The sequence below is a fragment of the Cryptomeria japonica genome, chromosome 3 (assembly GCF_030272615.1).
Source record: "Cryptomeria japonica chromosome 3, Sugi_1.0, whole genome shotgun sequence".
Lineage (NCBI taxonomy): Eukaryota > Viridiplantae > Streptophyta > Pinopsida > Cupressales > Cupressaceae > Cryptomeria > Cryptomeria japonica.
The window spans coordinates 402,438,291-402,503,668 of record NC_081407.1 but is presented as its reverse complement, the minus strand read 5'-3'; the positions used below and the strand labels follow the sequence as shown (position 1 = coordinate 402,503,668).

The 65,378-nt window shown below is 35.8% G+C and overlaps 2 protein-coding genes across 2 annotated transcripts; one reads left to right on the top strand and one right to left on the bottom strand.

Moving 5' to 3' along the window:
- Positions 1 to 11,380: 11,380 nt before the first annotated feature.
- On the bottom strand, positions 11,381 to 11,707 carry LOC131874217 (uncharacterized). The gene has a single exon (XM_059217487.1). The coding sequence runs from the start codon at positions 11,705 to 11,707 to the stop codon at positions 11,381 to 11,383; it is 327 nt and encodes a 108-aa protein (XP_059073470.1).
- A 123-nt stretch (positions 11,708 to 11,830) lies between these two features.
- On the top strand, positions 11,831 to 39,691 carry LOC131855802 (trigger factor-like protein TIG, Chloroplastic). Its single transcript, XM_059217486.1, has 8 exons — positions 11,831 to 11,837; positions 12,592 to 12,746; positions 17,365 to 17,457; positions 17,704 to 17,796; positions 37,523 to 37,603; positions 37,742 to 37,891; positions 39,241 to 39,336; positions 39,430 to 39,691. The coding sequence occupies exons 1-8, from the start codon at positions 11,831 to 11,833 to the stop codon at positions 39,511 to 39,513; spliced, it is 759 nt and encodes a 252-aa protein (XP_059073469.1). The 3' UTR covers positions 39,514 to 39,691.
- The last annotated feature ends 25,687 nt before the right edge of the window (positions 39,692 to 65,378 follow it).

The following is a 65,378-nucleotide window of genomic DNA, read 5'->3' as shown; positions in this document are numbered from 1 at the left end:
AGCCTACAGGACCATGGGGAAATAGGCTAACGATAACATCTTGCTATGAACGCTAGAAAGGGGACATTACAAATTTATTGATCTTTACAGACCAAGCAAGTTTCATCAGCATTAGGGCATACAGATCCGAAGCACAAAATCATAAAACATGAAGGAATAAGATAGAAGACAAAACATAGATATACGTGGGAAAACCCTTTTTGGATTATAAGACAAAACAACAAGGTTACAATAGATTTTCAGGCTCTAATCCTTTACATGGAGATTTACATCTTGTTCCGTTTTTGGAAGAAATCTAACAACATAACCCTTATGTCAATCAATCCTCTCCTATAAGCTCCTCTAGTAAATGCTTGTATTTATAGAGCTTACAATGCACAAAGCAACGGTTTCCAAATACAACACCCAATCACGAAGATGCCACATGTAAGAAGCCACATGCAACTAGCACTTGCCAAAACTAATTGCACCTCCAAAGGCATCCACATTCCATGTAGACTCAACAAGGAAATAGAAACTGCATTCATGCACAACTCCACTCGCAATATCAACTTCCAAACTTGACTCTTCCAAGTGGGCGCCATCTTCATACAAAATAGGATCGTTTCATAGTTAACTCACAAATACCAAGACATGTCACCAAAGCGCACCTCCGAGAAGTTTTTACAAACTCCTCTCTTCAAATAAATGCCCAAGTGACAACTGGCACTTTGTTGTGCTCTCTTCACTATGCATGTAGAAATATCCTCGCACATGGGTCCCACAAAGTGATGTTACATCCTATTAAGTTAGCAGTTAGGATATAATGAATAAATACATCAAATGCAATCCAAATATTAATGCTAGGACTCTCAAAGGTTGAGTCAACTTAATCCCAACATTACCACTTGATCCCAATTTGTCACCTTCTCTATTGACTGGGCATGTACTTGATTTGATTGTGGCATCATCTACTATGGACATGGTGACACATGAGCATATTTTAGAGACACCATTATCATACATCTTGATCTTTCTTTCTACTAATTCCTATCTAGAATGAGAAATATTTACGCATCTATTCTTGGTTTAGTTTCTTCCCAAAGGGAGGAATGTTGTTTGTAGGCATTGGATAATTTTTTGTTTTTAAGCATTCACTATTATCGCAAGAGATACACATTCTAGGGGGCTAAATAGGCTCTCTCTTTCCTACTTTTGGGGGAATCATTGACTGTATATTGATGATAGAAATACTCCTTGGGGATCATCTTGAGCTCTCCTTTCATTTTCATATTTTCTCTCTTTTTGAAAGGAGTTTTGTCTCACTGGGTTTTCTTCTTTCTCAATTTGTGAACGATTACATTTGTACATGGGTACCTAAAATGACCTAGCAGTTGGGACCCAACATCATCTTTGCATTCTTTTATTTGTTTACTTCTCCCTAAGTTGCACTTAAGGGAGGGGGGTGTTGGTGTGAACATGGGTATTTCCTATCTAGTTTCTCCTTTTGTAGTGTGAGCAAGGCACATTATTTAACAAGTTATAAGTTAGTTCTTATTCGCACATGTTCACATATTAAGTTCACTTAGGGAGTTAGGAATCTTTCTAGAAATCTCTAGTACACGTGATCTTATCCTATAGTTGTCACATTGCATAGGATTAAGGCACTTGTCATTATCCTAGTTATTCATATCTCTCAACCTTACCTATATAAGTAAGACATCATATATATATTTTCATCTTTGATCTCAACTTTAATCTTTGATCATTAGATCATAATTCATTTTTCATCATAGTTGAGCAATTATGTAACATACACCCCTTCTTTTTGTGGTTTGCAAAATGAAAGGATAACTTGACCATGCAAAGAAGTCCTATAGATGTGCATTTTGTGACACTTCGAACACAAAATAAAATACCAAGGTATCTTATCCTCTCTTGAACAAAGACCTCTTAGATGCTAAACTATGTGATCAAACGAGATGACTCCAAGGTTTCGATAGTCGGGTCTTGACTTTATGTTGGATATAGACTTAGTGTATGATGTGATTGCTGGTAATCCAAGGGGGACTTATGTTGTACATGAATGCTTGAATGTTGCTAGAATATAGAAATTTACTTGACTTGGAAAAAAGACAAAAGGGATTGAGGGTTCAGAGAAATCTAATCTACTCCTAAGATCAGTGATAGCACTGGATCACGCTTAGATGGACACATTCCTTAAACGAAGCTTTGCTTCACCATGTTGCCAACGACTACACAAAACCGATGCAATCTTTCAAGGGAAATGAAAGGTTTTCATATCATGAACATTCATCCAAATACCTAATACATTGGCGCAACTTGAATAAACATATCCACAATTGAACTTAGCACATTTTAAGGTTCAGGCTAACTATGCACTGTAATTGAAAATCATCCAACCACAAATAGTATGAACCAAGGAATTATCAACATCTACACATTACTCCATTACATTCAATGAACTTCATCTAACATGAGGATACAAGAAGAAATCATGCAATATGCAAAAGAAACACCACCATTCACTATAAATTCAATGAAAAGTATGTTTATTTACATGTGTCATAACCCCTCTTTGGACATTGGATTAAATAAATACGATAATTAAAACATTTATAAATTAACATTTAATGATATTGGAAAATCGTCTCATTTATGAGACTTCACGATTTTCCTTTAATATATGATTATTAATATTTATTATTTGTTATGATTATTATTTATTATTATTGTTTTATTTCAATGTAACGTTCATATTTCAATTATTAATATTATATTAACTATTAAAGAAGTTTTACCATTAAAACATAAAATAGATATATTGAATATATTACACTAACCGAGTCAACTTAGTTCACTAATTAATATACATTGTATTATGTATATGAATCAACTATTATATGATTCGATTCTATGAGATAATTAATATGAATCGATTCTATATAATGCTTAATATATATGAATTGGTTAATATATAAATCAGATAATAAACATCATTGGTATTGACATGATAAACATGAATGAGCAACCAGCAAGCATTAAGTAGATATCCGATAAAGGAAGATATTATAAGCATCCGATTGCTTTGGATCAATTATCGCTGCATAGTAAGGATCGACCCATAGAATGTTAAGTAACAACCAAAGAATATCGATTAAGACAAGAACTAACAAGCAATGATTAATCATGGAGGGCAGCGATTATACAAATGAAAAGTGTTTGCATAATAAACTAATTGGTATCATGAAGGGATGCGATTTGTATAACAAACCAATCTATTTATGCTAGGAAGAGGTGCGATTCGGAAGAGATATGCCCCTTAGACCTTCAAGAGATGCAATCCCTTCAATATTGCAAGATATATAATGGATATCAAATCCATTCTCTCTGGATCAGCAGATTACTTCTTATTTTATTTACATCCTTATTGGACCGCTCAAGTGAGCAAGTGCCATTGGCATAAACTGGTTGCATGTACATAAAGAGCAAAATCAGGAAGAGCGCCATTGTTGTTTACCAAGACCGATCCGCATATTCCTAACCTCTGATTTTGCTCATTGTGCATCATTGAAGCATTGAAGTTTCATATGGAGGTCAGCGATTTTAATAAGAGACTTAGACGATTCTTTTTATGACAATTTAAAGGAGGATTGGTGAGGAATCGGCCCCTTATGAATTAAAATCAGAACCGAGCCTAGGCTGCCATGGCCCATCGTATTTGCCTCTAGCTTGTCGATTTGTCTTCCAAACTCTACATCGAAAGTAGCGATACATCCCAGCATTGAAGGCGATCCTATTGGTGGAGGTTTGAAGTGCTTTGGCTGCCATTCATTGAGATCTCAGACTTCACATTGCAACAGCAAGGGCGATTTTGGAAGAAGACCGATTTGGCACATTAGAGGGTCTTGGACATTGGATATTTCTTTCTTCTTCAAGGCATCATTATCAGGTTCATTTACGAGTAGCTTTCATTGTAAATTCTCAGTGTGAATGCATAAGTATAGTTGCAGTCCTTGAGTCTTCAGAAGTCTGAAAATTGTTCATTTATGACGGTCCATGTAATTGTTCATTAGCTGCTCAAGATAAGTAAGTTGCCCTTTTCATTAAAGTCTTGACTTAGGCATATAATAATTAAATCACCCAAAAAGCTTAGCCACCTGGCTTATTAATGAAGTGGTCCCCTAGTTATAATTAATTAGGAATATCCTATAAACTTAAAATTCAAAGACCACCCTTTATTAATTATTAATTTATTCCCTTTATTATTATATGCCTTAGCCTATGGGAATAAAATAGGTTGGCAATGGTATATATTATTGAGCTGGGCAGAAAGGGACATTACAACATGCTTGGCAACAATTTATGTCATCTCCTCCTACTCTGCTCTAACTGCTAATTATCTAGCTGCTAACTATTTATTAACCTTTACAAATGAGGAGAGCAAGCCTTATATAGACTCCCCTTTACGAATGAATGGTTAGGATCAAATCCACATGAATGGACAAGATTGAAAGATAGAAACCCTAATTAGGGTTTGTTACACCCATTACATAATATTTAATGCTTGACCAAAGATTTGATTAATATTTTGGATACATGTCCAACATTGAATTCTAACCAATAGGAATTGAGGTTAGTTATTTGATGAAGTGACATGTGTCACTTGCTTCACTCTTGGATGCATCAAGTTCAATGAATTTGGACATGTTGACCTTGATTGATGAATGAAGGTGAGTTGTCGCCACCTCAGCTACTTGCATGCCTTGTAACCCATCAAAAGTTGTAGGTGATTGAGGCATATCTCTTGATACTCAACATTATCCCAGCTCAATGTGATGTGATGAGAGCATATTCCCAAATTGTATCATCTTTGTTAGGTTAACTTTGATTAATTCTTCTTGATCATTTCACCTTTCATCTTCTTGGTTGGGAATTCCACCTTTGTGTTGTATTTGATGTAGACCTTGTGATGTTTATGCTTGATGTACTTGACCTTCTCCTTGCGTTGGTGACTGATCTTCCTCTCCTTGCTGAAGTGTTCCTTTATCTTCTCTCATGTGATGAAATCTTCCTTCATGCTTTTGATGTAGACTCCATGATGTCTATGCTAACTCCTCCATGTTGTTTGTAGAGCTATCCCATGTAGTGGTTGAATCCTTGAAGTGACACCCTTTTAATACTTGTGAATCCATACTTTACTTGAATGTGCCAATCTCCTCCTTGCAAATGTTTGATCCTTCATCCTCATGCTCCATGCACCTCCTACTATTTGATACAAATGCTATGGCATACTCCTCATTGCTGGAATTACGAGACTTTATAGCTCTTGCAATTGGACCTCGACCAACTTTGTATGCACAGCTTGATCCCCATCAATTTATGTTTTCTTATTTAAAATAACAATATAAAATGGGAAGGGTTTAGAGCTTATTTACAAGGTTTGGGAGTCCATGGTGGGCCCCAATTTAGGGTTTTGGATATATATTAGTATGTTCTTTTTCTGTTTCTTATAATCTATTGTGTTTTTTTGTTTTAATTCATAGGAATATCTCAACATCTCCCAAGTCATCTTGAGGACAATAGGGCATCCGTGAACATCTCCCTATTGGGGCTTGGGTGTTGTGAGGAGTGGGAGGATGATGCATCCTCATATTGTCATCCTTGGGATGTTCATGATGTCTAGGATGTGGGCTTGGGGTTAGGGATGCATCCCCATGGGACCCACAATTTTCACAAAATCCATTTCATAAAAATCAAGTTAGACATGATTATTTTAAAGTGAAAGCCAAACAGTTAAAATTTACTTAAAACATATATCTAAAAATCAAACAGACATAAATTTCAAGTTTAAACTTTAAAATGTAGAAGCTTTAATAGTTAATGATATCAGATTTCCACAATCCATAATAATAAGCTGTAGGTTTTCTGGAATTAGATTGTGTTTTCTTTTTTGCATCAACGTTTCGGATCACACTCTCTGATCCATCATCAGGATAGCAGAGAGAGCTAGGAGTCATATGACTCCTATAATTTAGTGAGATAGGAGTCATCTTATGACTCCTAGCTCTCTCTACTATCTTGATGATGGATCACAGAGTGTGATCCACAATGTTGATGCAAAAAAGAAAACATAATCTAATTCCAGAAAACCTACAGCTTATTAGCTTTAATAGTCACATGTACAGTGCAAAATTTACAGGTGATGAAACATGTCTCGCTTCCTATCTCACTTAAATACTTTATTGTTATATCAACCAACATAACTCGTATTATGCCAAATGAAGATCAGTGCTACAAGAAAATGTTTCAGGTAAACCCTCTGTCACACATTGTTTTTGGAATATTGATCTGGTTATATATAAAATGTTTTCTGATGAACTTGTTTAAGGTTGTTACAACAAGAGAGGCCAAACAAAAACAGGAAAGCTCAGTACAAACAAAATAAATCACTTGTATAATTCATGGTTCTTGCTCCCTTAAGTCCATGAGCAAGTGTAAATGCCATATTGTTAGAAAACTCATCTAGTCTGACTGGATGCACCATGTCTGACTTGAGTGTAGATATAGTTCTAATTCATTATTTGCCAAGGCAAGGTGAATTTCTGAGTTATGATGAATAATATGACTACTATGGTTAACTGTATTGAATTGTTTATGCCCTAGAAGTCCGAGATTTTTATTCTAGTGGTTTCCTGGGTAATGTCCAGATAATTGGCTATTTACATGGTATGGAATTTTTGTTGGTTTTGTTCGCATGTTTCCTTAGCAACAAACATCATTATAGTCATTTTAAGTCGAAGCAAGATCCGAGGAGATGATTCATTATTTTGACATTCTTATTATAATGTTGTAGCATTTTCCTCTCTCTTATGTCTGCTTATTCTGCCTATTTATTTTTAAGAAAGTTAAAGACAGTCCATTAATTTGATTGCAGTTTCCTTAGCTCACGTATATTCTTCTTCAATGCATAGAAAAACATCCAGAATATACTTTGATTGTTTCAAATCATTCATGTTTGAGTTCAGAATTATGCATGTCTGGGTTCACCTTTGTAAATAAATCAAAGCAGGTGTCTCATGATCTCATCGCATGTTTCAGTACATAATGAATGTAGAACTATTAAGTGGAAATAATTGGTCAATGTGCCCAAAAAATATTCAACGGTTGTGCAATGGAAGGAGTACCTAAATCAACTTCTATTTAATGAAATACTAGGTTGCCGGTTCGGGTTCGGGTTCGGGTTCGGGTTCGAAGAACCTGGTACGCCGGTACGGCAAAATTTTGAAAAGGGGTTTGGGTTCGTTAGTACAAAAACATGTAAATTTTTTATATATATATATATATTTTGATATTTGTGAAGCCTATAAGCATGAATTAAAATATGCATGTCACATAGCATCATTTAAACAACAAAACAAACATAAACTTGTAATCATAGCATCATGATCATACCATAATTGATAATAGCATCATATACATCAAGTTTAATATCAAAATGACAAAATATTCAAGTATCATTGTTTCAACTTTCAACAATATAAACTTAAAGTTTAATCATCAAATGGATCATCTAATTCTTCATCCTCCTCCTCCTCCTCCTCCTCCTCCTCATTGACATTGACATTACATGAGCCAATGCCACTTGCACTTGCACTATAAGTTGGCTCAATTTCCGAGTCGTCAAGTGTCAATGCAAGAAGCTGAGAAGCAGGAGCATCCAAATCAGTATGCACTGGCTCTATATCCCACATCTTTGTTTCCCCTTGTGTGTAGTCATGTTGTTTGTGTGAAAGAAGACGTAGGTTGGAATGCACATATACTAAATTCTCCGCTCTTTTTGATAGCAGCCTATTGCGCTTTACTGAGTGGATGAAAGAGTATGTGCTCCAATTTCTTTTTGAAGCAGATGAACTAGCAACCTATGAAGACAAAGTAAACAATTAAAGTTATACATTAATAAAAATAAAATTACTAGCAACCTATGAAGACAAAGTAAACTATAAATAAACTAAAACTTGTAAATTTAAAATTTTAATTAATTAAACTTACTTGTGATAAAACTTTTATAGCGAGGGGTTGTAGGTGTTGGAAGCATGTGCCATGGAAGTACCTCCAGCTATGAGCATCTTTCTTGGATCTATGACGAAGTGCATCAACACTTAGACCATTCCCATTTGCGAATTCTATGAACTCATTTGTAACAACATCTCGCAAATCATCATCGGGATATAGTCTAAGAAATGTTGCCTTGTACCCATTAGATACTTCTAGATCTCTCCATGGTGGAATCCTTCCTGGTTTATCAAGAAACTGATTGCTATAGTACTTAGGTGTCAAGGCATAGGCAAGAAGGTGCAAAGGAGTGGTCATCTTATTCCACCTCTCTACAATAATTACTTCTAGTTCTTTGAAGAATTTCTCCTGAGGATCATTCTCTTTTTCATTTTTAGTGACCTTTATTTTTTCAAGCATTGAATCAATGCCATCATAAATCTCACCTATGCAAGGCCTATCCATGTCTGTATAGCGAATCATGCTCATGATGGGCTCAGTGATACTTAGGAGATATGTAACAAGATCCCACCATTTCTCATTCAATATTCTATCCCTAATTTTTTCTGCCCTCTCAGTGCTACTTTGCTTCCATATAGTCCAATTGGTGCTGATCACCATATTGCATAGTGCCACTCTAACTTTCACAAGTCGTCTTAAGACGATTGTGTTTGATGCGAAACGGGTCTCATCAACCTATAACACAAATTAATGCTAAATGATTAAAAAATAAAGCCAAACTTTAAAGAAGAATACACAATATAGCTTACACAATGATATTATTAACATTGAAAATTCAAAAAAATCAGAAAATGTAAAATTAAATTACTATGTCACTTACCTTCAATAGCTCCAAATTCGAATAGGTTCTAAAAATCCCTTGAGACATGTGGTGGTTTGTGATGAACATCTGGATGTCCTCAGCCTCTGCATACACATCTCTGATCCATTTTATTTTTTGCCCAATCCTTTGTAGCATAAGATTGAGTGAATGTACCGCACAAGGTGTCCAAAAGATGTGATCATAGCGTTGCTCAACCAACAAACCAGCAGCTCTACAATTTTTTGCATTGTCTGTTATGACTTGGACAACATTGCAGGGTCCCACAGACTCAATGGCAGAGATGAGAATTTCTGCAATAAATTGGCCATCTTTTATTTGGCCCTCACAATCCACAGCTCTCAAAAACATTGCCCCTTTAGGGGACACCGCTATGACATTGATCAAGGGACGGTTTTTAGCATCTTTCCACCCATCTGAAACAATTGTTAAACTGTCTCAACCCATGAATCCCTTATGGGTTTCAATGCATCTTCAACCCTCTTCACCTCTTTCTCCAATAATGTTCCACGTACCTTCTCATAACCAGGGCCCTTATACCCTCTTGGTGCCTCATTAACACTTTTTATCATTTGCATCCAATATGGGGAGCGAACAACATTGAATGACAACCCATTTGCATAAATGCACCTTACTATATCTTGATCAGCATTGTCTCTACTCTCATTTTGGAATGCGGTTTCTAAAGGCCCCTTTGTTCTTTTACGTGTCAAGGGTGGTTCACTTTGAGGTTCATTTGTGGCAAAGAAGGGGTGGTCTTCTACTACAATACTGGGATTAGAAGGGCCTTGCATTCCCCTTGTTTTCTTTGATGCGGTTTGGTTCAACCTACGGGCTTCCCTCTCTTCTGCCGCCTCATGCTCCCTAATATATTTCATCACTATCTCATCTGGTATAGGTTTACCATTTTTTCCAGGGCATTTTTTGATGCCTCTTCCTTTTATTCCACACAAATGGCCTACCACCCGATAATATGAACTATTACGTTCAATATCACATCCATGGCATTTCCAACGGAATCCCCCACCTCCCAGAAGTTGTTTTATAATGTCCACATATTTTCATAAGGGAGAATTTGGATCATTTCTTTGTTTTGCAATTATTTGTTCATTGCCAATGGAAGAAGATGTAGATGCCATTCTAGTTCCTATGGCAAGAAATAAAATAAACATATTCAAAAACAAAAACTAAATAATGAAAAAAAATTCAAGTTTCATGTTTGACAATTTGTGAAACAAAAATAGTTGGAAAAAATGTTTAAAAACCTACCTCTTGCAGCCAATGGAAGCTTGAAAATGTATGGAAATGATGTTGCAACACTTGTTGAAGCTTCTAAAATCAGTCTTCAACTCCTCCTTTTTGATCTTGGAAGCCAAATTTTGTTCAACCTTTCTTCAACCTGCTCTCCTAAAAATTTTGTTTGCAACACAAATGAGGTGAAATGTGTCAATAAAATGTTTTAGAAGTGTTTTTTAGGTTATAATTTTCACTTTTTACCAGGCGGAATTGAAAAAAAAAAAAATTTGCTTTGTTTTTTGACTTTATCGGCCGCCCAGCCGCCTAGGTTCGAGTGGGTCCGCCCGGGTTCGACTGGGTTCGACCCTGGTCGAACCCACCTTGGGTTTTTCGAACCCTGGTCGAACCGGACCCGTACCACGGACCCGGTCATACCCGGACCCGTACCAGGGCGTCCCAGGGGCGAACCTAGTAACTCAGATGAAATAGTTAGTGAGTTTACTAACGAAAATGTAAACCATAAGAAAAAGTTAAATTTAAAGAACACAAGAAACCTAGATGCATATTACCATGGTTTAAAAAATCATAGAACAACTTGCCAATTTGAGAGTTTTCATGAGAAAAAATATCTGCTCCCGATTAACTTGCAAGTTAATTTTTGGGCAAGGTTGTTGGTGTAAATAATTATTCATCATGGATATTATTACACTTTACTTAAGTTTACTTAGGAAATGCATTTCATAGTAGTTTGGGTATGAGACACTTGGGTGTTTGTGCCACATTGGGATAGTGTGTGTAGGAGAATTTCCACCTTTTATGGTGTGATCTTGTTGTTACACTCCACATTCAGTGGGTGATCCACCTCATGTGGAATATTATATTGTTTCTCCTACCTACCCACACCTATTTCCTACCTACCCTTGTTTCTTATTGAGCCACATGTCGTGTTTGTGTGCTCACATATCCATATAGCCTTGCCTATATAAGGAGGCTCATATTCATTGTATGCTACAATCGATTGATGATCCAGTTGATCAATATTTTCATCTTGATAGAATACAGTTTATTTCTATCATATATTTTGTCTCTCTTATTTGTGCTTTCCATTGCCTCTTGATCTTGGCAAAATTTCACATGGTATCAGAGCTGGTCCATGTCTCACAAAGGTTTTCTACAAAATCAATGATTTTATTGCTGAAAACCCCCTCAAAAATCCCAAGCTTGGAGACTGTTGCATCTCTGAGCAAATCAAGTGCAGCAGCTTGCAAAATATTGTTCCTGTTGATGAGTCAACTGTGTCTGCACAGCCGTAGAGCTGCTTGAGGGCTTATAAAAGGTGGGTATAGCAGCAACCCCAATTGGCATTCCCTTATACATGACATTGAACTTGGAGGGGCTGTACCTAATCCCCACATTATTAGGGTTCATGGCAGTGAATACCATGGCAATGTTGACGGAGGGGAAGACCTCCATGCTGGCCATAGTGGAGGTGCTGCCTGGCAGTGGCTCCACTGTGATGCTCTCAAACTTGAACTGGGGCTTTTTGGGATTTATTACTGAGAACACCATCGGCATGATTATACCTATGTGGTCACTACTATGAAGAACACTGACAGCATGCAGCAGCAGCATCTTCAGCATGTGAATATTGTTATCTGATTATTCTCGCAGAATGCACCTGCCTCATGTGGTTATATGATGACTGGTCTGTTGCTAATTCTGTTCCTATTTGTTGCTTTTTCTGCCATTTCATTCTCTTTTTGCAACCCGATTTTCTTGTGTCTTTTTTATTTGCCACCAAAATCTGCACCATTGATCTACAACTGAATGAATGAAAAACTACTTATCAGCTCTCTAAACCAGTTTCATGCATGTTTTTTATGATTATTTTGTAAAACTAAATGTATATGCTTTTTTATGTTGGGAAGTTTTGCTGAGTTTTGGCAAGTTTTTGCCTAGTTGCCAAGTCCAAGTCAAATTTGGGTCTGTTGAGTTTTGTCAACTTACAAGTTTTTAACTGTGCGTATGACCTTCAAAAGACAACCCAAACAAGAGAAGCTTAAGGACACAGAGCAGGTGTCCTCAATAGCATTAGGAGGAAATTGTTGCAATATGATTAATTAGTCACCAATAATGATTAAGATTGTTGTCTGCCGGGTTGCTTTGGTTGAGAGTGTTGTATTTTTATTGTTTTAACTTTGAGGTAAGCAAAGTATTTAATGGTGTTTGAGGCAATGATTTTCACTAATTTTTGTGTTTTTAAGACTCTAGATGTATATATCTTTAACAATGCATTCATTACTACAAACGTAACATATTCTTGAAATGGAATTTTGCTATATTGATTTAAAGAGCATATTATACTGTTTCCACTTCTGTTGAGGCTTAAAAGAAGGCTGATATTCTCGGAATGTTATGCTATTGAAATAAAGCATAATTTGTTTGGCTATGCTTGGCAGGTTTTCATTTGGACACTGAAGAAACTTCACACCTTGTTCCTGGTTTCCGTGATTCATTATTGGGACTTGAAACAGGAGAAACAAGATCATTTGAACTTACATTTCCATCCACATGGAAACAAAAGGAACTTCAAGGAGTCCGTGCTCGTTTTACTGTAAATCCTCTGCCTGTTTCCATAGCAACAATCTTTAGTTACTGTATAGAGTAAGATTGCACGATGTCATTATACAAAATTCACACAACTTTAAGTCAGTTCTTTTTCTCTGTTGAAGTTACAGGGGAAGTCGTTATCACATGTACACAAATCAGGAAATAAATACAACATGAAATGTGGTAGTCACCATTGTCTACTATTAACAAATAGACATTTTATGGGACTGAATTAAAAAGAGTAACTTATGAAAGAAGCAGCTAAGAGACCTTTTAAAATTCAGATGCCTTGTAAAAAACGAAAAAAAAAAGGTCTTGGAAGAAAGGGAATGAAATGATTTCTTTCCACTTAGAACTAAGACTGGAAAGAATGCTGCACTTGATGTATCTTAAAGTGTTATGTTGGGTTTTTGTGTTACCTGCATCGAAGGATGTTATGTTAAAATGATTACAACGCTATATCTGATCTTAGCCTACTATAGGCTGAGAGGAGGAAATAATGACAAATTTATATGATTTTTTCGTTTGTCTTTTGCCTGTAAAGCACTTTATGTGCTAAGTCCATTCCAGAATGAATAATGCCACATACCTTTGGTTCATTGTAGTGTATTAGTCTATTAGAGTTAATGAGGGGTCTTGTCGATATAGTGATAGATAATGGAGATTCGTCAAGCCATGTAATATATTGGGAACATGAAGATACAATGATCTTCTATTTCTGGCTCCTCATTACTAAGTTTTCAGATTGTTAATAAACTGTAGAAAGGAGATTGTTAGATTCAGTTTAGAAACCATGATAGTTACCACACATGACCAAAGGTCAAATAACATCTAACCATAGTTTTAGGACTTGGACTGGGGACTTGGCAAAGAAGAAAACTGTAGTTTTACAAAAAAAAAAAAAAAAAAAGAAATTAATGTATTTAGAGAACATAAGAGCCATAATTCAAACATTACACATGTCATATGATCTTCAAACACTCAAAATTTGAAATTTCATAATTCATGAATCATAAATTCATAATCATACTCATAGTTTCAAACTTTCAAATGTATAAAAGCATCATAAGTTTATAAATGTTTGCATATAATGATATGTCAAAATGAGAAAAAGAACCAAATAAATTCTACATCTTCCTCTTTACTCTCCTAATGTAACTCAATTTTTTAGGCCTCAAACTAGAAGGTGTTATGGAAGGAGGTGTTTCTTGTTCTTCAAAATCAAAACTGTCTTTGTCCTCCTCCATTGCATTCAATTCTGCTGCTTCTGCTTCTGCTGCTCCTCTCTCCAATTCTGCAAGATCTTCTTTAGTAAGGAGGACATCATCGTCATTTTGTTCACTGACAGTCCATTCACCATATGGATCAATATCATCCAAGTCTATGGACTCATGTGAAACTCTCTCCACCTTTTTGGTTCAAAGGCGGAGGTTGTACTGGACGAAGACAAGATCATTGAGGCACTGCTGGGTCAACCTGTTTCTCTTCTTTGTGTGAATGTCCTCAAATAAACTCCAATTATGTTCACACATAGAAGTACTACATGGATGGGACGAAATACAAATGGCTATCTTTTGAAGATTAGGCATGCCAGCAACATAATTCTCCCACCATAAATCTACAAAAGGTCATTTTATTAATGAGGGGAAAAGTGAATTTTTAAAAGGGAAATTATCAGGTTTCCCTAAAGTTCCCCAAAAAGTGTCTCTTTAAGAAAGAGTTGTGAGAGAAGGGTTAGATTGTTATTTGCATTTTCTATTTGCTCTGAGTGAGAACCTTGGTTCTTCTCATATTCTTGAGGATAATAACCCTATTGGAATACAAGTTTAGGGGATAGAGACCCTCCTAGATGGATAGAGGGATTTCATCCCGAAAATACTTGTGTGTTGAAGTTATGGGGCTTGGGGATGAAAACCCTCAACATCCATTGGAGCAATTTCATACAAAGATTGTCATTATGTTGCAAGTGAAAAAAATTTGATTTGTTGTTGAAGATGGATATTGTTGGCATTTGTCATTGATGTCAATAGATCCAGTAAAATAGTTCTTGAAGTTGGATTTATCTGGAAAATTAAATAGTAATCTGCATTTCCATACTTTGCACATTAGTAAAAGGAATGACAGATTGTCATTTTAATGATAACAAATATAAACAATCATTTGCAAACATATATGATCTTACCAGACCTCAGTCTGTACTGTATACCCTATGCAAATATGAAAATGTTTTCAGAAAGATGTCTAAGATTTCTTTTCAATCAGTTTGCCACTGCATACAGAATGAAGGTGTTTTCAGGAAACACGTCTAAGAATGATCTCCAATCTGTCTGAGAAAAAAGGCATAATGTTATTATTGAACATACTATTGCACAAAGAAAAGCTATCATTAAATATGGTTTAAGTCGATTGAACATGGGTAGGAAGTTTTTTTTAATAATTAATGATAACATATCATTAATGAATGTGCACTTAAAAGCATCGAACCAAAAGTCATTTAAGTTTGAGTTAGTTTGAGATAGTTGTATAATTTCCTCATAACTGAAAAGGAAGCTATAATTGGTTAACAAAACAGTTGTAACCATTTTACAATCAATTATCTTAGTTTGGTGATCTAAGAAGATTATATATGTGGCTTGCTGTGTGATAAGGAGTGAGTTCTTAAAAAAGTGGAAGATCATTTTTGAAAAAGAAAAGTTTAGGCATAGACATAAATATGATAAGTCCAAAGTAAATAGCATACAATATGATCATATACAGATCATAATAAGAGGACTACATTGCACACATACAGTATAGAGTTTGGTGGCAGATTGACAAAGAATGGTATAAAGTTTTGCCATTTTATCTTGTATAATCCGATGTTCATAGTTTAGTCTTGATATACAGTTGATTTCAATCTTGTGGTGACTGATTGTTGTGGAAACACTATTGGTTAGTTGCAGATTTCACATTAGCAGTGTACAAGCTTTTATCAAGTGCAGACGTATATCTTTAAGTGCAGATTTCTATCAGACTCAGAATATTCTCTAATACAGTTTTGTTTCAGATATATAGAAACATCTTGATCATATCATTTGATTCAGCATGTCTACTACAGATTAAAACATATGTATAATGTTGCAGAGATACTGTGGTATTTAATGTTCAGATTGATGCAACAACTCTCAGTTTGTTTTTTGGAATTCACAATAAGCACATTGATAATTGTTTCAATTTGTAATTGATTGAAGTTTCATTTTTATATCCTTTGGGTTGGTGCCGTAAGGATTCTGAGTTGGTGCTCAGATTGTGGAGTTGGGGTTTTGAAAGAGTTGGTGCTCTTAAGATAGGGGTTTGGTGACTCCTTAGGGTTGGTGCCCTTAAAGAATGTATCGATTTTATCTGCGAGGCCGGATTAGGATGGTAGATCCTAGCAGCGTTACTCACCGTGGTTTTTCCCATCTTGGGTTTCCACGTCAAATCTTGTGCAGTTGTTCCATGTGTGATTGCAGTTGTCTCATGGCTAGGAAGATAGGGCTCTAGTGAGGATAATAGAGTCGCACCAAGAAGATAATATCCACGCTAACTCAGGAAATGAACCAGACCATCAAATAAATCTCGACGCCACAAATATTCTCAATAATATAACCTCCCAACTTCCAACAGAATATCTCTAGGCAAGGCATCCATATCAATGATAATAGTAAAACCCAAACTCCTTGCAAATTTATCTCTTAAAAAGACTACAAATTTGATGCACCCAACTGTAAAAGCACTGTGAAATACTTGAGTAGTATTTCCAACTCTGGCTAGGGCACATAGTTCCATTATTGAAACCAGCAATCCCTTAGGATTTTTGTCCTAGGGTTACAAGCTAGAAGAAGCTCTCCAAATAAGAATGAGAAAATAACCAAGAATATCTCAAATGAGGCCCAAATTGCTCTTTTATAACCACTGGAGAAGCTTCTAGACACTTTTTAGTTTTCCCCTCTCTTTTTCATTTAAACTTGAGCTTAGGGAAATAATAAAGTGACTTTTTAAAATCTCACTTAAATAACCATTAAAATCACTTTATAAACATTATTAAATAATGAAATTAATTAATTCCTTTTATCTTGACTATAGCCTACGGGAATTAAATAGGCTAATAAGTCCTCCTGGAGCAACTACGTGGAAGGGACATTACAGATTGTTACATATTTGAATATTAATATTCAGCTCCAGTATATTTGCGAATATTTTTATTGTCCATGCAATCTATCGCTATATCTTTCAGTTATTGTTATTTGATAAATAAAGTATGTAGAAACCATTATTCGTGAATTGTATGCTTTCACTTCATCTTCATGGGATCTAGGTGATAATAGTGATATTTTTTCATCATATGCTTCCATCTTGTTCTCATAGGACCTTGGTGATCAAAACATGGTAAATGTTTTATATTAAGATTTGGTTGAGGTCATCACATTTAATTACAATAAATAATGCCACATAGTAGAAAACTACCAAATTAAGGCCCTTTTACTATGTTTTTAAATTATAACTGCATGAGAAATTTATTAAATTGATCTTCGTTCTCTTTTTTATATTTGAAGTTCCTGTATTTTTGGTTTTGAACAATAACTTTTTATTTTCTAATGTAGGTTGAATGCAAGGAAATGTTTTATAGAATTTTACCTGTCTTGGATGACACGCTTGCAGATAAACTTATAACTGGTTGCAGCACTTTGGATCAGGTTTGTTTCCTACCACACATTGATAACAATAAAATTGGAGATAACAAGCCTTTTGTTTAAGAGAATTGATTATTTTATGCTGATAAATCGCAAATGTTTTAGAAAACATGAAATACATGAATATTGAAATCTGAATTGCTGATGATTCCTCTTTCAGGATTGTATTTGTTCTATAAATCTTAATAAGGGATATTATGATCATAGTGTTTGCTTATTGGATGCTGGTTCTAAATTGGAAACAAATAGGTTCGAGAAACAATATTGAAAAAGCATAAGGAAATGGAAGAATTAAGAAAGATACAAGCAACCCAGCAAGCAGTTCTGCAAGAACTCTCTAAGGTGAATCATTTTACATGGTCTTGTTACAATTTTTAAAATTTAGTTTTATCATGATTATCAGCATTTTTTTGGAAGTCAAGTTCACAGATATTCTTGTAATGTGTTTCCACTTAGGTTTCACCTTATTTTAGGTGAATCTTTCTGTAATTGATAGATAAGGTATCTCTCCCTTGAAACTTTTATCATGGGTTAGGAAAATGACATTGATAGAAAATTCTTGTATCTCAATTCAAATTGAATTTAGTGATAGAGGTATTTTAAATGGAATGAAAATAATTGAAATCAAATCAAATTAAGTTGTTTATTATCTTTGAACCAAAGATTCATCATTGATATGGGCATCAACTTGGACTTACATGTTTACTTGAACCAACTATCAATCAACAATTATTTTTAACAAGTTAATTATTCTTATTTCCTAGATGTGATGAGTTTTGAGACACTTTCACAAATTAATTAAGCAGATCTGTTTTCGCAAAAGAAGGGACAGAAGGAAAGTATATTAATGTTTGTTAATAACCAAATTAGGTTAGTGGGACCTTAAAGCAGAGCAAGTTATAATGGTAAAGCAGAAGGTTAAAAACCTAAAAGGAATTTGAGGTGTTGAAATAAGTAACTGAACACTTGAAGTAATGTATATATAATTAGGAGGGTGAACCCAAACATGAAATCCTAGCGATATAATCCAACCACAATTACAAATGGCCATGCAATTGAAACAATGTAAACATAATTAGAGGGTTGAACCCAAATGGGAAGTACTGGACATGTAATTAGAGTAAAAATATAAGTAGCAATGCAGTTAAAGTATTTAATGATTAATGATCATCAAATCCTAGTATGCTACTGCCTACCATGTCACAAGAAGGTTGTTATTGTTCATAATGATGGCACCATAAAACAACATCACTTGACACAGGCTCCTTGATATATCACCCAAAATATGCTTAGCTACATAACATTATAAATAAATTTGTTTGGGTGAAATAGATCATGATTTGCAGTGCTTTATGAGTTACCTTATTATAACCACATTAGAAGGAAACTCCATACAACACATTTTGAAGTCAATCAGATTTTCTCTATTCATAAGTTGTGTCATTCTATGTGCACTTCAACATGGTAGTCAAATTTGACAAGTATGAAGTCAAACCTTCATGCAGTGCAGAAAGTATTGTGTAATAGAAAAACTGGGAACTCATTTTTCCAATAGTTATTCTTATAATTTACTAAAATTGTCAGTATTTTCACATTTCAAACTTGAGTGATTGTAAAACACTCCTCTTGGTGACCTCATGTCATTGTTGGGTATCATACTACTATGACCCTATATCATAGCATAATGTTTATTTGGCAAGCTAAATGACAAATGATCTTCAAAAAACATTGTGTTGAGGCTCTCAGGTCCTTAAAACTATAATTGGATCTACCCAACCTTCATAATGATCAGTTACTTCTTCATAACTTTGAGTTGTATTTACATTTCTTGTTCTTTGAAGAATATATTTCACCTTTGTTGAACATTATGTGCATCTTCTTTCTCAGTCGCTTCAAGGACCATTGCAATAACTGCCTATCTAAGAACTCCACTTCTAGGCAACATGTGTTGTCAACACCTCAACTGCCTCCTTATGGAATGCAATAGTCAGTTAAACTCTAGAACCCTTTGATTTTCGATAGCCTACAATTCTCACACTTTGATTTGTTCCATGATTATTTTAACAAAATTCTTTCATGTGTACAACCTTTGATTTGATGAATGATTTGTTCCACATGCTTGGCACGTGTTCTTGTACTAATGCTTTTCCAGAGATTTATCTTTACACAGTTTTCACAAAAATATCAATATTTGGCTCCTTGAGATGATGTTCAAGGTGATGTATTTGTAAGAGGTGCATCTTGCTGTCCGAAAGTGATGATTCCCTTCTTCAAAATCTGAATTTTATCAAGAATTCCACGTGTGATGAGTTTTCAGTTAGATTTTCTTGGAAAAAGTAGAGACATGGCCCTGGGGTCCACAATGTTTTCTGTTTCCTTGTGTTCAAGAATGAGGAATAGATAGGCTACTTCTACTCCTCTTTTAGTCGTTGTGCATGGAATTCTCAAGGATGTCATGTTGATGTCAGCCTGAAATTGAGGGTGTTTGGGGCATTTCTCTGGCAAAACCAATGTTGGGCTTGCCCAAACATCTATTGGTCCAACCATGGATGACTTGACATGATCCTTAACCATGAAAAACAAACACTTCATTCTATTGGTCCAACCATGGACGACTTGACATGATCCTTAACCATGAAAAACAAACACTTAATTCTATTTTAAATTTTCTCAATATTTAGGCCCATCTAAACATTAGTATGAAACCCTTTGAAAGCATGTACATAGTTGCAATTGTACATTTTGGAGAACATCCAAAAAGTAGTAGTCATTATCATATGGAAATGATCCATACAATTAGGGAAACAAAATCAATGAAGTATCAACCATCAGTACGACTCAAACTGAGTGTTTCTTGTATGGTGATGAAATCGCTGATTAACACAGGTGATGGTTACAAGTCTGCAAGTTATGGCAACCAATGGTTTTACGACTACCTGTTTAAGAAACTGGCAAGAAGTCAGTAATGGAACTGCTCGTGAATGCAGGTGGAATTTCAAAACTGCCATTCGTTTTGCAATGAAAGCTCAAATAAGTAGAGTAAATGACAAAAGACTATCTCTTGACTTCTTAGATGGTTGGGAGTCTTTTATCGCACAAAAGGACACTCCTCAGGAACCATAAGAAGAGAACAAGTTGATAAATGAGAACGAGTGTGAAATTGTGTGTTATATGACTGAAGTGTCGAATTAATTATAGAAGGAATTTCTGAATAGATAGTGACTGTAGGAGTAAACAGCATTAGGCGAGTATTTGTCTCTAATCTTTAGCCATAACAAAACTCAGGAAGCTGAGTATTTGCTTTGTTGAATTAGTTTCCCCCACATTGGATTTTCTAGGTTAAAATTTGAGTGCAAATATGTAGATGTGAGGATTGTACGACTGACATGGTAATTTGATTGTAGAAGGAAATAATTGTTGACTAGAGACATTATATGAGCAAACAACATTTGCTGATGTTGTGGTTGTTCCATTTATGCTGTATCTAACCAATCTTTGTCTGTAACAAAATGAAGGAATCTGAGCATTTGACTCTTCTAGCTGGTTTTTCCCACACTGGGGTTTCTGATAAAATCCAAGTGTGTCAATTCTTGTGCTTGTCTTTCATTGCTAATTGTATATTGCAATTGCCATATATGTTTTATATACACTACAGTACTAATTTAATTCTTTTAACATTCAAAAAAAACTAAGATACCGATTCTTGTCTAAAAGGGCTGGGTCCGGGTCCTGGTACGAGCCCTGTTCTCCCTGGGTTCCACCCGGGTCCTGCCCAGGTGGCTGGGTTCTCTGTGGGTCCAGGGAACCCAGCCACCTGGGCAGGACCCGGGTGGAACCCAGGGAGAACCCGGGCAGACCCGAGAGAACCAAGGCCCGTTGGTTCCCAAACATGGGGCCCACGGATCATAAAAGACCAAAAAACAATAAAAAAACACATTTATGATTTATCATTTATGTATGGAAAGTCACATTGTATATTTCATATTTGTATGGATTGTATCATTGTAATAATCAATAATGGTAGTGATAGTTTATAAATTATATAATTATATTTTATAATTTTGATGTTTGAACATATGTGGGTGTGTGTGTGTGTGTGTGTGTACCCATACCCAAGGAAAAAAAAAATTTGCCGAATCGGCGAATCCGTACCCGAATCGGTAACTTAGAAAAAAACTTATTAGATTGTCATTTGAAGCAAAATTGAAGCAAGAAGAGCAATTGTGTGCTTTTGCATATTCTACTAGTAATTGTGCTTTGTATCACCAGAAAATTGTAGCATTTGAGACATAGAATACAGGAAGGAAATAAAAAGTAGTTTGGCAATATCTTTGAAGAAACAAAACAAGCTCATGAATGACTAGCAATTTTTCAAAAAGAAAAGACTGTAAACCAAGTTCTCATGGAAGCGAGTTGGTTAAGAACAATTAGTAATAGCAGATCTGATATTTGCACAAAAAAGGAAATATTACTATTTGAAGAAGGCTGGGTCCTAAAGGAGGATTACAATACAATACACTTCCATAAATCTACCTTCAATAGGAAACATATCGATGCTCATACAGAAATAAAGCTTAACAATGATCAAATTTTCATAGAAGCTCAATATATTTCTGATCATGCAACCAAATACTTTACCACTCTCCTTGCTACAGAAAATGCTTCAAAAGAGGTAACCCAATCCTAGGAAGTTTTACCAACAAAGATTCCCAACCTTATTTTTGATGAGGACAACGCTCAAGTTCTCCAAAAACTTGAAGAGCTTAAGAAGTCACTTGCTCTTTCAACCTAGACAAGTCCCCTAGTCCTAATGGTTGTTCAACATTATTTTATCAAACATTTTGGCATGCCTTGAAAGCTGACTTGAAGTTGTAGAACCACTTAGGAGAAGTAAGAAAATGTTAACTTATATATCCTTGCCACCGACTTGGTACTAATCCCCAAACAGGCAATGCCTATAAACGGAGGGATACAAGTGCAATATGAGCAATAACATTATATGCATATCAATAGTATCTCACCTAAAACCATTTCTCCACAAGTTCATAGTGGAAGCACAATTGGTAATTGTTCAAGGAAGGCAACTAACTAATAATGTAATAGTGATCCAAGACCTTTTTTACTTAGTAGAAAAGATAATTTGGTATGTATATTCATATAGCTTGACATGTAAAAAGCATTTTAACAATGCAACTGGGGCTTCTTACTCCAAAGTGACGCAAAATTTGGCTTCAGCAAACAAGTGATAAGTTGGATAAAGTGTTGTATTTACCCTCACACCATTGGGGTGGAAACATAAGGGTGTACCCCACTTGTGGAAGATTTCACAAAACTGAGTTCTAGGAGGTAAAAATTATTGAATACCTTTAAATTGAGGTCCTTTATTTATAGGTACAAAGCTTGCCATGCGTCAATCTGGTTTGAATGAAGCTACTTGTGAATGAAGGTCAAAGGGGTTCCAATGAAGGTTGTTTTTACTAAATTTTTAATGTTTCACACCAAGAAACACATGGGAAAGGGTCTTCAAATGAAGGACCTTTATCCAAATCCCCTTATGTGGCCCTTGAACTTTTGGTCAGCAAGATTTGACAAAAAATGTTGATTCCAAGAAAATTTTGGACAGTCAAATGTAGTTGTTAGGACATGAGATTTCACACTATTGTAGTGCCTAGAGCAAACATTCTGAAAAAACATATTTTGTAATATTTTTTGTTTACATATTATATTTATTTTCTATTTTTTAGTGAACATACACTTTTTAGCCTGATATAAAGGTCTCTATTTGACACATCATAATAATCCCCATAGAGTGTTAACCCTCATTCCACGGGGACGTGTCCCCCCCCCTTTTTGGGCGCGTCCCCCCGTCAGAAACGTCTCGGGGACGGGGGGACGGGGACGCGACGTCCCCCGCCGTCCCGCCACCGCCACCCAAGTGCCGCTGGGACGCGGAGACGTCCCCGCGTCCTAGCGTCTCCCAGGGAGACGTGGAGACGTGGAGACGTCTCCTTGGGAGACGTCTGGGCGTCTCCCAAAGAGACATGGAGACGCCTCCACATCTCCTTGGGAGACGTTTGGGCGTCTCCCCGTCCTTCGAGAGACGTGCAGATGTCTCTCCAAGGACGGGGAGATGCCCAGACGTCTCCTGTCGCCCCCACGTATATGCAATATTTAATATTAAAATTTAAAAAAAAATTGACTTTTTAAGTTTTTTGAGGGTTAAGGGGTAACTCTATTTGGACGTGGGCCAAAAGAAAAATAACACCCGACGCCTTTAGAAAATAATAAAAGTATTTTTGGCCTCGCGGGGCGCTGCCCCTCGACCCCACCCTGTATCGCGACAGGGAACGCGCAAGGGGCGCTGCCCCTTGACCCCAACTTGGGGGCGCTACCCCCAAATCCCCATTGAAAAATATAGGGGGAAACCGTGCCAATAGAAGTAGGGAAAATCTAACCTCCGAGTCTGATCAGGCTCCATATAACAACACAACTTAGAAATCTTGGTATTTAGATTTAGTATTTCAAATTTTCTATAGTCTCATTTGAAATATAATTCTTACACTGTAATACTGTCATACATCTTTTCAAAACTAGTTTTTCAAGTACTATATGTATATGTATAACTATATCAGCACCACCACCCCGCCACCCCCCCCGCCGCCGCCCCCCCCGCCGTCCCCAAACTTAGGCCCTTGGTCCCCCCGTCCCGGAAACGCGTCCCCCCGTTCCCAACACCCGTGGAACACTGGTGTTAACTCAATTTCACATAAAATTTTTGCAATCACTTGAATCATAGCTCTTTCTCATTTCTGATCACCAAGTTCTCAATGTTGGCAAGGTGAGCATACTGAGACTAGAATGAAAACAATGAAATTACATTGAAAGATATTGGTGGCTAGCCAACCAATTTACAATATTTGCAAGTCATAGAATCGATCAAACCAAAATTGTTGATAGTGAATTGCAAATTCTGATAATACAAGAAAAATTATGTCAATGTCAAAATGATAGGCAAATTCGCCCAATCCAATACTCGCCACACGTGGCAGATAATATATTGAAAAATATAGAGGATCTAGCAGATGGACTGGTTAGGATGCTTTACAATGATAGATTAGGATCTGGCAGTAAACCCTCAAGGATTTTTCAAGTAAAATATACTATTGGTAGTAAATTAACCAGTTGTTGCAATATTGAAAAAGATGAGAATTGAGATTTTCATACAATATCATAACTGTAATCAACAGTAACAAACTTGAACCATGTAAAAGTTGTTTAAGCTATTAATTGCATCAAAATATGATATCTTCAAATAAAATGCTGTCATACCATGTTGAGCTAGGTAGTGCATGAAAGCTAAATGAAGATAAGCACTTAGATAAACATAAGAAACTACTGGTATGCAAGGTTATATTTGCAGATATTGGTCAACACCCAATATAATGGAAATAACAGTCCAGATTGACTCTTGTATACACTGTCAGCTCCCAGAATTCAGATGTTACTGATCAAATACTAAAATATTTGGTGTATGATGCATTACAAACTGACTAGAAACTGCAACCAGATTTGTAGAGGCTGATCTCCTTTATTCTCTGATTTTAAGATAAAAACAGCCCAGAATATGTCCATACAAATACAAACCATAGGGATGATGAATGATAAATGTACTTACAGAGAGGACAAAATGGCAGCAACCAGCTTAGGAGCCATGCCCAAATTTGGATTGTACACCCCAACAGATAGTACGGCCATCAGAAATCAAGACTAGACCTCACCCAAATAAGTGCATACACTCGCAACTTCATTAGGGGAAATAATAATAACAATCTGAGCTTGTATGGCACCATGTAGAATATGGTACAGCCTATTTTCCATGCAAAATGCTCTAAAATTTTATCACCCAGTAGTCAAACCTCATTCACAGAGAGAATCAAAATCTTTGGCAGCTGTATGGCTTGCTATAAGGGTTAATCAGCATAAACCTGCAAAGAAACTAGTATAGCCTGCAACAGTAGTATGGTTTGGAAACTAACACAACCAGAAAATAAAATTTAAGAGGGTACAGTCTATAAAAAGAGTCAATAAAACTTCTAAAAATATGTAAAATTCCCTAGCTAGGATTTGATTGCAGTTAGTTGTATAACCAGTATTAAACAGAAACTTGTTTATACAGCACAGCCAATGGTGGGAATGAACATCTTTATACAGTTTTAATTTGGAATCTTCCTTGTTTGTTCAACGCATAGTGTCATAAATTCTATTTTTTTGTAAGCACTGATAAACATAGCAAACATGAACATTCATTATTCATAAACATTGATATCAGTTTATTATTTATTCCATCAAGGAGCAGGAAGGGAATATCTTTTAAAGATGCACCTGATAGGTGAACTGTGACTGCCGATGATAGACTTCACGTAACGCTAAACTTGTTGTAGAACGCTATCCAAGGATCTTCAAAAACTCTTCATGCATAAGCCAGAATAAGATACTCCCGGATGCAGACGATTCACCAGAGCTTTGAACTATCGGGACACCATATACATCAAGTTTGACATTCTAAGTTTTCCACGGTGTGCGGAATGCTATCAAATGCTTCCCAATCCTCCACGCGATGTAGACAATCTCTACTCCGCGGCAAAACCAAACCGCTTCCTTTGCGTACCGCCGGCTCTACACCACACTACGGTCATCACAGTCTTCATGCGACAACCCGATATCGGGTTACAAGGGCACGGTAGGTGGTGCTCGTTGACGCCATGTCTCGGGTTTCAGAAGCACGGGATGTGTGTTGACACCATAACTATTCCTTCACACCTTCGTTGAACGCATTTGCAAACTTCCATGTAGGAACACGCTTTCCCGCATCACACACCAAGGGATCTGCCGTCGGAACTACACTCTGCTTTATTCAATAATGAATCTTCTTCAGAATCGAGCAACCAATAGGCCAGTTTAGTGACTGACGAAAGGCTAGTTAACTTCGAGATGTGTAATAACACACACACAGGAATCCAATCTTCTCTTCCAGGCATAAACGTTCAATCTAACGCCATCCTTTTATTCACCAAATAAGTTGGTTTTATTTCTCGTAGGAAACGAAATAATAGTTAAGAACTATTAAGTAAATAATTACGGTGTTTATTGGTTATTCCACTTTATTCAACAATAATTTAATAATATTAATTATGTATATTAATGAATGGAATATTAATATAAAATAAGTAATATTGTTTCAAATTTACTTTTTGGCAACTTATTTATTAGGGCACATTACAGTCTCCCCTACCCAAATGTTGCTTGCCCACAAGCAACTGTAATTCCAGATGCTGAAGAACTTGCTCATTTTCCCAAGTAGCATCATCTAATGGTAAATTCTACCATTTAATGAGATATTCCTTGATTGTCCTATTCCGCAAATGCCTGTCTCGGGTCTCCAAAATCACTTCAAGTATCATCGCTAATTTCCCTTCCTCATCCAGTGGTGGTAGATTTTCTTGAAACTTTCACCTATTGACCCAAAGCTCTTTTGAGACAAGATACGTGGAATACATTATGTATTCTGCTTTCGGTAGGTAACTCTAATTTATATGCCACTGCACCAACCTTTCAAACCACCTGGTACGGCCCATAAAACCGAGGCTTCAATTTCTCAGCCCCACTACGCTTGAGGGATGACTGCCTATAGGGTTGTAGTCTGAGATACACCAAATCTCCTATGTCAAAGTGTCGCTCAACACACTTCTTATCTGCATAATTTTTTTGTTGATTCTGTGCACATTGCAAATTTTCCTTAAGTGCTTTCAATATATCTTGGCATTCCTGAAGCACATCACGAGATTTGGGTACATTACTCTGATCAAAAGCAAGATCAATAAAAGATAGTGCATCATACCCATATAATGCTCTGAAAGGAGTCATACCAATAGATATATGATATGTAGTATTATAGTAGTATTCACCCAAATATAACCAACGGGCCTAGGCTTTCTGATGTCTAGATACATAATTACGAAGGTATCCCTCAATCCACTTGTTTACTATTTATGTCTGTCCATCGGTTAGTGGATGATAACTCGTACTATGATTCAACTCTATACCTGTCAATCTGAACAGTTCCCCCCAAAATATACTCAAAAATCTGCTATCTTGGATGCTGATTATATCTTTTGGTAAACCATGTAAATGGAACACCTCTCGAAAGAACAGTTCTGCGAGCTGGACAGCTATGAATTCTGTAGTGATAGATAAGAAATGTGCAAATTTAGTTAATCTATCAACCACAACAAAAATGCAATCTTTACCTTGAGATCACGGTAGGCCTGTAATGAAATCCATTGATATACTTTCCCATTTCTCTTTTGGTATAGGTAATGGCTGCAATAGACCTGCAGGATAAGTATGCTCTGCTTTATTTTGTTGGTAAGTGATGCATTCTTTGACATAACGAAGGACATCATTTTTTAGTCCTTTCCAGGTGAATCTTTCCCTTATCTGCCGATAAGTTTTGAAGTATCCGGGGTGCCCTGCTAAAGGAATATCATACACTGATTGGAGGATTTTCTCTTTCAACTTCGATCCTGGAATCAAGTAAATCATGTCCTTGTAATAGATAACATCATTTACAACCTTATATTTATCATCTTGTGTATTACCATCTAGCAAATCACAGGCAAAAGAATCCTTAGAATATTCAACCAGCAATAAAGATTTCCAATCAGCCGATACTACAGATAATGCATTTATTTCAGGCCTTCTAGATAGTGCATCTGCAACAACATTGTTTTTACCTTTCACATATTCAATTTCAAAATCATAAGCTTGGATCTTACTAATCCATTTTTGCTGCCTGTCATTCAAGTCTTTCTGTCCCAAGAATTATCTCAAACTGTTATGGTCAGTTTTGACTACAAATTTGCCACCAACCAAATATTGTCTAAATTTTGCCAATGCGTTCATGATTGCCAACATTTCTTTGTCATAAATAGAATACAATCTCTCTAGGTTACTAAGTTTCCTGCTTTCATATGCTATAGGATGTTTATTTTGCATTAAGACTGCTCCTATTCCCTCACCAGATGCATCACATTCCAAGACAAAAGGCTGATTAAAATCTGGAAGCGCAAGTACTGGGCAAGAACTCATTACCTCTTTTAGTTTCTCAAAAACTTGTTGTGCATCCTCTGTCCATCGGAATGCCCCCTTTTTGGTAAGATCTGTCAACGGTGCCCCAAGCTATGAAAAAACTCTGACAAATCTCCTGTAATAACTGCATAATCCAAAGAATCCTCGTAATTCTGTAAGATTTCGTGGCGGTGGCCAATCCAAAATGGCTCTTATCTTTTCCTAATGAACTTGTACACCTGTAGCACTGATCATATGCCCTAAATACAAAAATTTTGTCATTCCAAATTCACATTTAGAAGCCTTTGCATAAAGTGATTGAGATTCCATAATACCAAGAACTATATCAACATGTTTCAAGTGATCTTCCCAAGTTTTGCTGTAAATCAATATATCATCAAAGAAAACTAGCAAAAATTTCCTCAACTGTTTGTTAAAAGTATGATTCATACAAGACTGAAATGTTGCCGGAGCATTTGTTAAACCAAACGGCATAACCAAGAATTCATAATGACAATAATGACAACGGAAAGCAGTTTTATGGATATCTTGATCTCTTAACTTAATTTGATGATATCCTGACCTTAAATCAATTTTAGAAAAATAAACATCACCATGCAATTCATCTAACAATGCATCAATTTGAGGGATTGGATACTTGTTTTTGATTGTCTTCTTGTTAAGAGCACGGTAATCAATACACATGCGAAGAGTTCCATCCTTTTTTTTTATCAGTACTACTGATGATGCAAAAGGACTAGAACATGGCCTAATATGCCCCATATCCAACAATTCCTTAATTGCCTTTTCTATTTCATCCTTGAATGTTTTAGGATGTCCGTAAGGAGTTGTGATAACGGGTTTGGCACCCTCTTCTAATTCAATGGTATGTTCAAATCCTTTGTCAAGCAGAACTCCTGGGGGTATATCATTGAAAACCAGATTATGTGAATCTAATACTTTTAACAAATCATGTTGATAATGTTTAGATTCAAATCCTGATACCTTGTTAGAGATTAAACATTGTGACGACCATGCCACATCTCCATGTCTGAAAATAGCCTCCATTCTTTTAGCACTAACGATCTTGGGACCACCGTTAGACATACCACGAAGAACTACTTTCTTTTCATCAATCTTAAAAGAAAATTCCAATCTTTTAAAACTCTGAGTGTACTCATCTAATGTTTCTATCCATTGAATGCCCAAAACAACATTAGTATCAGCCAAATCAATCACATAAAAATCATCAATAACAGTATAATTGCCAAGAGTAATACTCAATTTAGGAACTTTATGAGTACTAGACAAACTAGTTCCTCCTACTACTCTAACATCAAAACCTTTATGTTTTTCAGTTTGCAATCCACGTTTTTCCACAAGAGCTGCATCTATAAAATTATGAGTAGAACCACTATCAAGCATGACAACCACACGCTGCCCATTCAAAACTCCTCTAACTCTGAAAATATTATAATGAGGTGTTCCTGTCATAGATGCTATTACCCCTTCTCCATGTTTAGTACCTGTCTCTGATTCTGTGTTTTGTGGTGCAGGTTCTATATTAGGTTCAACATTCTCTTCATCGTCACTATCTGACATAACCCCAATGTAATGAATTTTTCCCTTTCCCAAACATCTATGTCTTGGCTGCCATGATTCTCTACAGCTGAAACATAGTTTTTTCCTTCTGACTTCTTCCCTCTCCTCTTTATCTAACTTGTTTTTAGGGAAATTATCTTTATTGAAAGGTTGTTTGTCATTTTCAGGTTTAGGTGGTGGTGCTTTATTAAAAAATTTCCCTTTTGAAGATGGTTCCAATTCTCTTGCTCTTTTAATAGCTGTTTGTAAAGAAGGAGGGTTCAAGGACTTAACCCAACCTTTGAGTGAATCAGACAATCCATCTATGAATATCACAATTTTTTGTCTCTCTGAAATTTCAGTTACTAAAACTGCCAATTTTTCAAATTTGGAAATGTATTGTTCAACAGTTCCAGATTGCTTAAGCTGAGTTAAATCTTTTAGATGAAGTTCAGGATCTTTAGAGTCAAATCTTTCAATAAGTTTCTCAGTGAATTCAACATATGTAATAATCTGATTGTGACACAAAGTTACCTGCCCATGGTGCCACCATTCGTGTGCTACACCATCCAGATATAATGTTGCATATTTGATTGCTTCATCTTCTAACATAGGATTTAATTGAAAGTAGGTATCTAGTTTCTGCACCCAAGCCCTAGCTGCGGTTTTCCCTGACCCATCAAAGTAAGGGATAGACATCTTACCGATTTTCCTTTGTAATTCACTGTTATTCCCCCGTTGTCCTCTTGGCCTATGTTTCATTTTGACATCCAAGTACTCTCTAAATGTCATTGTTGACCTAAAATCATCCCCTAATAATAACCAATCATGGTGTATCTCATCCTGTAATTCTCTAATTGTCGGTTCGTTTTCTGGTTGCACATTCCTAACAGTGAAAGTTGGCATAAAAGGTCTGGCTGTTCCTGTTCTTTCCGGCTGATTATTATTGACAGAGTGCTCATCTCTAGCCCCATTGTTTGCCCCAACATTATGGTGTTGATTATTTCCATTATTTTGATGCTAATTAATAAATTGGGTCATTAAATTAGTCATTCTGTTGACATTGTCCTGCATATCTTGTTGACTTCTGATTAAAGTTGTTATGAGATCCCCATTGTTTTCAGGTTCTCCCATACTGTTTATTTCAAAAATAATCTCTTCATCAGTTGTTGTATGGCTGTCTTCAATTTCAAATTGGATAGAAGAGCTACTTTGTGCTAAAGGCAAGTTTTGATCTTTGTTTTGTCGGACCCTAGTATTCCAAAAGTTATAATTTCCCTAGTGCATACTTAGCTACACATAGAATTTTCAACTCAAAACCATCCTACGGGCTGGCAAGATTTCTAAGCTCTGATACCACTATAAAATTCCCTAGCTAGGATTTGATTGCAGTTAGTTGTATAACCAGTATTAAACAGAAACTTGTTTATACAGCACAGCCAATGGTGGGAATGAACATCTTTATACAGTTTTAATTTGGAATCTTCCTTGTTTGTTCAACGCATAGTGTCATAAATTCTATTTTTTTGTAAGCACTGATAAACATAGCAAACTTGAACATTCATTATTCATAAACATTGATATCAGTTTATTAAATATTCCATCAAGGAGCAGGAAGGGAATATCTTTTTAAGATGCACCTGATAGGTGAACTGTGACCACCGATGATAGACTTCACGTAACGCTAAACTTGTTGTAGAACGCTATCCAAGGATCTTCAAAAACTCTTCATGCATAAGCTAGAATAAGATACTCCCAGATGTAGATGATTCACCAGAGCTTTGAACTATCGAGACACCATATATGTCAAGTTTGACATTCTGAGTTTTCCACGGTGTGCGGAATGCTATCAAATGTTTCCCAATCCTCCAAGCGATGTAGACAATCTCTACTCCGCGGCAAAACCAAACCGCTTCCTTTGTGTACCGCCGGCTCTACACCACACTGCGGTCATCACAGTCTTCATGTGACAACCCGATATCGGGTTACAGGGGCACGGTAGGTGGTGCTTGTTGACGCCGTGTCTCGGGTTTCAAAAGCACGGGATGTGTGTTGATGCCGTAACTATTCCTTCACACCTTCGTTGAACGCATTTGCAAACTTGCGTGTAGGAACACGCTTTCCCGCATCACACACCAAGGGATCTGCTGTCGGAACTACACTCTGCTTTATTCAATAATGAATCTTCTTCAAAATCAAGCAACCAATAGGCTAGTTCAGTGACTGACGAAAGGCTAGTTAACTTCGAGATGTGTAATAACACACACACAGGAATCCAATCTTCTCTTCCAAGCATAAACGTTCAATCTAACGCCATCCTTTTATTCACCAAATAAGTTGGTTTTATTTCCCGTAGGAAACTAAATAATAGTTAAGCACTATCAAGTAAATAATTACGGTGTTTATTGGTGATTCCACTTTATTCAACAATGCTTTAATAATATTAATTATGTATATTAATGAATGGAATATTAATATAAAATAATTAATATTGTTTCAAATTTACTTATTGGCAACTTATTTATTAGGGGACATTACAAAGTATGCATCAATAATTATTCAATTAACATTAAAATTCAAAACTGAAGCAAATAACTGAGAGAAAACACTTCAAAATTGAACAATCACTGGCAATATTACATGATACATCACATTGAAAACTCGGTGGGTTATTTTTCTCAGGAAGAGAAGAATGCATGCTCATTCTTGAGAACATGGAAATTTCAAAAGGTAAGAAGACCCTTTTAAAAAACTATTCATAAGCTTTCTCATGCAAAATGCTAGCACTAGCTACAAACTCCAACTGAAATCCCTTTGAATGCACTTGTGCAAACCTTGTATGAATCTGCCCATTGAATCAAAGAGTAATGCTTTTGGACTTTGAGATTGGAAGGTTTTAATCTTCAAATCTGCAAGTTTCTGCTATTACACAATAGAGTTTTAAAAAAAAATAAAAAATGTAAAAGATGCTCACTTTCAGCCAAAAAACTCTTTTATCCAGTTGCTCCTCTTTTTTATTCTGTCACCAAAACCCTTTTAATACATTAAATGTCACAACATTAGACATTGAAGTATTTTCATGGGTTTTAAGTCAATATTTTAATGTAATAAAAAAGACATGAAGCTGAATTAAATTAATTAAGTCTAGAAGTACTAGACATTTTCTCGAAGGTTGCATCGTAACTTGGGATTGGCATCTTAGATACCCAAAGTGTTGACCATCCAAATTATAAGAGTCAAAGGTGGATCCAATGACCACATTCATGCCACAAATCAAAATGTCTATCCCCCTCAGATGTAGCCTAGAAAACAGGACTAGACCTCTCAGAGCCATAATTTAACCATAACCTGCCACTAATATCTTTGACACAACTCTGAATTACGCCATATAAAAGCCAGGGTAAAATAGGACACCCGTAGGAGAATCACTAGGGTCACTGGAAACTTGGTCCCATCTCCTCAAAGTTAGAAAGATACCAAAAATATAGGAATTTCACTTTAATTTTCCAAGAAAATGTTTATCCAATAAGTGCATATAGTCACTCATACTCATCCTTCATACACATTAACATCCACTCACCATAGTGTGCTACACAGGATACAACTCACTATCATTCAGAAAGGTACAGTATGGAGATCAACAGTCTCATACCAAAGCTATAGTGGTCAACAAAAACATAATATGTCAAAATTCCATGCTCTAAGCCAAGGGCTTCTCCTAGCAAACAAAGTGCAAATAGCGAATTGGATTATTGTAAGAAGAATCCAAGTTGATCATTCAACTAATCAACAAAAAGCAAAAGGAAAATTGGCCTCTAACAGGAAAATAGATAACTTAGTCATTCCAAATTCACCCTTAACCAGTTTTCAGAATGATTAATTTCAACATGAGAAGGAATTACAATTGAATCAGTAATTCTCTAGCAAAAATGATCATTCTCCTTGATCACAACATCTGCCAAATCATCTACAATAATTGCTGAGAACTTTCATCAAAATTTTGTCTTATTTGACACAAAACAACATACAGGATTAGCAAGTTTTTTTAAATTAGTGTCATTTGCTTTGCAAACCTAACCCTGTCTTCAATTTTCTGTTGAGCGTGGGATGGTAAAGAGTCAAGACCCACAGGGAATTTGTGTTTCTCCAAAAGTCAATTCAATCACCCTCTACTTAGGTCATTTCTTATCATATACTCTGTCTTGAATGCCAGCTCCTCAAAAGGTCTCTTCACCTGGACTCATAGACATTGTCACTCAAATGTTCATCAAAATGCAACAAAGAAAGGGCCTCCACATCCTATTGATCATTATAAAAGGAGATGTGAGCTGCTACAAGTGTAAAGTGTAAATATTTACATGTGGCCAATAAATCCTTGAAGACATATCACATAGTAAAAGAAAAAAAATCTTCAAAGACTAGAGTTGGAATTATGCAGAGACCAGATGAGATGCCTGTCACAGCCACCAAAAGCATTTGACCTATAAAAATGAAAGATCTCCAACCAGTCTAAATTAAATTTTTTTAATTTTGACGCTGCTGGTTGAAAGTTTTAGGATAGTTTTTTTGAGGTTTTGCTTGGGTTTTGTTTCCAATCATTGCTTAAGGGTTTATCATGAATGTTTGACCATGAAACAATACTTTTGAACTCAAAATGCAGAGCAGAAATGTTAATGACTGATAAATAAATTCAGAATTCTGATTTTTGGAACAGCAAGATAATAAATTTCAGAAATAAGGAAATAATTCACCACAACCACTATTTGCATACCAAAAGTCCAGCACTCAACCGGGAAGGAATTTTATTGATGAATTTCAAGATAACACAATCTATGAGCTCCCAACAATAGAAGATGACTCCAAATGGCTTTATTTGCTTGTACAATAATTACCAAAAACAAATACCGGGGAACTACTAAGTCCCACGCCTCGCTCCCAGGCAGTTTTATTCAATTTACTGACAAAAACAACATTCTGAACCAAATTCAACTCCTGTAGCCTATAGAAATCACCAAATTATCGTTGGAAGATACTGACAATTAAGTTTGCATGAAATCCAATCCTTTTCTTGGCTTGTATGGTCATGAAGTGCAATCTGGTGTCAGCTGAATGGTATGGATGGCTTAGGAAAGGTAAGGCCAGCTTAGAAGAATGTACAGCTGGCCTGAGGAATCTCAAATCCTTCCAAATCTGCCACGGTTCACCTTATTTCTGCTGCAAACAATTTTACTATTATTCTTTCAAGCAATTTCACTGATTTTTGGTAAAATTGTTCTTCTGGCAACAATTACTTTATTTGAATTTGGCTGATCTGATTGCATCAAACCCTTGATGTTTATTTGCTAGAAATTAACCTGTAAATCTGCCTATAAAACACTCCAATTAAGCACAAATGGAAATCTTGTATAGATCTCCCACAACTGTGAACTAGGTTTCCATCCAACTCACAAATCTCCAAGGAGCTTTACTTCCTAGAAGTCTAAAAGGCTGCTGAAATTCATCCTCAAAGCTCAATTCTCCAATTGCTGATGTAAAAATGAATCAATGAATCCAAAATGAAGCCTCCTCATGTTCTTGTATTGACTTCAAACCCTAATCGTAGCTTTAGGGTTTCAATACTTTATTTTAATAAAGTTTATTAAACTTTATTCTTCTCCAATTTTTTATTTACCCAAATTTTAATAAAATAATGTCTCCTCAAGATGTGCATTGGAAATTGGGTGCATAATGTATTGAATAATTTATTTTTTATTTATGTGTTAATACCCCCCAATGGCCCCCTTTTTAAAACAACTTTATCTCACTAGGACAAGGGGTCCTTTTATTACTTTAATAATTTATTATAAAGTGACATTATCAATCATTTTATTTTATTTTAATTAAATATTAAAGCCAATACTTTAATATTTAATTTTTATTCAAACCACATCACTGGGCCATCTGGAACTGAAAACTGATGATGTACGTGCTATCCAGGTGATGTTCAAATATAGCAAGCGAACTAATAGTCCCTTCCTAAAAAATAGGGATCCTCTTTAAAAAATAGGAACTGCGACCCAAGCCTCCAAAATGATCCTTGAGCTCTCTTGATGCGTTCCATTCAACTCCTAAAATTTAGGAACTCCTAAAAAATAGGAGATTGTCTCAAACTGCTCAAAACGGCTTATAAAGCCCCTACGTAGCTCCACAAAGCTTTGGATAGGTCCCCTATCCACTCCACTAGTCTATGGGAACCCTACGATAGGCCAATCCTGCTCAACTGCTTGTCAACTAGAGAGGGGACATTACAAAAAATTTAAGAAGATGACAACGCTGGTTTACAAAATTGCAGTTCCACTCTGCTCACTACCCTCACCAAGGTTGTTGGAGGCTTTTTGTCTCCTAAAGAGGACAGGCCCTTAACACTTCACTCAAATTTTGGTTTAGCAAGTGTATCATGTATGGAGAACAGGAAAGTCTTGCATGCAGTTGATTTGTTCTCTCCCGTCAACACTTTTACTCCCCCCCCCAACATCCTATTTCCCCCACAAAGAAGTCTGAATAATCCTCGTTTATGTAATGTCCAATTTTCAAACGCAATGGGAAAAAATAAAATTTATCCTATCAAAGTAAAGGAAGTTACTGCTCTTCCAAGGCTTCCAAGACCTACACCAGATAATATGCTCATTCTCAGAATCCCACTTTTCTCTAGGAAATATTTATGACTATACCAAGAGCAGGTTCAAAAAACAGAAGAGAAAGGTGCTCATATAGCACTGTTCCAATAAGGCATATGTCTCCTTCCGTATATTCAAAGGAAGAAAGAAAATTTAGTCATCCTCAAGGATTGCCTTAAGCACCAATTTGACTGTGCAAATGTTTTCTGACAAAAATACTTACAGCTTCATAACAGAACAGAGGCGAATGAACAGCTTCTCTTAAATGAAAAAGCTAAAAGATGCCTTGCTGAAGTGATTTGGCAAAATTCCAAGCAAGGAAGCTTCAAGTGGCAAATGGTCCATCTGGTTCAATGGCAACAAGAAGTACCTCAATCGATCAAGGATTGGCCTTCAAGTTGTCACAAAGGAATTCCTTCAAGAATTCCCAACTCGTTGAGTCATATTTGCCAACCAAAAGATGCAAGAAATTGAAATTTGGCCTTAAACATCTCTAAATGTCATGTCTGAAACTACTTTCTTATGCACACTTAAATCTATTTTGAAGTATTGTCAAATCATGTCAAGAACACAGTGAAGAACCTCTTGTAGTATTTTTTAGTTAACGGGTCTGACAAATATTCTTTTGTAAAATATATGTATTTATGACCTATTCTAGTATTCGACAGAAATTTATTTATTTTATTTTCTTTTTACAATTTTAGGTTGTGAAAATGGATATTCCTCATTCCTTACTAGAAGAGCAAGGCCGGAATATGTATGGAGCAAAGCTAATACAGCTGCAGGTTAGGACAATTATGCTTATTTCCAGTCTATGCCTGCTTCTGAAACATGAATGAATTTTAAATGGATATGTGTATTTGGCATGAATGCTCTTCAAATCTTGACTCTTCACTCATTTAAATTTATAAACTTGATTGTAGACAACTATGAAATTGACCGAAGAGCAAATTTTTACCCTCTCAAGTGCAAAGGCTGTCAACAACTACCTCCTATCTCAGAAGGAGAAGATCAAGGAAGCTGTCAAACAATCTCTTGCAATCGAAGAAATATTCAAGCTTGAAAATTTGCAGGTATTTCAATTTCACATTTTGTTATTTTTCTGTTCTAACTTCAATGCATGCACATGCACATTTAAACATAGAGCTCACAACCTATCCCATTCACAAGATCTCCCAGTTATCCATCTAGGAATAAGTTTAATCTCTAAAATGCTAGTGATATTAAGCAAATTCTATCTCATGAAAATAATTGCTACTGTCTGTTTTCAATACATTGCATGCATGGAAAGGTTATGCATACATTTATGAAGAGGTGAAGCATGCATGCATCCATGAAAAAAACAATGCATGCATGTGTGAAAATGAAAGCATGCATTAAAAGGCTATGTATGCACATGCAAACTTGCATGCATGAACAAAGCATGCATCAAGGAACCATTTTCTATTTTGTTGTCAATTAACTTATTCCGGGTGTTGGAATCATGCTTGGGTTTGGGCACCCAAGTTGGCTATAAATTAAATGCTAAGATGTCTAGTTGGATCTTTTTTTCTTTTCTCATATTTTTCCAAATTAGCTATGCATTGTGCTCATCTATTGAATTCAAAGATGAAAACCTTTGGAATTTGGAGATTGGAAAATGAAAGTTTCCTAAAGGAATCTCACATAGAGATTGTATTTGTACTAAAAGCTTATTTGGAGTTCCAATATATATTTTGAAATTTTAGCAGGTTTGTATTATAAATCAACAATATACTCTATAAGAAGTTTTATTCATATTTGTGTGTTACTATTTAAAGTTTCAACATATTTATATTGTCCATGCACCCCATTGTTACATATTTTTTGGTAATACCGATATTGGAATAATTTATAAAAATTGTTCATCCATGGTATTCTCAGTTGGCCCTCACAGGATCAAGGTGATCAAAAAGTGCTAAGTATTTTATTATGATTTGTTGAGGACATTACATCAAGATAGGAAAGATTGAGGCTAAGGTAGATTTTCGTCAATACAGTGCAACAAAATCATCTATGAAGATCATCTTCCAATCATAAAGTTTTCATTTCAGAAGGTCCAATTCCAATATTCAAGATAAATTACAATGCAACTTGTATGAGATGGATCTAGGGTTTAAATGTTTGAATTGTCATTAGCTTAATCGTTCAATGTTACAATATGTGAAGGGAAAACAATTCATGTGAATGAAAATAAGAAAACTTCAAATACACTAATAAATGAAAATAATAGTTATTTTTAATTATTTTAATGTTAGGAGTATGCCATTTCACTTTGAATTTCAGGAATTTTTGTAATTTTTCCTGCAGCAGATTTAAACATTTTCATCTTTTCTTTTCAATGAGCTTCAAGTGACAACTATAGAAATTTTATTCTATTTCTGGTGCTTTTTCCAACGTACAGTACTCTGAGGAAGAGCTGGAAAAAGAGGTGGAAAAAACGGTAGAAGAATTCAAAAGCTACAAGCATGAGTTTGATAGAGATCGTATCACAGAACAGGTAATAACAAGCAATCATTAAACATCCTCTTCTCCAACTTGTTGCAGCAGCTTAAGTCTTGATCATGTTTACTTATTTTTTATTTTACTGCAGGCAGCAGAATTTCTTGAGGGATCACAAGTTTTGGAATGGTTAATGGAACAAACAGACATCACATATGTGACAGAAGACACATGAAAATCTGAACAAATTGTGTTATTGATCTTTATATAGTAAATGCAAAGGACTGTGAGTCTAAAAGAAATTGACTTGCTTTAAAGGATGGTTTTGTATTATTGTGAACTGCAGTCGGATATTTTCTAGACCCCATTTCTTGTAATTTCTATCACCAGAAATGTGTTCTATAAGGTTTTTATTTTGGGCCCTTAAAACCCTTGGTTATCTTCCTTTTTTTAGAACCTTCAAAGAGAGTTAGCCTATTGGTGAATATGATTTGCCCTTGGTATGAAATTATGATGTAATATGTCCCAAAACTTTGTGTTTCTGCTTCAACATCATATTGATGAGAAGCTCAATTTGAGTTTGAAGTTGAACACATGGAATCAAAAAAATGTAACCTAAACCCACTACAATCATAAAATAAAGAGGCTAGTAGTCCACGAACTTTTGCTTACCACGAGCTACTCGTCATTCAGTGCCAATGAAAGGAAGTTTCTCCATGGAGACCTCCTTAGGAACTTTGCCCTTGTTATTATTTTTGTCTTTCCAAACATTGACTTTCCACTCCATGATTTTTGCCTTGGTTCTTTTGGTTGGAACCTGCTGAGGTTCATCGTGTAGGGGTTTTGCCGATTGTCACCACTGGTTCTGGTGCGGTTGCGTCCATCGGCCTGAGTTTTGGTGGATAGAATAAGGGCGGCCTCTCTAGTGAGGGAGGCATTGTGCAGACAAGTGAAGCTTCGAGGGCACGGTTAGGGTTGAAGAGACAGTCGTTTGATGGAGGCTTTATTCCTGTTGCAAATGCCATTTCCATTAAGCTGAAGGCGGATACGAAAGAGGAAATAGATTATAATGTTTCTATTGTTTCCACACAAGGTGTGATTTGTCGGTTTAGGGGATTTTTGGCCTAGCCTCCCTGAGCTACATTCCTGGATCTCAGAACATTGGGAGCCACTCATTACTAGTAAAGTTCACATTTTCCCAATGGCTAAAGGGTTTTTTGTTGCAAAGTTGAGAATGCTTAGGACAGAAATATAATCTTATGTTATCATTATTTTAGTTGGGAGGACAGATTTTTGTTGATGATTAAACCTTGGCACTTTGATTTCAATCCTTCTTCTAAAACGTTTAACAAGATCCCAATTTGGGTTTGGCTTCCTAATCTCCCCCTTCATCTATGGGCTAATCCTCTTTTAGAGGAAGTGGGAGAAGCCCTTGGAGATTTTTTGATGGTGGATAATGAATCATTTGATATTCTTCATTCCACCTTTGCCCATATTCTGGTTGAAATGGATGTTTCAAAAGGGGTGCCTGCTAAGATATTACTCAAATCTTCTAAGGGTTGTTGGGTTCAATCTTTGGACTATGAAGGTATATCCTTCTAGTGTAGAAGATGTTTTAAAACAGGTCACAAGGCTGCACAATGTGGATTTGAGAAAAAGACAATAAAAGCTTCGTGGTGGAATGGTGCTTCTGAATATCATTATACGATTGAGAAAAAATCTGAGCAACAAAGGAGTTTTTCTCAGGTGGTCGCATTGGATTCACAGAGTAATGTGGCATCCTCTCTGGATTTCACAAATGGAGGGGTTGTTGAAGTTGTGCAAGATATTCATGTTGAATCCCCTAAAGAGAGGGATTGGGCCCAGGCTACAAATTCTTGTGATAGCATTCTGGCTATCAAATCTGGTGGCCTTTTTGACAGTGTTATGCATGTAGGGAGGAAAACTGAGGATATCTCTAAGATGGTGGATGCTCTTTGTGCTAGCATTCATTCTCAAGATGAAGGTGGACTAATGATGGGTCCAGCGCAAGTGGAAGAGGGTTGGATTACTGTTAAAGGTAAGAAAGCTAAGTTTTCTAAGCCCTCTTTTGACATGACTCTTTGCTCCCATAAGAGTAGTGCTAAATACAAATCTTGATGGTTTTTGGTTGAGGGAGCTTAGGCTGGAGTTTTTTCTTGTCTTTTCCTGGATTTAGGCTGGTTGTTGGTTCTCCCAACAGCTTTTGTTTTGGTTGTGGGAGCCTATTTTTAAAACCCATGAACATGGCTATGGGAGCCAAAAAACCCATGGTTGTTTGGGGTTTTCATGTTTCTTTTTTTATGACAACATTTTGGTTGATGGCTCCAGATCCATTCAAAATCTAGTTGTAAAGGGTTTCGAGTCCTTTCAAAACCTGCTTTTGCCTTAATCAAAAACTTTCAAAGCTTCCTCATTTTGCTTCTAGAGCTCGGATTGTAGGACATAAATGCTAGTGCTTGAGATTTTTATTGTTTCTCTACCAAAAGTCATCGCTTCATTGAGGTTATTTTCAATTTCCTCTTGATTTTTCCTTAATTCATCTTTGTTCTATTCAAGATTCTCCTATTTGTTCAACTTTACAACAAAATTTTCAACTTCTTTCAATTTATTTTGCCTACATTATCACTTTTCCAATCTCTATTTTGTTTGTACACTTTCATTTCTAGATCTTGTTTTAATATTTTGGCTTTGAGTTGTTGGGTGAGCATCCATCTTAGAAAATTGTAGTGTAGTTGGAGGTTTTCTTTTAGTTACCCATATTTCTCCTTCATAACCAAATCTCTTGAAGTTTCCTTTTAAAGAAACTTCTTTGTGAGTTAGCGATTTAGAACCTCCCATAGGATATGACTTAGAGTCCACTTTTTCAAGGGTGTTAGAAGCAGAATGGTCCATTAAAGAGAGTGGCTTTATTTCATATCCCTTTAGTGGTCCATTGCGACATCTTTAGAAAACCCCAACTTTCTTGAAGAGCAGTAACACTATTGAGAAGTATTATGATAGTGATAGAGAGTTTCGAGATCCGAGAAGATTATAATGGTATTGTTTGTGTGTGAATATGACATTTTTGGGAGCACTCCACACTTCTGGAAGAAGTGAAGAAGTGTATCATCTTGGAAGAATGTCAACTTGCACATAGATTAATTCTCTATACAGAGATATTAATGGTGGGTTAGAATTCATAATTTGAGTTATTTTATTATTTTTAATAACTTTGGTGGTTGTGTGAAAAATAATTAAATTATTAATTATTTAAATTAAGTTGTCTAAGCTAGGGTGACTTTATATGATTGATTATTTTTATAAAGTGACTTCTTGAAGTTTAAAATATAAAGTTAATAAAGTTTTCGAGAAAATAAAATGAAAAAATGCTTTTTTCCAAAAAAGCAATAAACAGGACAAAGTGTTTTTTTGGGAAAAAAGCAACAAAAAATTAAAAGTACTTTTTTGAAAGAGCAACAAAAAGGGAATTAAATTAGGTGAATGGGAATGGAAAAGACATTTTTGATATTTTACTCTAAAAACACTAAGTGGAGAGATTGAACTTGGTTTAGTTTGCAACCAAAGGACAGATTTTTTTTTCACAATTAGTTTCGTGGACAAGAATCCACCTGATTTTTGGCGAATTCATACAAGATTTATTATTGTGCTAAATGATTTGTTCCATATGTATGAGTGAAATATCATTTCTAAGTTTGAGGATCCAAAGTTCTTATCCTTAATTTTTTATAATTTTTTTGTTACCTTAGTGACTACTTATTGGATAATTGTTGTTTGGGTGAACTCATATCATGCCATGCCATTACCCTTCACTTTCCTTCCACTTCTGGTATTTGGCCTAGCCCTAGAAAAGATATTTTTATAAGTTAATAGATATTCTCATCCTTTGCCAATGGCCACTTGATTTTTTTGTGCTCCTTCTAAGACATCTAGATTGCTTGTAAACTTTCATACTTTCTTTCCTAACAATTTTATGATAGAAGCAATTCCTTCTTTGGCCATCTATTTGAGATATAATGGTTTCTTTTCCTATACTTCTATTGAGGACTTATGTGGATACCCTATGGGTTAATGATGATGAAGATGGAGGATTTCTTGTTTCTAACCATTATATAGAGAGAATAAGGGATGGATAACTCTATTCAAAGAAAACCATAAGAATAATAAGCTCAATGAGAAAGTATAATAAATGATAAAAAAGGACAAAAAGGAGATAAAAAAAGAATACTTATTGAAAGAAAAGTATGAGAGTAGACAAATAAAATGGAAATGAGACTTAGTAGAATCTCATATATAAAGAAATAACTATTTGAAAACAACCAATTGTATAAACTACTAAAAATAGGTGTTCAATAATAAACCATAGAGGGTTAAAGACTTTTGCCTTAAGTTTGGTTTTCATCTTTTCCCCTTTCAATCATTTTTTTTTGAGTCCTGGCTTTTCATTTGAAAATTGTTTTTGATTAAGGCAAAAAGAGGTTTTGAAGGGACCTGAAACTCTTTAACAAAAAAGTAGAGAGTAATCTAGACTTAACAAGGCGTTAAGCCAAAGAAGACCACAAGATCTAATGAGCCCCATAGAAAAACAAAGAGCAACATTACATCAAAGGGGCATTAGCAAAACAAGCCAAAATTACAAAACCATATGCTAGCAAATAAAACCGGTGTTGAAACTAAGTAGCTTCGGTAAGATAAATGATTGAATTAGAGACTTCATTTATCTCTCATTCAATCATCTACCTTACCGATGTCACTACAAGCTAATGGTAGACTTCATGATTGAATGAATAAACTTGTTATAATCATCCTTATATGCATTTCACACCAGATTGCATAGCGCGATACTTGAACATCATTATCATATATACTCGATCATGCTATGACCATATTTCATATGGTACGATTGAAATAGAACAAATCAGATAACTATAGTTATCGTATTAATCTCATACTGATTTATTATCGGTTGTTAATATTAAATGATATTTGACTTGACCCAATTTGTTATCGGTTGTCAATATTATATAGCATTTGTATTAACTCGATAGTTATCGGTAAAGCGCTTTATTGAAATGATGCTATGAAACCGATCAAGACATGTCTTGATCGGGCATGTCAAGAGACATGTCCGGTCAAGATATGCCTTGATCGGTAGGGATTACATATAAGTATATGTCTTGTGAAATGTTGTAGGATCATCGAAATTAATTAATGTAATCTACAACAACCTGCAAATAAGAAGCAATAGTCAATAAAATAGTAAAAGAATTTCTGAACTTCTACAACTTAGATTTGAACATAAATTTGAATAACACTTACATGGTATCAGAGCCACGTTGATCGAACCTAAGGCATTCAAATTTGAGAAGTTCAAATCGAAGATATAAACGTCACATTTTCCACGGCTAATGATATCATATTTGAGGACAGACTTGAAGGAGGCGAAAATTTCTCAACATGGAAATTCAGAATTAAGATGATTCTAAAATAGAATAAAGTTGAATCATTTGTAAGAGTTGAATCTAAGGAACCAGAGAATGAACCTGACAAATCAACATGGATTTAGGGAAATGAAAAAGCCATGAAGATCATAGTCGATGGAGTGAGAAATCACATTATGCCAATAATAACAAAGCATGAGACTGCCTACCATATGTTCAAAGCTCTCGAAAGTGCATTCGAGATAAACAATGCAAGTAGAACCCTGGCTCTAAAAAGGGAAATAAATCATATAAGTATGAAGAAAGGAGAGTCAATCAATGCATACTTTATGCGGATATCAATCCTAAGGGATGAACTGGCAACGCTTAGATATGAGATCCAAAGCAAAGAGTTAACGCTCATTGCTCTAGATGGGTTGCCTAGCACATGGGAAACATTCGTCCAAGGCATTAGTGCAAGGGCTAAATATTTGAAATTTGATAGGCTAAGAGCAGATTGTCTTCAAGAGGAGTCAAGGTTAAATAAGAAGGGGATCAAGCAAAAGAACATAGATGAAAATCTCCATGTTCTAAATACCAACTCCAACAAGAAAAGCAAGAAGAAACATTTCAAGAAGAGAAATAAACGACATGAGAAAAGGTCATCTAAGAAAGACAGCTCTCATATTTAGTGCTTTAGGTGTGATCAATATGGACACTATGCAGCAAAATGTCCAGATAGAATCAAACAACAAACTACATTTGCAAAAGTGAAAAGGAAAGAATATGACTCCGAGAAGCATGTATTCTACTCTGCCCTCTCTAGCAAAGTATCCAATAAATCTAACACCTGGATCATTGACAGTGGGTCTTCAAGACACATAACTAGGTATAGAGAATTATTGGATTCCATGTTAGAAGAAATTGATGAAGAAGTAACCATTGGTGATGACTCTGCACATCCAGTGGAAAGTGTCGGTACCTGCACCATTAAGCTGAAGACAGACATGTCCCTCCAACTCACCAGTGTCCTATTCATTCACGGCATCAAGAAGAACTTAATCTCTGTATCTGCACTTGAAGATGATGGGTACATAATAACCTTCATGAATGGTAAAGTTCTAGCATGGCCACAAAACTCTTCCATCAAGAAGGCTATAACCATAGGGCACGGAAAAGGCTATTTGTATGAGGTATGTATTGAATCTAACCTAGCCCTACTTCATGAAATTGCAAATTCTAATGAAATTTGGCATAGAAAATTAGGTCATTTAAACTTTCGTGCTTTATGTTCAATGAAAAAATTAGTAATTGGTTTGCCTAAGTTAAAACAATACCATTCTGGTACATGTAAGGGGTGTGCCCTAGGCAAAAATACTAAGAGTTCCTTTCAGAATAGTTCTAGGAAAACAAGTAATGTTTTAGAACTAGTTCACTCTGACCTATGTGGGCCAATGTCTGTACCATTATCAGGAGGGTTCCTTTATTATGTAATATTCATTGATGACTTCTCCAAGAAGACTTGGATCTACTTTCTTAAATGTAAAGAATCTGAAGAGATCCTCAAGAGATTTAAGGAATTCAAATCTCTCTCTGAAAACTCTTCCGGAAAGAAAATAAAAATCCTAAGGACTGATAATGGGAGGGAATATACCTCAGACATTTTTAGGGAATTTTGTAAAGAAGTTGGGATTAAGAGGGAGTTCACTGTCCCTTACAACCCCAACAAAATGGGGTTGTTGAGAGGAAAAATAGAACCATTGTAGAAGCAGTCAAAGCCATGCTTCTTGATCAAAACTCAGAAACTCATCTTTGGGCAAAAGCCTCCAACACTGTTGTATACATACAAAATAGATGTCCTCACTCCCACAATGAAGATAAAACTTCTGAAGAAGTTTTCACAGGGATAAAGCTCGATATAACTCACTTTAGGATATTTGGATGCCCTGTCTACTTTCATATACCTAAAGAGAAAAGAACAAAACTAGAACCCTCTGTAAGAAAATGAATCTTTGTTGGATATAGTGAAACCTCTAAAGCCTACAAAATATTTGTACCTGGACATAGCAATAGTGAACTTAGTAGAGATATAATATTTGAAGAAGACATAGCCTTCAAAAGGGCTAAATACTCTATTGAGTCAAAAATCTATGCTCCATCTTCAGATATAGAAGAGGATCCCACTCCTGAGAAGAAGAGGGAGTGTTCAGAAGAAAATGAAGTGCAAATTCCTCCCCAAAAAATCCCCAAGAAAAGACCTCTATGGGTTCATAAAACAATGGAAGATGCAAGGGACTTTGCAGCTCCTTCGGGGACTTTTAGAGAAAGTACGAGGCCCCGAAGATTCACTAGCTATGTAGACCTAATGAATGATTTCTCCAAATCAGAACCCTCTAGTGTACCAGAAGCTCTTAAACATCAAGTTTGGAAAGATGTCATGTCTGAAGAATATAAATCCATCCGAAACAATGATGTGTGGGAAATTGTTCCTAGGCCAAAAGGGAAATTTGTTGTTTCATCCAAGTGGCTATTTAAAATCAAACATGTTGCAGATGGTAGCATAGAGAAACATAAAGCCAGATTTGTAGCCACGGGGTTCTCACAGAAAGAGGGAATAGACTATGATGAGATATTTGCTCTAGTTGCTAGATACAGCTCAGTCGGAGCAGTACTGGCCATTGCAGCAACCAAAGGTTGGAAAGTCCATCAGATGGATGTAAAAATTGTTTTTCTAAATGGGAAAATTGAGTAGGAAGTCTACTTAGAATAGCCAGAAAGGTTTGAGATCCACAATGCAGAATCACATGTGTGCAGATTAAAGAAAGCCTTATATGGACTAAAACAAGCCCCCAGGGCCTGGTATGAAAGAATTGACAATCATCTCATGGGATTAAGATTCTCAAAAAATGATGTAGATCCAAATCTATACTTCAAGGAAGTCAAAGGTGATATGTTGATATTGATCTTGTATGTTGATGATCTTTTAATTACAGGAGAAGATCACCTTATTGGCCAATATAAGAAAGATCTTGGGAAGGAGTTTGATATGAAGGATTTAGGCTTTCTACATTAATTCCTTGGATTGGAAGTTTGGCAAAATTATGACAATATTATACTCAAGGAAAGTACACCTTAGACATATTGAAGAGATTTGGTATGATGAACTGCAGACCCATGACTTCCTCTATGGAAACAAATCTTCACAAACTAAAGGAGGCAGCAATAGACTCCCCATTGGTAGATCCTACTCTCTACAGACAGATGATTGGATCATTGATGTACCTAGACAATACTAGACTTGATATCTGTTATCCAGTAAATGCCTTGAGCCAGTTCATGTGTGAACCTAAGGAGATACATCTTATGGCTGCGAAACACATTATGAGATACCTTCAAGGCACTCTCAACTATGGACTCGAGTATGAGAAAGTTGATTTGGATCTTCATGGGTTCACTGATTCAGATTGGGCTAGAAGTGTGGCTGACAGGAAAAGCACCTCAGAGTGTTGCTTCAGTTTGGGTTCAGCCATGATATCTTGGATTAGCAGGAAGCAGTCATCAATAGCTTAGAGTTCTACAGAAGCCAAATATATCACAGCCTCCATGGTTGCAAGAGAAGCAGTATCGCTCTGGAAACTGCTTGTGGGATTATTTAGTAAGCCACTAAAACCTACCATAATTCATTGTGATAATCAGAGTTGTATAAAACTCTTTGTGAATCCTGTATTTCATGATAGATCCAAACACATAGAGATTCCTTATCACTATGTGAGAGATATGGTAGACAGGAATGTAATTCAATTACAGTATATCAGTACAGGAGACTAGACATCAGACATACTTACCAAACCTCTATCCAAAGTGAAAGTTGAACACTTCAGAAAAGGTCTTGGTATGATTGAGTTATAATTAGTTTTGTAATCTGTACTAATATATGAGATGTTTAATGTGTAAACTTCTTTTGTCGTGTTATGACTTTATGGGCTCCACCCCCTGTGTACATTTCTAAAAGGTGACGATCTTTTAGACAATGAACACTTGTATTAAACATTATAAGGTGACGATCTTATACTGTCGATATCATCCTAACTCATGGATGTGCCATGATATGTTATGGTAGACATTATGTGACATAATGTCAGTGCACATACCATAACCTGGATATAAGGGAACTCAACATTCTCAAGTATTTTATATCCAAGGTATTGCGTGTTATGCAATACTGATATCACATGTTATGTGATATCTATATCACGAGATGATGTGATATATTCCTGTGTCACCTATTATGTGATACATCATGTCACAAGCATATGTGATATGATCCTTTGTATTACGAGGTCATGTAATACATTCTATTATGAGAAATGTGATGCTTATTTCAAATGTTTACATAGGTCTCCAATTATCTTCCCTAGTTAAGAGGGAGTGTTGAAACTAAGTAGCTTCGGTAAGATAAATGATTGAATGAGAGACTTCATTCATCTCTCATTCAATCATCTACCTTATCGATGTCACTACAAGCTAATGGTAGACCATGATTGAATGAATAAACTTGTTATGATCATCCTTATATGCATTTCACATCAGATTGCACAGTTCGATACTTGAACATCATTATCATATATACTCGATCGTGCTATGACCATATTTCATATGCTATGGTTGAAATAGAACAGATCAAATAACTATAGTTATTGTATTAATCTCATATAGATTTATTATCGATTGTTAATATTAAATGATATTTGACTTGACCCGATTTGTTATCGGTTGTCAATATTATATAGCATTTGTATTCACCCAATAGTTATCGGTAAAGCGCTTTATTGAAACAATGGCTATGAAACCGATCAAGACATGTCTTGATCGGGCATGTCAAGAGACATGTCCGTTCAAGGCATGCCTTGATTGGTAGGGATTACATATAAGTATATGTCTTGTGAAATGGTGTAGGATCATTGAAATTAATTAATGTAATCTACAACAACTTGCAAATAAAAAGCAACAATCAATAAAATAGTAAAAGAATTTCTGAACTTCTACAACTTAGATTTGAACATAAATTTTAATAACACTTACAACCGGACACAGAAACACCAATAGAACCAAAACCAGCACAGGGACAGCAGAAAATAAGCACTACTCCAGCTACTTCATAGATTGTTCCATCTCTTTTTCAATCTCAATCATAGTGTTGGTGATCTTCTTAAGTTTCTGCAAGTTAGGAGGAGGTCCTGATGCCTTTCTCTTCAAATTGCATCTTGTCCTATTATTGGGGCTCGTGGATATGTCCTGATCATTATTGGTTTCCACATCCACCACAACTTTCAGCTGGAACTGCTCTTCAAGGTTGCAAATCATGTTCTTGAAGCTTTCCACTGTGGCACCAATCACACCATGACTGGTTTTAAAAATAGCTTTGATGGACTCCTTAACTTAATAGTCTTTTTTGAAGTTATCAAAATCTTCCATTGTAGTCTTAAGGTAGTTGATGACAGAGGCCTTCTCCTTGTCAGACCAGGGGCTATTCTCAGTGGAAACCTGCACATTGTCCATTTTCTTAACCTTATCTTTAACAATCTCCAAGTTGTTTTTGTTGGCTCTTTGTTTTAGCTGGATATCCCTTATCTCATGGAAAATCCACTTAAAGATCTTAAAGGTATCGATTGCCCCATCTCTAGCTAAGGCCAGGACATCAGTCACGATCTCCTTCTCGGAATTGAGAAAATATGAAGAGGTATCAAGGGTACTCGGAAAGGGTTGACGACTCTCCATGTTTTGGTCAGGACAAGATTCACTCGAATCCAAAGGGGAGGGAAGCGTACCCTGGCTCTGAGGATTATCAACCAAAACGCCAGCATACTTAGCACCCAATTGAAGATTTTGAATAGGGTTCATTTGAAAATTGTAAGTGTTGAGTTATTAAATAAATTTGATTAGTCTTAAAACTTCTATCAGCTTTTGAAGAGGTTGCTACAATCTCATTCACTCCAAGAAAGCTTTTCACAACTCTTTCACAATTTACTTGTTTTGAAAAGATGATGTTTGTGTCAAAGTCTTTCCTAGGTTCTAGAATTTGTGTTGATTATTGATGAAGTTTTCTAACACGCGTTGAAATAAAGCACTTTCAAAAGTTGCTTTAGAGATTTATTATGGTTTCAAAACTTTCATCAGTTTTGACTAGGTTGTCACAACCCTGTCAAAGTCAAAAATACTATTTAGAACCTCTAGAAAAATGAAACAAAGGATTTCTTGGTAGTGGCATTGAGAATTTTAATATTTTAGAACCATTGCCAAAGCCCAAAGGGATATTTTAGAATTATTCTCTTAAAGAAAAGATAGAGGAAAGTGTTTTGCAAAAGGAGTGTTGGCACTTGATGTTAGTTTTGAAACTTGTGTTAGCTCTTGATTAGGTTGTCAAAACCCAATTGAAACTTGATGAGCCATTCACAACCATTGTAAAGATCAATGGAAAGACTCCATGGCTAGCTCAATAAAGACATTAAAGGTAATTGAATATTATAAAGATATGTGATATAGGACAATTCTCTATGGTGGCTTTTTAACTTAGTTTTGAAACCATTATTAGAAGTTGATAAGGTTTTGAGAAACCCTCAAACCTCTGACAAGCAAATTAAAGGAGCATTTGTTTCAAAATGAATTGGGATTTTATTAATGTGTCAAGACTTCACATATGTTGATATTACAAAGTTCCATTAATGCTTTCACCAAACATGAGGACATTAAATGCAAATGAGTATAAAAGCTATTTAAGCAAAAATAAAGCACCTTGGCAAGTATTTATTAAGAGAAAATAGTGAATTATGAAAAGTGAATTACATAGTGCATTTTGATGGTTGCATTCAAGAGATTCTAAAGGCGATACAAGGTAGAAGGTCTCTCAAATTTGAATGTACACAAATTGTCCTACATTTTTATAATTTGGAAGGAGAAAAAAAGTCTTTTTCAAAGTTGGTTTTATGAAGAACAAAATTTCATTGGATTTTCTTGATATTGTGTTGAAAATTTTGATTTTCTCCTTTTATAGATTTGTTTTGGCAAACTTGAAATATAAATATACAAGATCCATGAATTTATAAATTTTGGAGAGCACATTATCATAAATCGGGGACACAAAGCTAGGGCATGTGAACTTGGATGATTTTTGGAATAGAATGAGAGAAGGAAATAGATCCTTGATAGTATAAAAGGTATTAGATACTGGACTCCTAAAGCTAGTATGATTTGGTGTGGTTGTACAATGCACCGACCTTGTTTTGGAGATTACATTCTCAAGACAAGATAAATGAGGATGATAGATGGTAAACTTATAAGCACACTAGATGGAGAGTCCATAGGCATAAATATGAGATTGCATCAAAATGAATTTTTGCTAGCATTGACACTATAGTAGCATACTTGCATTATAAAATGAAGAGTACACGCTATTGCAAGATGTTGGTTGGTAGTTTCTAGGAAGGCGAAGTTGTAGTTGCCTAAGAACCAAAATAGATATCATTTCAATAAAGACATTTTTTACATTATTTTTTTCGCATTCATTAATAAGTAATGAAGATACTCATAACTTTGAATAATGGATGCATTTAAATTCATTATTTTTATTGTGTTTATTGACTGGAGTAATATAATTAGTGATAAGGTTCACAAAAGGAGACTTAGTTTTAATTAAATAAATTCTTTTATATTTCATCATGTATATTTTATTCCATAGTGAGTATGAGATCCTACCCAAGATCGATTACTAGATGAGATTTTAATGATGTGACTTAAATTTATGACCAATATATGTAGCTCTAGTTCAATCACAACAACAAAAAATTTTAGAATGGTAAATGATTCTTTCACAATGCATGTTGTCAAGGAACTCCAAGGTGACATGTGAGTAAGGGTGTCTCTAGAAGTTGCAAATTTAATAAATTTATAAGGAAGTTACTTTATCTATTTCGAAGGATTCACTCACATTAAGACCAAGGGCTTTGATGGATTCCCTTATAAATTACCAAGATATGTAAGTGGCAATTTTATCCTTATTAAAGTCTTTAAATTATTTGGATAACTAGTGTTAGTAGAATAAAGGCAGAACATATGCTGATAATGTAAATCATACTACAATCCACTAAAAAAAGGTTGCAGGGCCTCTAATCAAGGAGACACCATCTATATTAGTAATAGTGTATATAGCATATGTCTAATTAGATAGATATTTGTATACACAACGATACATGTAACCATGTGTGTGTGTGTGTGTGTGTGTGTGTGTGTGTGTGTGTGTGTGTGTGTGTGTGTGTGAGTGAGAGAGAGAGAGAGAGAGAGAGAGAGATTAATGAAAAAGAAGGTAGAGATGAAGAATATAAAATGTAAAAGGAGATATAAGGTTATAATGAAAGGCAAAGCCCTGATTGTATACACATGAATGATCAATGGTTATGTATATGTCTGTGTGTGGAGTTCTATAGATAATGCATTATGATCTATCAACACTCTATTTTTGTATTTTGTTTAACTAGTTAGGGTACAGTCTTAATTAACTCATTACTCCCACTGTATGATTGAGTCTAGGTTATAAATAGAAGAAATAAAAATTATTTGTGGCTCAATAATTTGATCCATGTTCCGCTATTTTCTTGCTAACATTGGTTCCTTTGTCGAGACCCTATTTAGGTTGCATAAAGGATGGTAAGGGAAATTCAAATCCAAATCATAAACTAGATAGAAGATTTAAAAGAAGGGATGATTTTTTTTCAATAAATTACGACACTATCTCCATGGTGTCTACCTTGTGAGAGGGGGCCATGCACCAAGGGGATGTAGAATGGGAAGGGGGGAGGATCTCTATAGGAACCTAAAAGGATGTGATGCATACAAAGAAGTTAAAAAATGACTATTGTTGGAAATGATAAAGGGGCAATGCAATTCAAAATCAAACAAACACCTCATTGAGAACATGGTTATACTGAGGGGGTGGTGAGGGTGTGAATTAGTATAACGCCAAACATTTATTTTTTCAACTTAATAACAAAAGCGTAACTAAAGCCCAAAGCATATTCATTTCTTATAAACATTCACATAAAATTTAACTACCATGTAACACAAGTAGAACACAAGATATATACATAGAAACCCTTACGAAAGGAAACCATGGTAAAATGGCTTCCTTATATATAAAAAAATTATATTACAAATTCGTATGTATCAATCCATTGAAGGCACCAACCCCTCATTCAATTTGTGAGACACTTTCCCACTAGAAGCACCAACCCCTCATTAAATTTCCATCTTTTAATGGATGATAGATGATCCTATTCTTCACTAATTCACTATGGCTCACTTCTTTAAGCTGTCATAATCTCCTATATAAATCTGCCATAAGCAGATCACAACCTCTTCATAATTTCTTCGATATGCTCCTCTGCTATAACTTGGTCATAAATCTGCCACAAAAAGCTGATCACAATCTCTTCGTCAGCCTGTCATCAAATTCTTCGCAATCTCCTCATATGATCTGCCATAAAACTCTTCACAATTTCCTCATATAATCTTTCTATAATTTTCTCCCCATCTGTTTCTTTCGCACCACACTCATGTTTGTTTCATAAAATGACAATTGACCTCTCTTATATATCTTGTCTCAAAATGAGGCACACCTCTTTATCGAGCCTTTTAACCATACATATCTCTTATTCGCACCCTTTTGTATTCTTTGAGTGTTCTTTCATTGACTCGTTGCCATCTACTTTACTTTAGTCATAATCAACTTCCTTAAGAATGGGCATTGCCTTTCATAACATAAGCGTTGCTCATCATAATGAGTTGTATCTTTAATTGCTTTTGTCTTCTTTACTTTAATCGCTGCTATTTCTTTCTTTTATGAACGTTAATCATCACCCTTCTTAATAAATTCCCCTTTAGGAATATTAGTTGCTTCCACATTCAGTAATCGCTCCATATACAAAACATAATCTTTTCTCCTTAATGAGATTTGCTTGCTCTTCAATCTCTTAATAAGAGAATCAACCAGCATTCTATGAATCGTGCATATTTGCCAGGAATTTCTCTTACAACTTAGAATTGTATTTCTTCATTACGTGACTTTTCCTTAACAAATTGTATCTTGCTTCTTAGTCAAATTTGCCTTATTATGTATTCACTGCCACTTAATCACTGCAATATATAAAATAGTCACTTAATAACAATGGGTCGACTGTAATCATTACAAGATCACTGCATTATAATTAAGTCGCAAACTTAATGCTTGCTTTCTTTAACATCTTTATAAACATATCGACCACCTTTTATGGTCGGTTATTACGTCCTAAACACAGAATTAGCTATCATATGAAGTCATCCTTATAAAATTGCATCTCATAATCAACTGGTTTTTAAATTTAACTTAGTCTTTATTCATAACTAATCGTTGTGTATCATGGTCACTTTCCATATTTTGTTGTGTGATGTCGCTGCAAATCACACCTCATTCTAGCAGTTCTTTATAAATATTAATTACTTCCTCAAACACAACTTTAATCGCTGCACATGATATAAACAAATCTTTTATATCGCTGCCTTTGATCATTTAATCACTCCTTTCCTCTATTACGCTTGTCCGGGCTTGTTCCTTAATGTTTGACTCAGTGCTGCCATTAATATACATATTCTGTAAATGTTAGAGTGGTTCTATATATGATTCAATATTTAGCAGCAACGTATTCTTTATAGTGGTCTTTACAAGAAAGGCAGGTCATGATTACCGTTTTCTCATTATATTCCCTTGAGTCACTCCTTTCTTAAATTTCATTAGAGTCTCTTCTTAATCACTGCTCTTTATCCATATTTGCTGCCCCATAATCCGTGTCTTCATCCATTGTCATTCTTTGAACAATCTTTCTTATATTATTTTTTCTCCTTGTGTCATAGTCATTCTCAGGCTAATTTAATTGTTGTTTTTTTTATCTCTATCTTGTATCACTGTATTACCATGCTATAATTATCTTTAGTGATCTTTCTCTGTCTTGTATGCTATCAATCGGTCTATCGAATAATGGCGTATGGCCTTTTACAATTTCTTTGACATAGATTTCGTTTGATATCAAAGGATACTTTCTCTTGACATCAATGACAATATTCAATTGTTTATTAATCTCATTCATTCATCAAAGATAATGAATATCTTCTTGACATCAATGACAAATTTTTCAACACCCTTGGCCAAAGAAATAAGAAGAATTCAAGAAAGATTAGAGAGAGAACTGAAAAAGAAAGTTAACATGGCTTGCCCAAATGGCAAGGAAAGAAGAAAAAGACATAACATTGAGACAGAAGAAAGATATTGTAGAAGATAGGAGAATGCAAAGAAGATGAGGAATGAGTGCACTAAGGAGGGTGCTACTAAGTGTGCCAAGGTGGGTGTTTCTGAGGAAAGAAAGAAAAGGAAATTAGAAAAAAAGATTGGAAGACTCCAGAAAACTTCAATTCATGTTGTAAAAAGAAAGACAACTCTTGGAGAGTTTGCACAAGAGCATTGATGAATATGAAAATCTGAATCTTATTTTGATAGGAGACTAGTAGCATGGAGGCTCCATCCCTAACACAAATTTCCAAAATTTAAACCATTAGAATAGATCTATCAAACATAAAAATAAAGTTAGATGATAGATTCGTTGAATTCCTAAAAAATTCAAAGGAAAAACTGTCTATTCAAGAAGAATGCATAAAAGAGTTAGTTAACAGAAGTATAAATAAATTAAGAATAGAAGAAATAGAGAAAGAAAATAAAGTAATGTTTAAATTAACTTGTTAGATGTCACTATGAATAGCCACAATCCTTAGACTAGGATCCATCCCCTATGCCATGTAGAGAAGAAAAGAGATATTAGTTGAAGAGATACCACAGAGAAGAAAATAGCAAGCAAGAAGACAAGATGGTAGATTGGAGAAAAAATATGGGAATTTTTTTGTGAGATAAAGTTATCAAGGGATAACGACAAAGAACATAAGCCCACCATAATCAGAAGTGTGAAGAAAGAGAATATAGACACTCCACCACTCTACAAGCTTGAATCAAAAAGTGAGTAGCCTAAAATGGACTTATCAATCAACATTTCAATATTTGGTAAGGATACTATAGAAGTCATGGAACATATCTTCCTCTTGGAGCCACTCTAGCAAAGGAAGGACATTAAAGAGTATAAAATCAAATTGCTAGACTTGTAGTGTCCCTACGAAAGGACACCTTAGACTAGTACAAGAAGACATATCCAAGAGGAGGTCAAAAGGGGTTTCCTAGCCAAATTTGACACTCTGGAACATCCTAATTGAGAGTGTGAGAAAGATGAGGGACCTAGTCTATAAGGAAGGTGATTATGTGAAAGAATATGATAAGAAGATTAAAGAAGTATCCTAAAAATTGGAATAACCTTTGATTGTGAAGCTAAAGATAGAATGGTTGATTTTCAAATTATGGAAGGCATTAGAGAAATACTATATAGAAGGATATTTGATCTTATATGAATGTGGTAACTATGGCTTACTACATTGGGGCACAACTATGGAGGAAGGCAAGTAAAGGACAACATGAAGCCTTAGAAAGATTACTGTTGGATGTTTAGTTGTGACAAGACATTATGGCTAGAGAAGAAGTGAAGAAGCCTAAACAAGAGATTTGATGTTCTTAGAGTTCAAGAGGGCACCTAAGAAGTGAGCGCCCAAAGGCACAAGCGAAAAAAGTGTGGTTTCAATCAAAGTTAAACTCTAAACAACATCGACCAAACTAAATTTATTATACTATGGGACATGTAGAGAATGAATAGTCATACAATAAAAAATTGTCCACGTAATGCACTCCATCTTCAAAATGTGGAAGATCGCCTAAACCCTAGATGTTTGCTACACCATGCATGTGACAAAATGAATATGACCTATCTTAAAGGCCTTGGAGTGACCTTGTATGGAAATGATGGACAATACAAACAACCCCCATAGAGAAATAATAATAATGGCTATGCACTACAAAGAAACCCTTTGTAGAACTATACAAAAAAAATAAAGTTTAGCTATAGAGGAAGAGGATGCAGAAAGAGTAATTATAGGATAGATGACACTTGTTATAAATGCGGTAAAATTGGCCACTTTACCACAAAATGTTGGTTTGAGAAGAAGAAACGTTTTGCATTTTACGACAATGAAAATCATGATTTATACAACTGTGAGAGGGTATAGTAGTACTTCTAGAATGTCCCACCACAATCTAAAAGTTATGACCTTCAAGGGAATAAAGGAGCAAGGGTTATTAGAAGAATTCTTTCACAAGGTGTAAGAGGATGTTAGAGAATGAACAATTGGTCATTAGACACATCAAATGGAGAAACTTTTGAAGAATAATATCAATAGTAGAAGATAACCCCAAGAAATAAAAAATCATGTAATCAAAATGACAAAATTGTGTTACTAACTTGCCAAGGCATAGATTCCAAGAGGAATAAGAAGATAGTTGAAGAGATAAGTGACGAATCTGGTCTGAAAGAGGATGACTATTGTTATTTCTAGCTTACAAAACTACATGATTAAATAATAGCTCAATATCTTGTTAAAAAAGATGGTACAAGAGGAGTAGCAAAGTGAAAATGTGCAAGGTGAGGATCAAAGTGGCGAGGAGCAAGGAAACCTAGAATTTATCGGCAAAATACAGAGGCAGCACAAAGAAGGATGCGGAGAAGCAATGGATCATGAGGTATTGATAAAAGAAATTCGCACAAAGATAAACAATGGGTGGAAGGCCTACAAGATGGATTATCACAGTGCATACTCAGAGGACAACAGGCACATTCTGCAATGGGTGTTCGAGCAGGGCCTATGGGTGGACAAAGCCAGATCTTTAATACCCTTCACAGAAAAGAGGCATAATGGTAGTAGTTTAAATTAATGGGGTGGTTTCTACCAATATGATAGAACAAGATCCAAGCGGAACTTTGCTTGAGAAAGATGGAGGAAGAATCAGGAACGCAGAATATCTGGTCGCTCCTAAAACTCAAACCCTAATTTCATTGGATCAAGGTATGGATGACATCGACAAATGGATCGAAGGAATGTGACCTCTTTAGGAAACTAGCAAATCAAAGATTTTAACAACGTAGGAGGCCGGACAAGCAAAAGTTGGAGAGGCAAATCTCCCAAAATACAAGCAGATGAAATTCAAGCAACTTTGAGCAAACAATCAGGTGATTCCTCTCAAGAAAGGCTAAATCCTCCCAAGAGTAAATCTATTTTTTTTTTAAATATCGAATCAAGAACTCAATAGAATGATACAAGTATGTAGGATTGTTTCTCAAATGGGGTTGGGGTCGGATCGACCATGGTAAAATGTATGACTCATGTATATCCAAATGGGGGCATCACATACTACTTTAGGCATTACCAAATGATTTTTTCCTAGCAGTTTTTAACTCGGAGGATGAGCGTGTGGGGCGCTAGATTAAGGACCATATTTGATGGAGAGTTTCAGAGTCTATTTGGAAAAATGGAAACTTAATTTTGACCCTTGGAAGGAAGAGATTAGAGAGAAACCAATTTGGGTCGAAATGTACAATCTTCCTGTAGAATTTTGGGAAGAGGATATCTTAAGAGATTTCGGGAAAAGTATAGGTAACCTCAAGCAAATGGATGGCATAATGATAGATAGGAGATTGGGAACCTATGCAAGAATGTGCCCCAATGTCTTGCCCTCATCTTCAATCCCACAAGAGATTGAGATACACAGAGAATGGGGCATCTGGTGACAAAAGGTAGAAAGAAAAGATAGTATAGCATTGTGCCCTAAATGCAAATTCAAGGACCATGGTGACCTGGTTTGTCAATCTTGTGATCCAAGGGTCACTAAGGAGGATGTGGGTTAGGAAAATCATAAACGAGGAGAGGAGCACAATTAGCAATGACCCAGTCTCTTCGAATATGGGTAAGAAAAGACTGGACAATGGGCATCCCGAGAGAGACATGGAATGCCTCAGAGCCAGATATGGGAAATTTTCAAATCAATACAAATGATGAAGGATCAAAGGAATGCGCAGTTTTAAATGCCATCAAAGAAAAGGAGGAAAATTTCCAAACCCAAGCCGAACCCTCTATGTTCAATACAGATAGTGAAGAACAACAACAAAAGGAATTGTTTGAGACAATAACGTTGGGTTTGGATCAAATATGCCTAAACCCACCAACAAACATTACATTGGTGAATGAAGAAGAAGTTGTTCAACCAGAAATGGACAAAGTGACAGAGGAGGAATCATATTATGAAGAAGAGGAAGAAGGAGAAGGCGAGGTGATACTTATGTTGGAGACAAGAATGCTAGAGAAAACAACATCCGGACTAAAAAAACTAAATATGAGGAAGTAGGGTAAACCACGACCCAAAATCCAATAAAGCTAAATTGGCAATAGTCGCGAATGCAATTGGCCAGAGGAAACTAAGATCAAGGAAGGATATCATCCATCCCAAGGGGCAATTAGGTGCTTTACATGGAATGTTAGGGGCTTAAACATCCCTAAAAAATGGTGCTTAATTAAGCACCAAATAGATCGGGCTAGAGAAGATATAATACTCTTACAAAAAACCAAATGGTATAACAGTGACAATGAGCAAAGGATGAAGGTGTGGAGGCACTGGGTAAGATTGTTTGTTGAGGCAGTTGGAGCCTCAAGTGGCCTAGGTGTGATATGGGTTACACTCAAGATAGAAGGGACAATAGTTGAAAAGAACAAGAATTTGATGGTGGTAAAGTGCAGACTATTGCAGAATAATGTCTCCTTCTACCTAATTAATGTATATGGGTTTGTCTCTACACATGGAAATAGAAAAATTTGGGCTTTGCTCACAAGAATCTTGGGGAATCTAAGGAATGAGAAGATTATTCTAGGAGGAGATTTCAATGCCACTCTAAGAAATGAAGAAAAAAGAGGTGGATTGACCAAGATAACCAACATTCAAAGGTGTTTTCAGACCTTTGTTGATGACAATCAGCTACTAGATATGAAAACCAAGAATGGAATCTACATATGGATGAACAGGAGGAAATGATTCACACACATAGCAAAAAGGCTTGACAAGTTTATGGTATCTAGGGTTTGGGATAACAATATGGAAGTACAAGAAGCAATGATTCTTCCATACACTAGGTCAAATCATTACCCAGTAGAACTAATGATCTCCCCATAAAGCCCACCACATGGCATCTCCTTCAAGTTTGAAAACATGTGGCTTAGGGAGACCACCCTGATGGCATTGATAGTACAATGGTGGACAAAAATAGATGTGGGTAACAATTCAAAGATATATAGAGTAAGAAAGAAACTCAAACATGTCAAAAACAAATTGAAAGAGTGGAATAAGGAGAAATTTAAGAACATCTTTGCGGAAAAAGAAAGGGTGGAGAAAGAACTATCAAAACTCAATGAAATCATCATTGATAGAGGAATGAGGATGGAAAACTATGAGGTAGAAAAAGAACTCAAAGAAGAGCTCTTAGAACTACAAGGAAGAGAGGAATGCTACTGGAGGTTGAAGTCAAGATAAACATGGCTAAGTGAAGGAGATAGAAACACTAAGTTCTTCCACAATATAGCAATAGCAAACAAAAATAGGAAAAGAGTTATAGAAATAAGGAGGAAAAATGGTAGCATGGCAAACTCCATAGAAGTAAATAATGAAGTAATCAGATACGTTGAAGACATACTTAACAAAGAAATGCAAGTACACCAAGAGGAGAGGGAGAAGATACTCAATGGAATTCCAACTATACTAACAGAAGAGCAGAATAAGGTTTTATATAAAGAAATCACTAGAGAGAAAGCTAAAACTGCAATCTTCCAATTCAATGTGGACAAAGCTCTGGGGCCAGATGGTTTTCTGGCTAGCTTTTTTTAGCACTTTTGGGACATTGTGGGGGAGGATGTAGTAGCTGGCAGAGCGATCAAGAAAAAAGGTCATGCTCAGTGCATTAAATCACACCTTCTTGGCTATCATACCTAAGAAAAGAGAGGCATAGAGTATGAATGAGTTTAGGCCCATACCTTTATGCAACATGACATACAAAATCATAACTAATATAATTGCAAATAGGCTTATAACAATGCTTAAACACATAATATTAGAGGAGCAAAGTGGATTCTCCCCATGCAAATCGATTGTGGAAGGAATAATCATCGCTCATGAAGCGATTTACACACTGCAAGCAAGACAAGATCAATGTGTATGATTTTGAAACAAGACATCCTGAAAGCTTATGATTTGGTGGACAAAAACTTTCTACTGGAGCTGCTAAGTCAATTTGGATTCGGTACAAATTGTGTCAAATGGATAGAGAGTTGTATCAATGCACCAAAGTTTTCTATTTTAATCAATGGTGCGGCACACAACTTCTTTCCATTTGCAAGCAGAATAAGGCAAGGGGACCCCCTTTCACCCTTCCTTTTCATAATAATGGCTAAAGCTATGGGAAAAGGTATCAAACAATTAAGGGAGACATGAGACTAGAAAGGGATAGAGGGCGTAGAAGGGATTGACTCCATTTCTCACCAACAGATTGCAGATGACACCATTTTTTTTGGAGATGCAAGTTGTACAGAGGCAAGAACCATAAAATACTTTCTATACAAATATTTCAAGTCTTCGAGATAGAGCATCAATTGGAGGAAATCGGAGGTGTTTTTCCTAAAAACACAACTAGGATTGCAGAGGGCTATAACAAATGTTCTTGGACTTAGGGTAGAAACCTTCCCTAGAAAATTCTTAGGGATGCCTTTATTTGTAGGAATGAATAAAACATGCTATTGAGAGAGTCTAATTAATAAATGCAAAAGCAAGATAGAGACATGGAAAGGGAAGTGGTTGACATCTGCAGGAAAAATTTTGATGATTAAGGCAAGTACTATTAGCAATACCAATATTTTAAATTTCATGCATGAAACTTCCCAATGCAGTGGAAGATGCACTAAATCGGATCATGAGACAATTCCTTTGGAGTGGGACTAGAGACCAGAATAATTCCCAGTGGTAGCATGGGATAAGGTTTGTCCCTTGAAGGAGGTTGGGGGAATAGGATTGAGACAGTTGGTAATAATGAACCTTTATATGGGGGCTAAGTTAGTCTGGAGCATATATGCAAGTGGACATCAAAGATGGGTCCAAATTCTCCAAAGGAAATATTTAGATTCGAACAAAGATATAAGGATTTTGACAGCAAGAAACCTACCCAAGGGTTCTGCTATTTGGAACTACATTTTGGAATGTAGAGATATTGTATCCCACCATGTCACCTGGGAGGTTAGAAATGGAAGAAAAGCTTCATTAAGGTTAGGCTCATGGGAAGGGGAAAAGCCTTTAAAAGATGTTGTCAATTTGGAGATAATCAAGATTGAGACCATCAAGCAATGGGGAAAGAAGATTAGTGATCATGGGAGAATGACTTAACAAAATGGGAGTCAGGTATGGGAGTGGAAGTCCCTACGAGAGATAAATGCCCCAGAGGATCAAAAGGAAGTGTTAATGGAATTGCTAAGTAAAAGACAATTTGTGCCATTAAATGAGGAAGATGCAATTCGATGGTGTGGGTCAAGCACTAGAAGCTAAATAGTAAGCTTGAGCTATAGAGTGAAAGAAGTAGTAGTTGCTAAACAAAATTGGTTGATCAACCTAATATGGAATAGATGCATCCTACCCAAGGTCAGATTTTTCACTTGGATAGCCCTATAGAAAACAATTTTGATAGAAGACGGATTGAAAAAGATGTGGATCTATGGGCCAAGTAGGTGTGTGTTATGCCGAAGAGAGTGTGAAGCAGCTAATCATGTCCTTCTCAATTGCAAATTTGTGGTTGACTACTGGCAATTTTTCATGACCAAACTAAATCTCCAATGCCCATACCCAATGAGATTGTGGATTGGGTAAACATGTGGTCGGTCATCAAGATAAAGAGCTTATTTGAGTGCCTATAGAAAGTAATTCCCTCAGAAATTATGTGGGAATGTGGAAAGAAAGGAACAGACAAATTTTCCAAGGATTGCAAATGAACCCCATGGAGTTAATTCGAAAACTTGAAGAACCAGTAATTGAACTAGTCAACAATGCAGTCAAGGCAAAAATGATTAAAACCAACACCTTCACAAATTGGGATGATGAGATGCTCAAAATCTTTGACGGACTCAAAGTCTTGAGAGTTGATGGAGAAACAAAGGGCTCTAATCATAAAAATCCAAGAGAGGGCATACAATGGTTGGCTCCCGAGCAAGGATGGATAAAAGCCGATTTCGACAAAGCCTCCAAAGATAATCCAAGCCCCAGTGGTATTGAGTGTGTGGCAAGGAATCAAGAAGGGCAAATAATTGTAGAAAGATCAATCCACATAGATGAAACTGCCAATAACACTATCAAATTTAGGGTTGTGCTGGCAAGTTTAAAGATGAGCCTAGACATCAAGATGACAAAGATACATCTAGAAGGAGTCTTGTTGGTCACAATCAATGCAATCAAGCAAAACAGTACGCCAAATTGGAAATTGGCACAATGGTTAAGACCAATCAAGGAAATTTTTTCTCCTTTGGAGGGGTTTAGAGTTACGCACATAAACAGGGAAGGAAATGATGTGGCAGAAAAATTAGCAAAAGCATCATCAGATGCCCAAGGGGCAATGTTGGCAGGTACACCACATTGAAAGGAGTTATAAGTAGAATAAGTGGCATGAGATGGGAAATCAATTTCAAATCAACTCTTTGCACAGTGTACAATCAAAAATCACTATGAGGCATGAGCTTCAAGACCAAGTAGCTCCCAAAGCATGCAATGGGGGATAGATGGCATGAATCAGGTGAATGTAGTATTGGACTTTACTGTTGTCGTAAAATAAAAAAAGAAGAGGGTAGGATAATGATTGATGATGTCACGCGTTTCCATATCGAGACGATTGATGGGACAATGAGAACAAGGCATCTGAGGTGGCAAAACTTATTTCTTGGCATGGAAGGTATGCCACATTGAGGAATGTAGAGGATAATATCTCCTCATTATGCAAAAATTGAGCCAAGCATCAAAATAAGATTTCTGCAAGGATGTGTAGTATTGAGATAGGTGGCAAATGAATAGATAAATGTTGGTGAGGTGTGGAGTGAGTCATTGTTTTTTTGGGGGTAAAAACGATAGCTGGGAGGAGAATGGAGATGGACATGCCATTGATACTAGAGTCCACCAAGCAAATGATGATGTCTTTTTTGGGAGAAGTCGCAGTAAAATGGTTGCTCTTTGTTTTATTTGTGAGGCATCCCTTGGTACTGCATGTCATGAAGAAAGTGCTTGGGAGAGAATTTTTGTGTGCATACCATAGATACAAGGTCAATACAAATTTAACGACCATGTTCCTTGCCATAGTATTATATCTCAGGCTGATGAAGGCCCATATGAAAAAATTATGCTAGGTGTTCAAACATGCCTATTTGGGGGAGATTGATGCAATGTTGGACAATGTTGACATAAACCTAATTGTGCCCATGCCACAAAATTATTATATGAATTGCAGGCATAAAGGAGAAGTCCGGAAATTCCCACTTGTGCAAACACTAGAAATAGAAGAACTACAAGAATACATGTGGGAAATTGAGA

What these genes read in the sequence shown, in the direction of transcription:
- LOC131874217 (XM_059217487.1), bottom strand. Translation starts at nt 11,707, where the DNA reads ATGCCGATGGTGTTCTCAGTAATAAATCCCAAAAAGCCCCAGTTCAAG.
- LOC131855802 (XM_059217486.1), top strand. An exon ending in GTTGCAGCACTTTGGATCAG is followed by an intron (nt 17,458 to 17,703) that starts GTTTGTTTCCTA and finishes GGAAACAAATAG; the next exon opens with GTTCGAGAAACAATATTGAA. An exon ending in CAAAGCTAATACAGCTGCAG is followed by an intron (nt 37,604 to 37,741) that starts GTTAGGACAATT and finishes ACTTGATTGTAG; the next exon opens with ACAACTATGAAATTGACCGA.